The sequence below is a fragment of the Rhinolophus ferrumequinum genome, chromosome 8, assembly GCF_004115265.2.
Source record: "Rhinolophus ferrumequinum isolate MPI-CBG mRhiFer1 chromosome 8, mRhiFer1_v1.p, whole genome shotgun sequence".
Classification (NCBI taxonomy): domain Eukaryota; kingdom Metazoa; phylum Chordata; class Mammalia; order Chiroptera; family Rhinolophidae; genus Rhinolophus; species Rhinolophus ferrumequinum.
The window spans coordinates 24,614,230-24,672,531 of record NC_046291.1 but is presented as its reverse complement, the minus strand read 5'-3'; the positions used below and the strand labels follow the sequence as shown (position 1 = coordinate 24,672,531).

The 58,302-nt window shown below is 41.3% G+C and overlaps 2 protein-coding genes and 1 pseudogene across 3 annotated transcripts; all 3 read right to left on the bottom strand.

Moving 5' to 3' along the window:
• Positions 1 to 10,005: 10,005 nt before the first annotated feature.
• LOC117026069 (gamma-crystallin F-like) lies at positions 10,006 to 12,479 on the bottom strand (annotated as a pseudogene).
• A 4,340-nt stretch (positions 12,480 to 16,819) lies between these two features.
• On the bottom strand, positions 16,820 to 18,368 carry LOC117026076 (gamma-crystallin C). Of its 2 annotated transcripts, none has more exons than XM_033112537.1 (3): positions 18,360 to 18,368; positions 18,013 to 18,255; positions 16,820 to 17,095 (listed from the first exon to the last, which is right to left on the bottom strand). In XM_033112537.1, exons 1-3 carry the CDS (start codon positions 18,366 to 18,368, stop codon positions 16,820 to 16,822), a joined length of 528 nt encoding a protein of 175 aa, XP_032968428.1. The 2 variants fall into 2 exon arrangements, with proteins under 2 accessions (XP_032968428.1, XP_032968429.1); XM_033112538.1 differs by having other exon boundaries at positions 16,820 to 17,092.
• A 5,037-nt stretch (positions 18,369 to 23,405) lies between these two features.
• LOC117026305 (gamma-crystallin B) lies at positions 23,406 to 56,304 on the bottom strand. The gene is made up of 7 exons (XM_033112999.1): positions 56,118 to 56,304; positions 50,764 to 50,851; positions 50,279 to 50,350; positions 43,633 to 43,720; positions 25,560 to 25,657; positions 25,219 to 25,461; positions 23,406 to 23,747 (listed from the first exon to the last, which is right to left on the bottom strand). The coding sequence occupies exons 1-7, from the start codon at positions 56,156 to 56,158 to the stop codon at positions 23,472 to 23,474; spliced, it is 906 nt and encodes a 301-aa protein (XP_032968890.1). The 5' UTR covers positions 56,159 to 56,304; the 3' UTR covers positions 23,406 to 23,471.
• Between the last annotated feature and the right edge of the window lie 1,998 nt (positions 56,305 to 58,302).

Below are 58,302 nucleotides of genomic sequence, written 5' to 3'. Positions count from 1 at the left end.
TGACACCCCACATGCCACCCTGCATGACAGGTTCATATTTTCTGGCTTGTTTTCCAAAGGAGGATAAATAATGCCAGTTACTACTATGAGTATTAAAACTAGGGAAAGATGAGGGTTTTTAAAATTTTTTTAAAGGTTATAGTGGTAATTAGTGGTGCTTTGAATCTTAAAAAAAAAAATTCAACTCTAACTTATGAAAAGGAGAATAATGCATTGACTACACAATAACACAACTACACAATACACAATGCACAGTATAATGATAATACAATAGACATAACAACAACAGAAGCTTAAATACACTGAGTACTCGTTATATGCCAGGTTTTGTCCTAAATACTTAACATGCACTATTGAATTTGTCCCTCACAACAACCCTGCCAACCATCTTGTATAATAAGCTTCAGGGAGGCTAAATAACTTACCTCAGCCTCCTGGTTGGTTAGTGGGAAAACCAGCATTCAAATCCAGGTCTGTCTGATTCTAGCGCTGAATTATCAAATGATTACCACTCTCTGGAGTTTCAATCCCTCCTTTGTTCCTAATTGTACACAAATTTAACTGAGGATGTTTTGCTTGCCCTACGTGAAGATTTTTAAAAGTTTAAGCCAATATTAAAAAAAAATCAGGCTGGTGGGTGTATAGTTAACAGGAGAATGTACAGTTCTAGATTTTCATGAAAAGTTGTAAGACCTAGCCACCCTGGCCCTCCTTTCCCCAGGATGGGAGGCAGGGGTTATGTCCAGCGGCCCCCTCTTGATGGGGCAGGTCTATGCATAGTTGGTACAGTTCTCCGCAAATGCTCTAGTGACATGCTGGGTCTCCTACTTGCCCCCCTCCTCCCATTTGTCCTTTGTCTTTAAGGAAACACAGGTCCAATTGTGTCAAGCCTGCTGAATACCTTCCATAGTTCTCTGTATCTGAAAGTACTTCATACCCTGTTCCACCACTCCTGATATCCTGTCCTACAGCCACGCTGGGTTCCTCACGGACCGCCCGCCTAATGCACCAGGCCCGCTCAGGCCTCCGTGTATTCGTATCTTTCTCATGCTGTTCTGGTGCTGTCAACGGCCTTCTGCTCTTTCTCAATTGCTAAACTCTTCCTTATAAATTTAAACCCGCCTCCAATGTCATCTCCTGAGGAAATAGAAACGCCCCCATCTGGGACTCTCAATACTTACCCATGAAGAATTCGCATCTTTTGCACCTCTGCAGCCCTTCTCACCCTCAGCTTCTACCCAGTTAACCACATTTTACCTCATTTAGTTAATTGTGGGTCTGGCTCTCCTGCTAGACTCTGAGCTCCTTAAAGGGAAGGCCCTATTTGACTCCTTTTTGCATTCCTCAAACCTGCTACGATTGGCACAGAGTAAGGCTCCATCAGTGGTGGTCCCTTCTCCCGTCTCCTTAATGGCAGTAATTATCTCACTATCTCTGAAATTTCTCTGCTTCTCTCAGCAGCACTTGGACCTGTGACATAACAGATGCTCAATTAACCTGTGCTGAACTATTGGTTGAAAGAATGTGTGGCTGGCACAGCGGGTCTTTACCAGTGTTTGAGCCCATATTGATTTTGGCCTTCCTAGTACGCTTCTTAGTCCCTACCTGCTCAAGTGTCTCAGCTGCCCGAAATACCTATTGCTTGCAGGCTCTGCTCTTCTAATCTTAAACTAATAAGAAAGTCAGCTTGCCAAGACATTAGGAAGTCGGCCACTCGGGAACCGGTATAAGTTACAGCCAGGATTCTCAGAAGCCATGGAGGTGAACAAAATCCCAGATTTCCACTGGACATCAAGCTCCTTCTGCCCGCCAGCCTCCTGTCCCTGTAGTGGGAGTTACACTTTGCTTGACCGGCCTCTCCCTCTTGTCTGAGTTCTCTACTGGGCTGCAAGCCCAGACTTGAGGTTTGGGTTCCTGGCACCTGGCCAAGTTCTCCATGTCCATCTTCAGGGCTCCTATCATCCCTTTTATTGACCCAGCCTTAGGCACTGCTATGAAAGTTCTACCACCACGTCTTGCCCGGTCTTCTTGAAGACTCAGAACTCACTAGCATTTGTGCTTCTCTCTGACTTGGCGGTTTGCGCAGCAAACCCTCCATTGGAGTGGGGAGCCCTTCTCTGCTCCTGTCCTAGGTAACTGCTGTCAGCTACATGCTGCCTCCATTCCTGCCGGGAACCCCCAGCATGCCTTCCAGAGCCTGTCACCCTTTCCCTGGTTCCTCTCAGCTTCTACTTCCAAGTTGAAGTTTTCTGTCTTCTAAAGATCATGGACTACCTAATTCTTCAAGTAACTATCTAGGTAAACTTGCCCTTCTATAAAAAACAAACAAGCAAAAATGTGCATATTATTTTCAACTAAAGATAAGGAATAATAATCAAATGATACGTACATGGGTTTTCAGTCCTGGGCTGACACAATTTCTTTTCTTTTATAAAACATTCAAAAGAGATCACCCATCTCTAAGTATCAGTGTCATAGAAGGGGTCCGTGGCCGACCCTCATACACTCGAGCTGGTCCCTGCTTCTAAAGGGGTAAAGTGACCCAACTCCCTCCTTATTCACAAGATGGTGACATCCTGCGCTACCTGTCCTTTTCTTGTCAGAAGCACCAAGAAACAGGTTTCCTCTGTTCTCTGACAGGAACATTTGAAAGCCTCTTGAATGTTCCCTGCCTGAGAGCAACTTACTGGGATATTACAGCGCTTCTACATTCTCGTCCCTTGTTTAACCGTACAAAGTGTCTTTTTGAGAAGACCCAGCCTGTGCCTTAGGGTATCGTGCCCTCGAAACATGAGTGACGGTTGATCAAACCCATTCCTCCCCAGATGAAGGCAGGATTGTTGCGGGAGGGCAAGTTCCTGCCAGTATAGGCCTGCAAATGTGTTGCAAGAATGTTCTTCAGAAGCAGGGACCCCACTAGTCACATCTTTATCGTCTTGCTGACAATCTTGTATAAAATGACAGAAGCGACAACATCTGGTCTGATTTTATGAGGGATACAGGACTGAAATCTCCCCCAAAGAGCTGTTTTTTGTTTGTTTGTTTGTTTCAAAGATCCCTCCCTTTTATTTCCAGTCCTCTACGTGGGGCACTTTCTCTGCCTCTCCCTCTGTCCCTTTCCTTCTCCTTGTGGAAGACAAGTTACAACTTTCGAGTAAATTACTGCTAGAAATGCCATGTCCGGGAAATAGTATGTATGTTTCTGTCCCCCACCCCCATCTTCCTATGTCAAAGTGTGTCCTTATCCTGCACAGAGGCAGTATAACTTAATGGTGAAATGCGAAGATTCTGAAGTCAGAGAAACCTGGCTTCGAATCCTGGCCTTGCTCCTTCAAGTATCTGTATATGGCACTGAATTAATCGTTGCACTTTTCTGAACTTGCATCCTTGTTAAATGCAGATACTACCAGTACCTACCTTACATAATTGTGGCGAAAGGATTGAACAAGCAAATGGATTGGCACAGTGCCCGACACATTGGAAACACTATAAATATTGTCAATTTTTATTATTGGCTGCATGGCAGAAAGAAACATTGTCAACTCAGCAGACCAGCCTTCCAAAGCTGCTGTGCTTTCAGCAGCTGCTCAATCCTTGCTCACTGACGTGTGGGTTATAGGGCACAGTGCCAACAGGTCAGCTTTCCACGTCTGGAAATCCATTCCAGATGCTTAAAGAATTTTGGTGCTTTCCTGTGTAATAAAACCTCAGTGGAGAATCATCTCAACAGCACCAATTAGGTTTCATATCTAAAATTACAATAATGTGTATTAGACCTCATGGGGAATTTTTTGTTTGCCTCTGAGCCAATAGAGATGTTAAAATTGATAGTTCCAATGAGCAGCAGGTTAAGGAAGAGGTTCCTTCCCACCATGTCACCATTTTAAAAAGCTCCCTGTAGGGTGGCAGTTACAATGAATCCTTATTAGCAGGGATCAAGCTGAGATATAACAATTTAAATTGTTCCAGTTTTTATCATTAGGAGCTCCATCAGGCTGGCTCCTATGTCTCCCCCTTTCTCCCCCCTCCCCTTTTCTTTCTTTTAGAGTTTTCTTACTTTTTGGTACCACAAAATGTTCCAGACTCATCTTGTATTTTCTCTGCTCCTGTCCTGGAATTAACCGCTTCTCCTAGGAGCCCTGGTTCCTTTTATTGGAGAATGGTGCTGAGATGTAAAGAAAACACACACTATTGTCTCCTTGTACACTACACACAATACTCTGAATACTTCTATATTCTAGTCACCAAATGTGTGGAGGTCTCTCTATACCTCAAACAATTCTGTGTCACCAGCTGGGGGTTGTGCAATTTAACTCAATTCTGACACGATCTATCTGAAGATAGCGTCAGGTCCCACAGGTTAAGGGCTTAGTCCTACAAGAATGCCTCCCACCACACTTTAGACACTAACCCCAAGCCCAGATGGTCACCCGTGCTTCCGATCAGAGGCTGCCATGACCCCCGCCTCGGGTTTGATAATTTGCTACAGAGGCTGACAGAATTTTTTTTTAAAGTTTATTTACTAGATTACAGGTTTATTATTACAAAAGGATTTTTATTAAAGGATTTTAAAGAGGTTTTAGCTTTCATTTGTTTGTTTAGATTGTAGACAGTGGTTTAATGAAAGGCTTTTGCTAAAAGCAGTCAGTAATAAGACCATGGCTATCAACGTAGTTTCTTTCCCAAAAAGTAGCTATTCCTCTAAGTGTTTCTGAAAATTTCTTAAGACAGTCTTAGTATTCCAAACACTCTATAGTTATACAGATTATTACATATTACTTCTTGTCACTTAAAATTCTTGGGCAGAACAGCCCATATGGAAGAGACACATTGGGCAAGGTATGGGGAAAGGGGCTCTGAGCTTCTGTACCCCGTCCCAGCACGCCACTCTCCCATTATCTCCATGTATTCATCAACCTAGAGGTTCTCCAAACCCTGTCCTTTTGGGTTGTTATGGGGGCTTCATTGCACAGGTATCATTGGCTAAATCATTGCCCACTGGTAACTGAACTCAATCTTCAGCCCCTCTCCCTTCCACAGAAGTAAATGGTGGGGATAAGGCTGAAACTTCCAACCCTCTAATTTCAGGTCAATTCCCCTGGCAACCAGCCCCTACCCATCCTGAGGGCTTTTACCAAAGTCACTTAAGTTCTCAGGACACAAAACGAGACAAACACAAAAGCGATACCTTTCCTAGGAGGAAACAGATCAACATCCAATGAGTACCCCAAAGCCAAATTCACAAGTCATGATTCAAAGAACTAATTCTTACGAATGTTTTTCTCCTGCAAATTTGAATTTGGAAAGGAAAAGTCAAAGTAAAATTTTACCTTGCTCTCTTGATTGGGCACTACAAAGAAAGAGATCCAGGGGCGCTGGCTTTGGTGAAAATTCTTATCCTTCGCCGACTTCTGCCAGATTTCCAGGATCCCATCTGCAGGCTCTGGAGCAAGAGGGGTGTCCCGGCAGGTCCCATCTGAGTTGACAAAACTGTAGGGGAGGAAAAGTAATTTTCTTTTTATCCTTCTGAGTTCTTGGTTGAGACCCCCTGTGATGAAAGATAGATTATCAAGAGTAAAACAAATAGAAGAGTATTAACATGTAGACCGCATGTATACATGGGAGGGACCCAAGAAAACTGATTAGAGGTTGCCAATTCTCTGAGACAGCCCAAGCCACCACCTTAAATACCATCTTCTGCTAAAGACAAAAGAAAGAATTTAGGGTGTGTGTGGGGGTGGGGTGGAAGGAGGCCAGTTATTAGGGTTACCAAGAAAAGCATGATAAACAACGGTGAGGTTTGCTATATAGGTCAAAGAGGCATATTTTGGGGTGGCATACTCTGATACCCTTCACTCAGCAGCCAAGACCAGCTGCTGTTGAGCAAAGTTGAGCTTCTTGTATTCATTGCAAGAAAAGGGGCTAGCACTATGGGGCATTTCAGTAAGAAGGTGCCAGGAGGGGCCGTTACAGGAGTTTATCTTGTGTTAGGTGCTTTGGGGGAGGATCAAAAGGTGGGATCAATTCTATGACTGGGTATCTAAAAATTATTATCTAAAAATTATCTAGGAGGTGGGAGGAACGGAGTGGGGACTAAACTTGTAATTGGGAAAGAAATAGCAGTCACTCGTTGTGATCTGGAAGAAGGAGATGTTTGCTCATCTTTGTCATTTGCAAGGTTCTTGTTCTTGCGTTCAGTGTTCAGACACGGTTAGGGAGTGGTCTTGTTTGTGTCTCGCTGCTTCACGGTTGCCGAGTGACCTCAACTGGTGGTCGCATTCTATAAATTGTTTATGTTTGACAGGAAAACACGATGGCTCCTAACTGCCATCTGTCAGAGGCTGCTTTTTTCTCTCTCTCTTGACCAACTGTGCCCCACAGGGAACTCCTACCAGAGCAAGGGACCAAGGGGGCAGACAGTGGTGGTGGTTCTTAAGGTACTTAATCCTCCTGGTCAACAAGCATTTAACAAGGAGCTATGTCCTACCTAACTCTAGGCTAAGCACGCTGGGAAACTACACAGGACATCTCCTCCTTTCCATGCCTTTAGACCTGTCCTTCCCTCTGCCTGGAATATTCTTTCCTTACTCCTTGTACTAAATTTTCATGGTGCAGCTCCAGGGCAACCTTCTTGCCGAACTGGTTGTAAAAATATTGAAATGCTTCCATGCTGTTTGGCAAATCACCTTTGCCCTGACCCTTAAGGCTCACCCAAGTCTCTCCCTTGGAATCCCAGTTTAGCCTCAGGATCCTGCAGTTGGCATCCATTTTGGTAGGTCAGTGCCTTTCCTTTATCGGTTCTTAAATACTTTACATACCACCCCCCTGGGTGTCTCTCTTTGCTCATTCCCACAGAAATATGTTAATCTCTCATGGCACATATTTCTTTTCCCATTATAAATCAGTTTTGTGAATGCCTATCTCTGTTAGATATAAAGGAATATGTCTACGTATATTGATTTTCTGAGGTTTTACAATGTTTGGTATATAGAAGGGCTCAATCACTGTCTGTTATATATTAAGCCAAATTGGTCCCCTGACCTTCAGGCACTCATGATTAAGGCAGTTTGGTGTGGAGGAAAAAAATTGTACAGTTTTATTTTATTTCTTTTTTATTATATAATTCATATTTATTGAAGAAAAAATAGCTAACCGATAATTTATGTCATCTTGAATCCCACACCTTAGACACAAACACCATGCATATTTCAGTGTTGTTTTTTCCAGACTATTTTTTTACATGCACATGCAAAGAAAACTGGGGTTATACTTTACATGTTCTTTTGATAAGTGTTATTTTACTTAAAATATTATGAACAGCTTTAATGTTTTCACCATAATCACAACAAAATGGTAATGATGTGAGGTAAGGGATATGTTAACTAACCTTGCTGTAATCAACATTTTGCAATATGTTCATGTATCAAATCATCACACCGTACACCTTAAACATATACGATGTTATATATCAATTATATCTCAATAATGCTGGGGAAAAAAGAAAAAAACAAAATAGTGTACTGTGATTCCTTGAATGGAGGTTTGTAATAGAGGGTGAGGGAGCAACAGAAAAATTTTAAATAAAGCCTGTTTAAATAAATATTAAAGAGGAAGAGTTGTAAAGAAAGAGATTACAAAGTAGGTGGAAAAGCAAACCGTGGGACCTAGAAACCATGGAGAAGAGTCTGAAACATGGGCAGTAGAGTGGTGATCTGTGGAGAGTCTGAGGGTAAAACAGCTTAGAATGGACTAGTTTGATTTCACGAAAAGAAAAGATGATGAGGTAAGATAGGCTCTACCTTGTTTTCCAAGCCAGGACGCTGAGAGGGTGAGGCAGGTGGCCACAAAGTCAGAGTGAGTGGGAGAGGGCGTATTGCAAAGCTGGAGTCTGGTAGATAGTCACAGGGCTCTGGGATCTGAACTGCTTAGTGTTCTTCTTCTGCGTGGTACGTATGATGGAGGTTTTCTGGAATGCTGCACAAAGCCCAAAGGGGTTAAGAGCATGAATTATATTTGCGAGCTACATCAACAGTTCCCAGTTCCCACCTGCGAGATGCGTAAGCTGGGAGTAGGAGTACTCAGGCAGAAAGACAAACATCACTTGGAGGATACTACTCAAAACAGCTTCAAGACACACAGCTTAGGTATTATTCGAAAGAGCCAAGTTGTGTCTTTCAAATGCAAGGGTAGGCAGTACCTCTGAACACACTTAGGTTGATTTGGGATATTTTAAGACCAGTGGGGTGAGGATATTCTTATATGTCTGTAGACATTGAAAAACACAGGAAGTCAGCCAGTGAAATTTGGAATAGGTATCTTTTTTTCCCCCTAAAGGACATTAATGAAGATGTCTGTAAAAAAAAAAAATTCATATGCATACCACGGTAAGAAAAAAATATAAAGGATCTAAAATCGAGTTGGTTGAGAAATCATAAGTAAATAGGAGTTGGGTTTGAAGGTTAAGTGGAGGAAATATGTGAATGAGAATGCAGGATGTCTTACTCATGAATTCAAAGTTTCATAAATTAGAAGTGGATTTGTAAAACGTTGAAGAAGACAAAGGGCTCTGTTAAAAGGCACAGTACAAATGTTGGATTCCCAAAGGGCACAATTCAGCAGGTCCCAAAGGACCTGCTCTCTTGAAAACAAATCAATTGTCATGCCTTTCTTTACCTTCTTTTATGAAATGCTTACAATGTGTCACAAAGCTCTCAAACACTGCCTTTAAAATAAGATTTACACTTGCTTAATAAGAGCTTTGGCTAAATTATAAGTTTACTCTGAATACTTTGCATAGCAGAGTACATTGAAAAAGTGCAAACTAATCTCTTACCCTTCATGATTTTGGAAAAGGTTTTTCAATCATATTTGCCTTCCTCCTGGTGAACACTGGGTGGAGCTCTTCTCTAGATGAAGTAAAAGCCTCCTCTAAGCTGAAGAAAAGGAAGCTGCTTTACATAGTTTGTATTTATGGAATTTTTAACTGTTTAGTCTCTCTGGCACAAAAGTCTTCCAACTTTTCACTAAAAAAAAGAGAGAGAGAAAAAAAAGAATTACAGAACCCTAAATCAGTAATAAAGAAAGATGTGCGAAACAGGGTACAAAGAGAAAGAGCGAGGATTTGGGAATGGAAAGCTGTCTTGTTAACAAATTCAGCTGATAGTGAGTTTAAGCATAGGTGGGTTCTAAAGACTTCTTCACAGTCTAAACATCTTGTTTATAAGCAAGGTAAATGTCTCCTTGGTCCTCAGGTGGTTCAGCTAGCCTAATCAACAAAAAATCCAAATTGGAAAGGGCTATGACTCCCAGGTCGCAGGGTCTCTGTGACTTACCTGCAGGGGCTTTCTGCCCAGGCCTCCTGCTCTTTTCCTGCTGTGCCTGACTCTGCCACCAGGGCAGGCCTGTCCCTGGGAACGGCACCTGCAATCTGATAGCTGCTCTGCCTATGGGGTGGGGTCTGGGAATCTGCGTTTTAACAAGTGTCCCAAGTGATTCTGATGCAGGTTGATCCTTAACTCACTATTGATACTCTGAAAAAAACACTGATTTATAAGGTCTAAATACTCAATAATAACCAAGGAACTTTTATATTATACACACTTATTGTATAGCATTTACTTCGTGCTTGGTACTATTGTAAGAGAATTAAAAATAATAGCTCATTTAATCCACATCACAGCCTTATGAGATGAAGAGTATCACCCACCACAGTTTTTACAAATCTGGAAACTGAGGCACAGAAATGCTAAGTAACGTTCTCCATCATCCATAGCTATTAGGTGGATTTGGACCCAGGCATTCTGGCTGCAGAGGCTGTGCCCTTAACTGCTACCCCAGACCACCTTTTCCACTGATACATGTAAGAAAGCTCTCATTAGTCCCACCTTTATTTTTGCTGAGCCCTTCCGAGGAGCCTGAAGGAAAACAGGACTACATGACTGCATGAAACACACAGGAAATATTTTGTTAGCTTCCAGATGGAGAAAAGGGTCCAGGAAAAATATTTCAGTAGAAATCCATGGCTCTCCTCAAAGAGCCCACGCTGGCACTCATGGCCCCCAGTCATGGTAGCGCCTGTAGACCCCCTGCCTCAGCAGGTACTGCCGCCCCCGGTAGTTGAGCATCTCATAGAGGACCCACTAGCCCTGCAGCATGTTGAAGCAGTGGATCTCATTGAACTGGAAGCCGTCATGAAGCAAGGAGCAGTCCTCAGTGAATCCCACCATCTGGCCTCTACAACCTTCCCTCTCGTAGGGTCTGATCCTGTGGGAGCTGCTCTGTGGATTCGGCAATCAGCAAAAGTCAGAAAAGTCAGAAAACCTAGCGTTTAGCAACCAATCACACACAGACCTGGGGGGATGGCCATGTCTTTATCTTTTCTATTTCAAAGGTGACAAATGAAAATGACAGCCAACACCAGGGCCACTGTGTACATTTGGGTAGGTTGTACAATGCAAAACTGAAGGGGGCACCATTCACATAGACCAAGATATAAATGGTGCTCCCTAGAGTTTTCTAGGGCCAAAAGCTACACGAACTATGCATGGGCTCTATTTAGTACCATTCTTAAGTAACAATTTTTATATATATTTTTGCTCTCTTCTTCATACACTTATGGTGGTCTAGGGCTCTCCTTGGATGATAAAAAAAATAGATATTAAAATAAGAAGACAAATATATCATTGTCAAAAGGCATTATTTTGAATCTCTACAGTATTGGAAGAGCCTAGGGAGGAAGTCAAATTGCTTTCCCACGGGGAGGCAGACTGGTGGCAATTAAGCACAGGCAATTCTTTAATATCTTCCTTTCTGCTTTACATGCTGCTACTTTCAAATTTTGAAAACAAGAGCCATCATAAAGATTAGGTTTCAGTTCTCAGCCCTAATATATGCTCCAGCAAAACCGTTTTAGGTAATGAATAAAAATGGAAGCTCAAGATCACGAAAGAATTCTTTACAGATCAATAGCTTATAAAACCTTTGGAAAAATGGAAACAGCCCAGGCTGTTAGTCCTGGGAAAATCCTGTCTGTCTTTCCTTGAGTACTTGTTCTTTTATCTTCCTTCCCAGCAGGTACCCATTCAATGTCTTTCTTCTTCCACCATTAAATCCTCTTTAGGAAAGGCTCTCTTAAGCGATTCATCTTGCGGTATAAAAGACTGCTGATAATGTATCGTCCATGATTTGTAAAGGACTCACGTGTACATTTTCTGACTTGATCTTCACCACAGCCCGACACCTGTGGAGGACCATTACAAGCTCTTTCTTCTTTTATGAAAAACTAACGACAGGGCTTGCGGTCAGTAATTAGAAGAGTCAGGACTGGAGAGGGGGAAGCCCAGATTTTCAGGCTCCTAATGCCAGTCTGGGTCCTATCCAGGCATTAACCCTCCGAGGGGGTTTCAACCTTCATGAAAGTGGTATATTTCTCCCAGGACTCTGTCACAGTCAAGTTAGAGAATCACTAACTGGAATTCCGGGCTGCTGGGGCGTTAGTTGGGTAAGAGTGGGCTCTGCAGGAACTGTTGGTGTCACATTGTTGGTTACTTGTTTTGCCTAATCAAAAGGCAGGACTTGAGAAACCCTTGATGTTAATAATCATAGTTTATATTTTGGGGAGGGGGTGGCTTGACATGTGCCAGGTACCGTGCTTTCATCCTCATCACAATTCTATGAATTAGCTACTCTTATTGGACCCATTTTACAGATGAGGAAAGAGAAATAGTCTGAGTAACTAGCTTAAGGCCATCTGACAATAAGTTGATCTGTTACTTATTCATCACCTATTGCATAGACACTCTGAACTAACACCATGCACTACCTGTTCCCTGTAGAAGTGAGTTTAATTTTAACAAAGTAAAATAAACTTTCCAGTTAGAAGCATTGCATTACTTCTAGGAAAAGAGAATATAGTTAGAACCAGAAAAAGAAGGCCACTATTCCTTAGTATGAATACTGCATCTGGATCTCTGGTGTGACCAGAGGGCACAGAAGGACGCAGGGAACTGGACGACTCACGTGGGGGATGAGGCGGCAGGAGCGGACCGAGTTGCTGAGGCCCATCCACTGCTGGTAGTCGGGGTAGTTGCCGCGCTGCAGGAAGTACTGGTGGCCCTGGTAGTTGGGGCGCTCATACAGCATCCAGCAGCCGCTGTCCAAGAGCACCGAGTTGCCCAGCTGAAGTAGGGCTGCAGGTTGGAGTGGTCACTGCTGCATTCGTAGCAGAGGCCCTGGAAGCAGCGGTCCTCGTAGAAGGTGATCTGCAAGGAAGGGAAGGAGAGAGAGGCTCAGAGGCGAGGGCCTCATCCCACCCCCGTATGCAGGGGCCCCTCCTGGCCTGGGCGCTGGGCTCACCTTCCCCATGGCTGGTTGGCACAGATGGAGCGAGTTCAGTGGATGGACCGGCGGCGCCGTGGGTCTATACCGCAGGGTGGCTGCTGCGTTGGCAGGAACAACACAAAAAGGGCCTGCGGTGTGAGGAGGGGAGTTTCGCATTCTCTTTTTTCTCTTTGCCGGCTAGTCCATGGGGCTCATTGTGGGTTTTGGTCCCATTCTCTCTGGAGTATTCTGGTTGATGCTATTGAGACTGTTTGGGGGAAAAAAACGTCATTTGGGTCATTGTGTATTTAATAATAGAAGTAGAGCTTCAGCCATTTCACATATAGTCTACACTTTTATTTGTATAGATTGGGGGGAAAGTGTAAGTGCGGGAGCAAAAAAGGCAGGGTCTTAATATAGCAAATATAATCTGTAAGAACTATCATATTACTTAGGTGCCATAATATTGAATACTAATTGTTTGTAGAAGAAAATGACCTTGACTGAATGTGGAACATTTTAAATTAGTCCTTTAAGAAAACATCAGTACAGGGTGTAAGAAATTGGAATGTTTACCATGGGAGTTCACAGAATTTCAAACTTCCAGTGTGATAAAACAAACAAACAAACAAACAAACAAAAACAAAACCAAACAAAACCACGGCAAGCCCAGATCTTCAGTATTGGGTTTGATTTTGATTGTGTTGCAGTCCTGCCTGGAAGTACACTGAAGATTAGACATTTTATCTTGGCTAATTGTGATTCAAAAGGGGCATAGTTTTAAGACGCTTAATCTCAGAAAGCAGAATTAAAATAGAAATTTCTAAGTTTAAGGAAATAAGAAAAAGTAATACATTTACAACACACAAACAAGTGACCTCTTAGGTTATTATAAAATAAAACCAAATGCCTAAGAAACCCTTTCTGGTAGGGTCTAGATACACCTATGTTCTCAAGAGTAAGCCAAGCTTTTGACTCATGGGAAATTAATTACATGAAGACAAAGAGGAGCGTTAGCTGGAATGGTATAGGGAGTGGGACGAATAAGAATCTAGAAGCCAGGACTCTAGGAAGATGTTAGAAAGTGTCAGCTTGGAAGTGAATAGTCAGATGGACTGGGAAGGGCACTGGAATGGAAGATGATCTCTGCCTTTTGGCCTCTTTCATGCGCAGAACATCACTCACAGCCCTGTGTTGTCACACGGAAATACTTCGTCTTGGCTTTGGGTCATACATCTTTGTTAAGTCAATATTTGTGAATTAAACATCAGCTATGGACACTATGATGATTTTCAGTTCTTGTTATTCACTACGTAAAGGCACGTATTTCCAAAATTACTTTTTACGTAGTGGAAAATAAGCGGCCAGAATCTAAAGCATAAAAAGATCATCCTTTTAATTAAACATTTTAAAATATAAGAATAATTTTTAAATGAATTTTAAAAGATCATCATTCTGCTCAGAGCTGTTTATGTGAGAAGAGTGTTGATGGATGAAAATTATAAAATATGAGAAAGAACCCAATGCAAAACGTCCCAGAGAGCATCTAGCGGACGTGGTGGGAGAATTTGTGGGGACTACTACCTCAGCTGACATGTGGTTACAACCGAAATTTAGGACACATCTGGAGGTCCAAAACAAAGGGACCTTGGGCTTAACTTTTTCATTAAGTAGGAAGAGAGGTTTTATTTCAGCCTGGGGAAAGAAACAGGGAAAAGACCCTACACTTCTCAAAGAACTGAAAAGTAAATGGCTCGGGCCAAAATGGGGCTTAATTTTGATGCTCTACAGCAAATTCTACAAGTGACAAGTGTGTGTCAGACTGACAGACCGAAGCCACAAGTTAGTGTGCTAAGTAAACAGAATTTAAGACCTGCGAATCCTTACACCTGTAGCACAGAAGCAGAACTCCTTGCCTGGAATGACTAATGGGGACTGTCTTTGTAGGGAGAACAAGACACCCTATTGTCCTGAGCTCTGGTCCAGGAAGTAACCTTCCGTTTTATATGATGCTTCAAAATCCTATACCAGAGTTACATCAGAAATTATTCCTCCATAGAACTCCCCACTTTAGGGCCAGTGTAGCAGTTAAGAACATGAGACAAACTTGAGCTACAGTCTCATCCTTGCCTTTTACTAACTGTGGGACCCTGGGCATGTTATTTAATGTAACGTAACCTTATTTTTTTTCCACAGGTATTGTAAATAATAGGCTTAATTTGTTTAGTATACAAGCTGCTTGTATCAAGCTAATTTTTTTCACCTTCAAGATAATGTTTCTTTTATGTAAGCCAAGTCATTATGCTGTACACTTAAAACTTTTACAGTGTGTTATGTCAATTGTTTCTCAATAAAACCAGAAAAAAAGATAATGTTTTCCATTTAGTACAGCTGTTACTATAAACTGTCCTATTCTTTGTCACACGACATTTTCATCTTAACTGAAGTAATACTACTCAAGTATCTTCATCCTTCTCTGCCACCACTATCATTAGCTGTCATTAATCTTTGTTATTCTCAGAACTCTTTACTAAAGTAAAGGCACGAATTGATTGTAAAAAGTGATTGGAACCTGGTTTCTCAACATTTCTCATTTGGAATTCTGTAAAAGAAAAAGCCCATTTCATGTTGTGTGTGAGTTCACTATAATTGTGTATGTGAGAAAGAAAGAGAGAAAATGACTCATTTACAAAATGTTTGGATCATTATTAGAATTCCTGTTCCTTAGAAGATTTATATGTGAGTCCCAAGCATGTTTAGTACAAAAAACAGGCAGCTTTTGTAGCTCTGACTGGGTCACTGTGAAAATTTCTCCCAAAACGTGGGAGGGACATTAGAACACTCACTTTGCTTGTACCTTAAGACCAGTGGGCTAGAGAAAGGAATAAAGGGGCAGAAAGGGAGGCGGTCAAGGGAGGTGGTAGAAGGAGGAGTGAAAAGAAAGGAAAATAGCTGGAGGAGAAAGTGGTAGAGAAATGGTGACCAGCTTTTTTCTGGCTTCCAGTTCCCCAGCCAAGGACTAAAGCCAGAAACGGATGCTCCTGTGCAACTCTGTCTGTTGTGGCACAGACAGATTTTTTCCTATTCACAGGAAGTTATTTTCATTGGAGATGTTTTCCCAAAGCAGAGAGAAAAAAGTATTACAGAAATGTTAGGTGTATAAGGAGGTGTTAAATGTATATGTCATACCAAGAAAACATGTTTCTCTCCCAAAATGTTAAGGAATACAAACACATCTGAGGAGAGGTATGCAAATAAATATTACTCCATGTATTTGCCCTAGAAGTTTGTCACAGGATGATTTTAAAGTACTAAGTAAAAGTACTCAATAAACGAAAGTGATTATATATGTATTAATTAGTTCTTGGGCAGCACTTGACTCTAGAAAAAGTGATTACATACTTATTCAATGTTAGCAGGTCGTTTTATTTCTGTGCAGGGCTCTGTGGTGGTAGGGACAATGCCTTTCATTTGTTTTGGTTGATTGTTCATTCCCAGTGCTGCATATGGCAGGCCTATGGTGGGTGCCCAATAAATGGTGACGATCCTAACTCAAAGAAGTTAGGATCTCTGGTGGCTAACAATTGGGCAGAGTCTATTAAAATAAAGAAAAACTATCACGTGCTATGAGCAGGCAATCTCACTCCCAGGTGTCTATCTTCCAATGATTAAGGCATATGTAGATAAAGATATATATATACAATATTCTTTGCAGCCTTGTTTGTAAAAGCAACATTGGGAAAGCCCAATCACAGCTGAATCAAAGGTGAAATAATGTAGGGACCTCCAAAAAATGGAACACAGTGCTGTATATCGTGTATATTTATTTAAAATGTTAATGTATATCTCATTAATTTTTTTGTATTAGCGGGTGCCGTGCACAGCTGTGTGCAGTTTCTGCCTTTCATGCAGTTTTTGATGCAGCAGCTGTACAGGCCAAGGGGTGCACCTCAGTCAGAAGCTGTTTTAGAATAGGAAGGAGGGTCTTTATCTGAGTCCAAAAGTTTGGCAATGGTCAGTGGCATTAGTTATATAATACTGTGCTGGAAAGTAAACAAAACTACAATTCCTCTTATGATCTAATCAGGCTTTTTGCCAAGTGGGCTTTTCTTCACCCTCATCTGTGACGCTCTGTGGCCTCCAAGCACCTCTTAGGTTAGAAGGGAATTCCTGGAATGTTATTCCTCTCACCCTCAGCTGAATGCCTCACTTCTCACGTCACCCTCCCCCATTTCTCAGGATGACCTGCCTTTCTTTCTCAGACAGCCTACCTGCTCCCTCCACCCTCACTGCTGAGCCTTGTTCAAGACTCATTTTACCTTGAAGCTCTTCTAGAGCAGACTCCTCCTCACTTATTCACTCCTCAACCTTTACCAGGGGGCATTTACAGGTGAATTAATTGGCACACAAAATGAAAGAAAAACAAGCCAGCAATTGCCAACAATACAGACTAAATACTTTATTAAGTTCCAAATTGAGAAAACAGTAATGTGACCCTATTTTAGTATAAATCCACCACCCTCCGCAAAGAGCCAGCCTTAGCATCTGTGGCCCCCCAGTCGTGGTAGCGCCTGTAGTCCCCCGGCCTCAGCAGATACTGCCACCCCCGATAGTCGGGCATCTCATAGAGGACCCAGCAGCCCTCCAGCACACGGAGGGAGCGGACCTCACTCAGGTGGAAGCGGTCTTGGATGCAAGAGCAGTCCTCGCTCAGCTCCACCATGAGGCCTTTGTGTTCCTCTCGCTCATACAGCCGCAGCCGGTGGGAGCCTGTCTGCTTGGTCCACAGAAAGAAGGAGCAGAAGAAGCAACCACACAACAGATGAACTTGGTGGGCTGGGGCATGGGAGTGTCCATGTAAAAACAGAGACTCTGAGATTGCTGTGACTGCTGTGTATGGATCTGTTTCCTACTAGCATTTAACAAATAGTTGCATGCTTGTTTTCTATTTCTCATCTAGGAGATAGAATTTTGAAGAGGCTCAAAGTCTGGATTAGAGTCCATCAAGAACTCAAATATCTTGTTTCTTAAGTTCCTAATTCCTTGATTTCTAAGTGTCAACTCAAAATGATATTTGGGGGGAAATGTAAAGTATTCGACAAGCATTCTTTTAAGATGAGTATTATCTCCCAAATGTATATCCATATAGATTTACCACTGAAGTAGAATTTTTAAAAATCACATCCTTCAGTGAAAACTAGTTTAAATTGTCACTTGGAACCAGAATTCAACTGATTTTCCAAATCAAGGACAATTACTTTCCTCAAAGTTGGACACTACCTTTGAATTGCATATATTAACCATAGAATTTCCAAATTTTAATAGTTTATAGTGAGACCTACCTAATTCGTTCACTGTCAATTCCTTTACGATAGGTAAAAATTAATTTGTTGAAAATACTGTCTTCTTATGCCCAACCAGCTTCCCATTTGCAAGTTTTGTTTTATATCCCGTATGATGTTACATTTGTTACAGACAACTTTTGATTGACCTAATGGTAGCTAAAATTGAAGATAAAACTCTTTTCCTTACGTGAATTCTTCCCTATATCCTCTGCTGTTTTGTGTGAGTATCTAGGCAGGTATGTAAAGCCCACTTAATCCTTAGGTATTTTTAAAGGAAAACCTCCCTCAGCTTAACCCCCGACAGTAATTTTGTGAGAACACTCAGGCAGCGAGATCAGGCCGAACTCACTTGGGGAATGAGACAGCACGAGCGAATGGAGTCGCTGAGGCCCATCCGCTGCTGGTAGTCGGGGTAGTCACCGCGCCGCAGGAAGTACTGGTGGCCCTGGTAGTCGGGGCGCTCATACAGCATCCAGCAGCCGCTGTCCACACGCACCGAGCTGCAGCGGCTGAAGTAGGGCTGCAGGTTGGAGTGGTCGCTGCTGCACTCGTAGCGGCGGCCCTGGAAGCCCCGGTCCTCGTAGAAGGTGATCTGCAAAGGAAGAATAATTCCCAATTAAATCATTTGCCCCCGGTTGATCTTCCACAGAGGCATTTTGTTTTCTTTTCTTTTTATTTAACTTGTGTGCTGCTCACCTTCCCCATGACTGACTGGTCGACACGGATGAAGTGAGTGCAGTAGATGGAGCCGGCAGCGCAGAGGGCCTATATAGCAGGATGGCTGCTGCGTTGGCAGGAACAACACAAAAGGGGCCCCAGGGGTGAGTAAGGGGATTTCATGGGTTCCTTTTACATGCTGCATTCAGTGGAAATGCCTGTAGAGTTTTCCCTCATTCTCTGGTATATTCTAATGCTGTCCTCTACGTATCCTAGATGAGTCCCTACAGTTGCTTTTATTTGGGTTCTTAGTGTTTTCTAAATGTATCAGCACATCAGCCTGAACTTTTGACCTGAAAAGCATGTCTCTACACATATGATTCCGTATGCCCCATGTATTTTCTGGGGGGGAAAAATCTATGCCTTTATAGAAGTGCCTCAAAATTGCAGAAAGGCTGTCAGAAAGTAGAATGCCACAGCACGGACTAGCTTCCCTTGATGACAGAGACCACTCTAACTTAAGATTTCTTTCTTTACACGATTTTTCAGTCTCGTGATGGATACAAATTTGGATTCTGATCTTTGCTAGTTTTGACTGTGTTAATCAGATGCTTGACTTCCCCTTTTGCAGCTGTACTTTATGTAACCAGAGTCAGCCACTGGTAATCAACCTGAGGTCAGAACCAAGGGAGAGGTTTCTACCATCGCTGTGTCCAAGACTGAGAATTTTATTGTGTTATAGGTTGCTCCCCCTTTTCCAGGGCTGGGGGAGGCAGCAAAGCTTCATGGATTAAGAATGTCCACTTCGTAGCTGCATGCACTTGGCAAGCCACATAACCTCGCAGAGCATGAGTTATTTCATAATACTCATGAGATATAGTATGCTGAATGATAAAGCAAAAAAGAAAAACCTGATATTTGGAAGCTGGCCAGGCACTCACAGCTCGGCCATGTTATTCCCGTACTAGACATAAACAAACTCACAGAATACCAACTGTAGGCAAGGCGACTCTGAGATCATCATGAAATGAGACAAAATAACGCCACTCCACAATTCTGTCTAAGTGCAGGCAAAAACAAAGTCAGTGTGCCACCCGCAAAATACGAAACATCCCCTCTCTCAGCTAAAATGATTAACTGTTACTTTTTTAAAAAAATCAATTGAAGCTTTATTCTTGTTCCAGACTCCCCTCCGCATGAGTGGATTTACTGAGATATCCAATCATAAAATTACCCCTGCTTTCTGACAACATCCAATCTGGAGTGAACCCCTGCTTTTCTAGACCCTTTACCAAATCTCCCAAGCAAAGGAGAAATTCTATAATAGGTTGTTTCTAACACCCTCTTACTGAGACAGCTCATGCTTCCCCATGGTGTGTGTCTTCCCTTGATCTGACAAGTAATAAACTCAATTTGTTTCATGACAGAGGTTCCTGGCGGTCTTTGGCAAAAGGACATTGACATAAATAAATGGGATTATGTGTATAATGTGTTTGGCATTGACTTGGCAAAAATGAGTACTGAATAAATGTTTTACACTGGTAATACTGTGACATTATTAAGAATGACATCAGTCTATTTATGTCTCTCAAAGATAATTAATCCTCTCAAAGAAGTCTGAAAAGTTTCTCTGCTACAAAATCATTTTGTGGTAAAACTTTTACAAAAGAAATGTGTAGGATGACACAAACATTTGATCTATTAATGGGCCTTTACAACAGGGGAGATGAGTAAGCAAAAGAGTGAAAACGGGAGTGTTGTGTTGTCCCCAAGACCTTTTGCTCCTTGGTAATTCTAATTTTTATATTTTCTGAGATGTCAAATTAATGTTACAACAGCAGCGAATTCCAGAGTTTTGCTAGTGTCTGAGGTCCAGCCAGCAGGTGACCTTACCACCCACCTGTCTGCTTCATAGTAATTAATGTAGCATTTATATCATATATGCGATTGGTTAAATGAGCAGAGGTCATTTGAGTAGTGGCCATATAGACCAAACTAGCCCTAACAAAGAGACCGGGTAAAGGACCAAAGATCACCATCATAGCACCAGCCTCTGGTTCTCTTTCTCAGCTTGTCTTTGATGACCATTCAATAAACGACAAGAAGACAGAGAGCAATCATTGAGCCACCTCTGCTTAACTCCTATGACATTCCTCTTGGAACAAATTGACTTTTGTGTTGAAAACAATACATTACTTCTGGTTTAAGCAACAGGTAGTTGTCACTTTTGCTTTGACAAATCAACAGAGAAAAAAAGTTGTACTTCTAAAGTCTAGAGGGGAGGGAATAAGACACATACTAATATCAGGACCTAACCCTGAGGCAGCAGAGCTGGACAGTAGGAGAGGGAACCCTAGGGAGGAGAACCCTTTGAGAGTATAACTCAATACAGCAGTTCTTGGCACTCCTTTGTAGAATAGCTGCAACTTCAGGTTCTTTGCTTGGTAGGCCTTTTGTAAGGTTAAATAGGCCAGAAGGCATTGTAGATTCAGAGGAAGAGAAGAGGCGAAAAAAGGAAGAATAAAATTAAAAATCTGGACTTAGTATTGTAAACTAGGATTTGCAGGAAACACTGGTATGTGTAGGATATGTAGACTGACACTGGAGTTATCTCAAATTGTTGGTTCATCTTAATGGGGAAAAGGTGAGAAGGATCCTATAGGGTATCCCTTCTCCCATTCCACTCTGGGAGGCTGCTTTCAGCTCAGACCCTTTCTCTTCTGTGAGGTCCCAGGGTTTACTTTAGAGCGTGGAAGGAGAGAAGACGGAAGGGTAGAGCTAGGAGTTAGTTGGGGCATAAGCTCCTCCAGCACCACCATCACTCATCATGATGAATTTTTCTTTATTTGGGATTAAAGAGAGGATATCATTTTCTCTGCCTGTGTCCCAGAAATGGAAGCACCTGATTTTCAAGAAGAAAAACTTATCAATGAGTTCTAGGGATTCTAACTTTATGAACTTCCAATTCAGGTGTTTCAGGATAACTTCCATGTCTGAAGTCTGTGATACTATGTCTATTAGACAAATAGTGTAAAATTTAGTACTCCAAGGAACTTGTGGCTTTCTAATTCATGTTTGTTATATTATTATTTGCAAAGAGAGGTCTCTGGTGTATGTCTCCAGGAAGCCAGCCCTGGTATTGGGAGTTTAAAGGTTAAAGAACTGGGATTTAAAAACAAGCAATACCAAATAATTCAAGAACCTATTTTCCAAGGAAGAAATCTTTATAAATAGCTAAACCATGTGCTTCAGTTTACCTGGAATAGTCCTGATTCATGCTTCTTGCCCCAGTGTAATCCTTGATAGTACACCCTTTCACTCTCAAAAATGGCTCAGTTTAAGAAACAAATTATACGCTTGCTCTATTTATTAGCCACTTGGGTAGTAGATTTGGACAACTTGAGGGCACGGGACGGACAGAGTCTCTATCAAAACTGAACAACCATGTGGTTACAGCTAAGAACAGAGAAGAGAGGAGCAAGGAAGGGAAAGAAGACCAGGCCACCCAGCAGCAGGATGGAGCTTGCAGACAACTGTCGAGACCTGGGCCATCGACTATTAAATCTGATATCGTTGTACTATGATATAAACGTGCCTCTCTCCCCTAAAACCTCTATAATTCAGCTGTCTGCATACATTAATGCTTCATGTGGGAAATGGTTCAGGAGTTAAAGGAAAAGGAACTATGTCTCTCACCTGGGTCAGTATGATGCATGGGAGGGATGGGGAAGCATATGTGGAAAGGCAAGGTGATCCACCCAATGCCCAATGATCAGAGTGGATGGTGACTGGGAAAAGCATAAACCATCCATTCTCCCATTCTCTCTCTAGAATTATGAGACATTGGAGATATATATACATATATATATATATATATATATATATATATATATATATATATATATGAATTGGAGTCATTTCAAAGGATGGGTTACTTCAGATAAATTTTGAACTGAAGCCATCAGCTTCGTTGAGGAACTTTACAAGAAGCAGTCCTAAGAACTATATATTTAAGTACTGCAGGATGTTATTGAGCATGTTTACTCAGTACCCTCTTCACCAGGACCCACAAGAAAATTTTCTTTTAGGTTTTACTACTGGGAATGCTTAGGGCTTGTCTTGAATAATTCTTTCATTTGTTATAGACGATGAGTTGTGGAACTGATCTTGTTTCTCTCTGCCTTGGCTGCTGGATCCAAATCTGGTTCTATCTACAGCCAAAAAAACACCTATAGAATAGAGTGAAAGCTGGCTTCTACTTCACCTCTGGCTCTCTTTCTCTCTCCTACTTTTATTTATCCTCTGACCCAATTTCCTCAGTCATCAATTTTTAATTTCTTTAATTTATTATATGTGTATTTTTTTCAGTGACTTTAATCCATTCTTTAAAAATAAAGGAAACAAACATACAATCAAACTTCTCCAGAAAATTTCAATTCCTTATTTTCCATTTAGTATTATTTTCTGTGTAGAGTCATCATGTCACTCAATTTCCTATTAAAATGATGAGGCTGAGTTTCCCTGTGCTGATCGGGTTTTGGTGAAAATCCTGAAATTCTTCTACAAAGCACAATTCTTCGATAAGCCGACAGTGAATTAAATTTGGACTGGACATCTCATGGAGGAATGGGGTATTGAAATGGAATTAGGAGAAAAGGGACACTGGCTGTTAGGATAGAAGTGCAATAGGTGAGGGGAACCAGTTTGTTTATAGAGCTAATAAAGGAAGAGTCTAGATGCTGAAAACGAATTTCCTCATCAGCTAAGACTTGGACTTTATAAGGACGATGGTGGGGATAACCTGGAAGGAGAACTTGAGATGTCTCTAAGAAGTAATTCATCATTGTAGCTGCAAAAATATGCTTGTAAGACCAACCACAAATGGCTTCAGCCCAACTGAATTGAACTTTTCTTTGCGCTTCCATGGTGTAATCTTTAAAAGAACGCTGGCAATAATAGCCTCTACTTTATCTCCCTTATACAACGTTATTTCCCCATCTTAAAAACATATGTCATTATTTTGGCCAAGTGCCATTATTGCATACGAATGCTTAGTAGATTGAAAGAAAAGCAGGACTCTATTAGTGCCAGAGACAGAAGCTACAAAATTTTATTAGGTTCTAAAGGAGACACATAGAGAATGTGAATACTTCAGTAAAAATCCATGACACGTCTAAGAGAACCAACTTTGGCATTCATAGCACCCCAGTCAAGATATCGTCTGTACTCCCCTGGCCTCAGAAGGTACTGCCTTCCCTTATAGCTGGGCATCTCATAAAGAACCCAACAGCCCTCCAGCACATTGAGGGAGTGGATTTCATTGAGGTGGAAGCGATCCTGAAGAGAGAGACAATCATCTGTGATCTCTGACATTTGTCCTCTGAAGTCATCTCTTTCATAGATCCTCATTCTGTAGGTGCCAGAGTGCTGAGGTGGCAGACAGAAAAACAAAAGTACATGAACACAAATAGAGAGAAATTAAAGTTCTACTCCTGCACCTCCCTGGCCACACCTGCCCAGAAGTTCTCAGAGTTCAAGTTTGCTTCCAGAACAGTCTGCTGCAGAGTTAAAAAGCTTTCCGTGGCCCTGATCACCCACTGTAGTGAATCTAATGATTTATGGGTAAAGCAAGAAACAGAACTCAGCAGCCATTCAACTGCTACCCACCAGTGTCTGTCCTTGGGAATTAAGATTTGCCTAAAATAAAATGGATTACTTTAGTGCTTGTCATTAGAGAAAGTCCTTTTCAAAGGTAAAAAATGAGTCATTGGAAAGCCCAGTCTCATTTTGTATACCGGGGGTGCCAAAATAAAATGTATACAAGTGAACACTTTGGTCAACGTTGCTCCAGCAGTAGTTCGCTGTAATCAGAAGTGTCTGGACACTGATGGTAACCACTTTGAGCACCTCTTGTAATTACTTAAGTCAAAGATGACTTGTGTTTATCTTTTGTTATCAGTATATCATGAGTATCACAATTTAATACTTTTCCTTTCTTAAAATGTATAACTTTTTTTGGCACCCTCTGTATTACTCTTATTAAAAAGGAATCAATTTTTAGCTACTTTCCTTAAAACCAATGTTTTAGTATTCACGTACACTATGGAACATAGGATTATGAAGCTCTTGTAAAAAATTAAGATGCCACATTTTCCTTATCTGTTTTCATAACCTCAATTACAGTTCAGGTTTCAACCTATTTGACTCTTCAGCTTCCTTTCTGTACTCCTATCCTCAACTTACTCATTTCCTTCAGCTGCAAGAATCATTTTCATTAAGCTCAGTTTGGATGACACCATATGCCCTGCCTCCTACACTTACTTCATTCTTCTAAGAATTCTACAATCACTCTCTAGAAAATACTGACTCTCAGACTAAAGTTTTGGATTTGGCCTTTCCATGAATTCATACCTCTAAGTGAGCTGATAAGTACTGATCATGGAATTAGAATAGAAACCAGAAGACAGGGTCCTATCTTCTCCAGGAAAATAAATAGAAAAGTGAGCCAAAGCAAGCAAACATATTTTTATCAACTAAACCGACCCAGGTTGTATTTCTAAATTTTGTTATATTGAATTTCTGAGTTGATACGGCTTGGAATCACCACTTTAAGAAATTCTATCTTGAACAGATGGTAATTTCAGTCTCTATGTTCTGCTTTTTCTTAGTTTTTGGTCTTATAATTTTGATTACACTTAAAATATCAAATCTACAAACTTATAATTCAAAAAAAGAAACATTTCCTGAAGAACAGCTTCCCATCTGAGACACTCATCTAAAATGGACTGCATGCACTAACTAGTCTCACTTGCGCTTTCTGCTCCCTAATTGGAACCATTTGGTTGCCGAACGATATCATTTCCAAAGAGACTGAAGACAAAGACAGAGCCACACTTACTTGAGGAATAAGGCGGCAGGAACGGATGGAGTCACTGAAGCCCATCCACTGCTGGTAGTCGGGGTAGTCGCCGCGCCGCAGGAAGTACTGGTGGCCCTGGTAGTTGGGGCGCTCATACAGCATCCAGCAGCCGCTGTCCACCCGGATGGAGTTGCAGCGGCTGAAGTAGGGCTGCAGGTTGGAGTGGTCGCTGCTGCACTCGTAGCAGCGGCCCTGGAAGCCACGGTCCTCGTAGAAGGTGATCTGCAAATGGAAGATGTGGGAGCATGAAACTATTTGCCTCAAGTGAAGATGCTGTGAGAAGGCAAAGGTGGAGCCTCAGGTACCCAGTACTTCCTTACCTTTCCCATTTTGGATAGGGTGAGCAGGAGGTTTCGCTCGGTGCTTTGTGGGACTAGGGCGACGGCCGCTGTGTATATAGCTGCCCTGACTGCTGCCTCTGCAGGAAATCACACAAAAGGGGTTCATTTCGGTGAGTAGGGGATTTGCAAACTCTGGCTCTCTCTCCCCCCTGGTCATTGGGGTTAGCTGAATGGTTTACTCTCATTCTTTCTGGCAGGTTCGGGTTTTCTAATTCACTAAAGCTGTTGTTGCCACCAAAATGAAAAGAGTCTTTACTCTTTCAGTTGAGCAAAAGGATGAGCGAAATTCTATCCTCATGCTTTTCTTTTATAGCCTACTTTGCTTAATTGACTCCTCAAAGGTAATTAAATGGAGCAATGTATTCTGCTCAGGGACTGGTGTTTTTTTTAAGAAAAAAAATTTATTAAAAACCAGAATTTAAACAATAAGGAATCTTAAGGAAAAGGGAATCAAGTGAGGTAATCTGTGAAAGTGCTTTGAAGAGCGTAAAGCTTAGTTCAAATTCTAGATTCTGTGATTATCATTGCTTTTTGGGGTGCTCATCTTGAGTAAAACTGATACTTGACTGGATATTCATAGGCTCCTGAAGGCTGCAAATTCTTCCTTGTTCCTTTCTGTCCCTCGGCCTTAGAGCAAAGCGTTTGCACATAGTAGGCCCTCAATACTTGGCTTTGACCTTAAAGAAAGCAGATAGCTGTGGCCTTCCTCCCTTTCTCTTTCTTTCATCTTGGGAGCCTAAATTCTTCCTTCTGCTGGTCCCTGCTCAGAGTCCTGCCTGTTTGGTGTCTCTGTCCTCCTTCAAATGTTCTAAGATCTTTCTTTCCTTGTCAACATTTCAAACTCTTGCTTCCTTGATAAAGGTGATTTGAGTTAGTGTAAGGTATAATGTATAAACCCTCAAAATACCGCACCTGTTTGTTTCCTCAGACATGTGAGATGCTCGCCAGCCAACAGTGCCTGTTGATAGTATGGCTTTCACCTCTGAGGTCCCTGAGACATTTTCAAGGGGCTCATAAGGTCAAAAAAGTTTTCAAAACAATACCAAGATGTTATTTGCCTTTTTCACTCATTCTTTTACAAGTGTAGAGTGGAGTATTTTCCAGAGGCTATTGACATTAAAGAAATTTGTAAACATATAAAACAATAAAATTGTTTTTTCATTGTTTTTATTTTAGAAAATATGTTTATTATTCATAAACATATGTTATGTATGTGAACATGTAATAGTTTTACTGTCGAAGGCCCTTCCTACTAAAGGAAAACCCACAGTGGATAGAAGGTCTCTCTATTGGAATAGAACTGACATAGTATCCAGAAGATACCCAGGCCTTGGCATGACTCTCTGTGGGTTGATAAAGAGTATGGGCTGGTTATAGGCTGGCTCCGGTCTACTTCTCAGCCAATGCCATGTGACATTGTACAATTCATCCCAGCCTCTTGCAAAAGTAGTGGCAGCACTAAAGGAGCCCTGAGGCAAACAATTACATTAAGGAATATTCGGGATTCAAGTGAAATACCTAGAAATAAGATACGGGGTCAAGAGGTTGCTGAGAGAGTTAGCCTTGTGTATGGATTCCAAAGTCATGGGAAAGTCTGGGCCTTGAGTTAGAGGCTTATACTCAAGTCCTTTCTGTTGTATAGTTAGCTTCTGTTAGAGCATCAGGGATGTGGACTAGGTTAGATAGTGGGGTGGCTGGTGTTTCCAGGGCCTGCACCATTGCTTGGTGGAGGAATAAGTATTGCAAACTCCCTGTGACCATCTGTCCTACCTGTCCCAAGGCCTTCCTTTCACACTGTTTCCTCTAAAATTATTTGTCTTCACAGTACTAACAAATACCATGAAATAGTTAATAGGCGCTATCTGTGAAGAACACATTCAGGGAGCGATGGCTACATACATCCACACACACTTCTGCAGTTTTTGTTACTGCTTGTGTAATTTTTGGAAAGTCCCTTAACTGCCTCAAGCCTCAGTTTTCCCATTTATAAAACAGGAATGACAATGAAAATCAAATGAGATAATAAACTCGAAAGCACATGGTAAATTGTAAAGTAATAGTGGTGGTAAATATATGATATTATTCATATTTTAATAATGCTGGAGATGATAATATTAACAGAATTCCTTGGTACATCAATAAAAAATAAACATATTTGTGTTTGTGGGTTTCAATGTCATAGTGTCCACAAGTTTGCTTATGGTACGGAGACTGAATATGATCGGTGGATAATTTCATGTGTTGGAACACTTTGGCCTAATTTAGCAAAGATCTTCTGTTTGGTAATTTTGATATCACAATCAAATGATGACTACTGTTTGTGTGTGACCTTGAGCAAGATGCCAAGAGGAGGAATAATATAATGCGAGGACTGTGCAGTCAGAGAAGATAGTCACTGAAGTCTGCCCACTGCTGGTGGAGAATATACCTGCCCCAGCCCAGAGCATCCAGCTCTTCTGTCCACCTGCATGCACTAAACTGCCCTGGCTGAAGCAGGACTACAGGTTGAAGTGGTCACTGCTGTACCATAGGGGTTTATCTGCAATGGAACATGCCAACAGTAAGGGAAATCCTCCCAAGAACGTTACCATGAGTTCATTGACCAGCATCTGTTCTAAACCCACCTCACTGTGGCTGGTGGACGGTGGATGCAAAACCCAGGGGCATCACCAGCCATAACAGAGGCTCAGGGATGTGAGTGGTTGTGTGTGAGTGTGTGTGCACGTAGCAGATCTGTTAGCTGATTTAGGACTGATTTGGCTAGCAGCAGAATTTCACCTTTTTTCTCATTTCTGTATCACTTTGATTCTTCATTACATTATAGCTACGTATGTATTCTTTCTATTAAATTACTTTGGAGGTCTTCGAAGCAGTATGGAAAAGGAAAGTTGATATATAAAGAACAAGTCAGAAGAAATGTCCTCTCTCTCATTATTTTATTGAATCTTTTTATGGTTACGTAGAGAAATAGTAAGAGTAGATACAATTCACCCTGAAAACAATGGGTGAATTTGTTCTCAATCTTGGCAGTCCAGAAGGGCTAACTAGGGAGAATTTTTTCCCTTTTTGTCTTCTAAATTCAAGATGTCTATGATGATCTTGGCCAATGGAAGGGAGCTGTTCACTTTCTGGAAGCTTATCAAATCCCACCCAATGTTCAAGGCAGTCTAGTCCCTCTTCCTAGGACGCCTCCTCTCAGAACCAGCTTTTACTTGTCTCTCCCTTCTCTGAATGTCTACATCCACTTCATTACCACCCAGCTTAGCACTTAAGCATTGCCTTGCTCATATATTTCTTCTTTTTCTGGTCTAATGTCTTCTACAGGGTTATAAACTCAAGGGTAAGGACCAGGTCACACTTCTCTGTCCCTCATAATTACTTGTCAATTATTTAGGTGGATAAATAGAGCCCTGGAAACATGAACAGTTAAACCAATAATGATTCCAATCCTTTTTTGGGAAAACAATAACTCTCCCACATGAGGTCACCCATTCAGAGACAGAGAAGCCACTTTCTTCCACTCACTCCTCTACCATATTCCCTGGTTCTGATACTCTCCAGTTTTGCCCTGCCCTGGTGGCCAGAGAAGACTTGAAGGGAGGTAAAAATGGCCCAAAAACCTGCAGGCTGGTGTAAGCGGACAGGAGGGAGGCCTTCCTGAGGGGGGCGCTAGAGCACTAACATAGCTATTCTGTTAAGGTCTCAGAACTTAGTTCTTGCAGCTAAAGAGGGAGGCAGGAGAGGTGGCCTGAGAAAGAGAATCAAAATGAAAGAAAATGTGTTAAACAACTTTTTTGTGATGGAAATTAATGAAAGAGGTTCCTAGCCACTTCGTTGAATTTTAGAAGATGGATGAGTTAATGGAATGAGACATTTGGTCTTGGAGGCTCCAAGACATGCTTTGTTATGTCTCTTTGTATTAGTATCAATGTCGTGCGGGGCCGGCCTGCGGGGTCTCTGCTCCTGCTCCCCACATACGATCGCAGGATGTGGCGAGGCCAAAAAGGAACACCCACAGAGCCATAGATAGGGGAGTCATACTACTATAGGATCACTGGAGGCTGGATTCACACGACGTGCAATCTGCTGTCCGCTTTTCTGCCAACCGACCAACGACTCTCCTTACTAACTGTAATCCGCCCTGCTAACTGCAATCCGCGCTCCGCCGCCTGCAGGCTCAGCCCCCATCTTCTTGCTAGCCCCCATTTTTCTGCTAGCGTAGCCACAGCAGTTATATTAGTGGCCAATGGCTCACTGATTATAGCTGACGGCCAACTAGCCACAGCTGATGGCCATCCAATCCCAGTTGATGGCCATTTACTACCTGAGCCAGCACCTTTCCACGTGAGGCCGAGAGCCTGGAAACTGCATTCCTGGCTCTGTTCCCACAATCAGCCAACACCTTAGTCTAGAATATAAGGAAGGTTAAGGTTCTGAAATCAATGAGACTTTTATCACAAATATTTGAATACTGAGTTGAACCCTAAAGTTATATACAAGCTTTTTTTTTTTGTCTTTAAAAATAACTGCAAAACTCTTTCTTAAAAAGACAGGTCTTATTTAAATCAGTAAAAAAATTATAAAGCTTGGTAACTCATGGTTAAATAAGCTTGTATAATTAGATATATAAGCTTACATATCAAAATACGTGAATGTATCTAATATAAACCTGGCTTCTTCACAAAACAAAACCATTCATTTAGGAGTCATTAAAGTTACATGAGGCCTGTTAGAAGCCTCAATAGAAATAGTTCATCACCCTCCTTCCTCTCCTTTCTCCACAAATGTTTTAAATCTGGGTTTTAAATCTGGGTTTATAATCTGTTTATAATCTGGGTTTTCTGAAGCATTTACAGGCTTCTTTTCCTGGCTCTCTGGTAACCACCTACATGTCTCCCAACTGAAACCTTTTGAGTTCATCAGCACATAATTGACATGACCTTGTTGAAGGAAGCCATGTTTACTCCCATTTTTGTGGGTGGGATTGAACCTGCAGCAAACTTCGCAGCACTCTTGGGACTCACAGTGATGAAAATAATAATAGTTAATAATCATAGCCTACTGTATAAACAGTGTCTACTATGTTCCAGACATTATGCTGGGAATCTTATACAAAGTATGTCATGTAGCTGTGGGGACAGAGCCCCAAAAAGCAGTTTCCAGGCTCTCGGCCTCACATAGAAAGGTGCTGGCTCAGGTAGTAAATGGCCAGCGACTGTGATCAAATGGCCATCAGCTGTGGCTAGTTGGCCGTCAGCTGTAACCAGTGAGCCATTAGCCATGAATATAACTGCCGTGGCTAGGCTAGGAGAAGAGGCTAGCAGAGAAGAAAAGGAGAAAGGGGGGAGCTAACAAGAAGATGGTGGCTGAGCCTGCAAGCGGTGCAGTGAGGGTTGAGAATTGTGTGGCTCCTGGTTCCTGTGTCTCCAACCCAGTCGCCAGTGAGAGTATAGTGGTGTGACTCCCCTACCTATGGCTCCGTGGGTGTTCCTTTTTGGCCTCACCATGTCCTGCGTTCTGATGTGGGGAGTGGGACCGGAGACCCCGCCTGACACCCCGCACGACACTTGGCGAAGTCGGCAGGATCCCCTGCACTACACATGGCGCAGCGAGCAGGGTACGGTGCCTGCCAAAGCTCTCCGAAGGGCAGTGGAGCAGTTTGTGCGTGAGTCTGAGGAAGACCAGGAGGAGCAGCTGCCTGAAAGCTGGAACCCCGTGGAGGGGTGGGAAGACATCCACTGTTCCCCAACCAGCAGAGGCCGGAGAAAGCGAAGGTTGTTGCGGCCCTGTGAGCTGGGAAGTGCTTGCTGAGGCAGCCCGGATGCAGGACTTGTAGTCCCAGGAGAAAAGGCTTGCTGAGTCCTTTGGGAGTTGAGGGTGAGGTCAAGGTCATCCCTCACCCCCAGGACAGCCCTGGCGAATGACTATGGTCTATGGGGAATTGCCTTCCATCCCTAATTTAATGGACAGCTTGACTGTTTGGGAACATACCACCGTGTAGCGGAACTGGGGGATGTTTGCTTTTGTGTCTTGACCGGCCACCATTGAGAATATGTAAGCACCTTGCCTGTGAGCCGCTGTTGTTCCGGCACGGTGCCCTGAGAGGCCCAGAGAGAGTGGCAGTGCCCTGAGAGGCCCTGGCTGTGTCCAGGAAGCCGGGCTGTGCCCAGAGAGAGTGGCGGTGCCCTGAGAGGCCCTGGCTGTGTCCAGGAAGCCGGGCTGTGCCCAGAGAGAGTGGCGGTGCCCTGAGAGGCCCTCGCTGTGTCCAGGAAGCCGGGCTGTGCCCAGAGAGAGTGGCGGTGCCCTGAGAGGCCCTGGCTGTGTCCAGGAAGCCGGGCTGTGCCCAGAGAGAGTGGCGGTGCCCTGAGAGGCCCTCGTGTGCCCGGGTAGACTAGTGGTACCCTAAGAAGTCCAGGAAGTCTGGCTGTGCCCAGGAGTACTGGTGGTGCCCTGAGAAACCCTGGCTGTGCCCGGGGAGACTAGTGGTACCCTAAGAAGTCCAGGAAGTCTGGCTGTGCCCAGGAGTACTGGTGGTGCCCTGAGAAACCCTGGTTGTGACCAGAGAGCTTGGCTGTGTCCAGGAAATAGCATTCACCTCCAGGCTCCTCGCACAAGGGCCCCTCGCGGAAGACGCTTGTCGCGTAGATTGTGAGGCGAGAGCCTGTAGGGGTGGAGTGTGGGGACAGAGCCCCAAAAAGCAGTTTCCAGGCTCTCGGCCTCACATAGAAAGGTGCTGGCTCAGGTAGTAAATGGCCAGCGACTGTGATCAAATGGCCAGCAGCTGTGGCTAGTTGGCCGTCAGCTGTAACCAGTGAGCCATTAGCCATGAATATAACTGCCGTGGCTAGGCTAGGAGAAGAGGCTAGCAGAGAAGAAAAGGAGAAAGGGGGGAGCTAACAAGAAGATGGTGGCTGAGCCTGCAAGCGGTGCAGTGAGGGTTGAGAATTGTGTGGCTCCTCGTTCCTGTGTCTCCAACCCAGTCGCCAGTGAGAGTATAGTGGTATGACTCCCCTACCTATGGCTCCGTGGGTGTTCCTTTTTGGCCTCACCATGTCCTGCGTTCTGATGTGGGGAGTGGGACCGGAGACCCCGCCTGACACCCCGCACGACACTTGGCGAAGTCGGCAGGATCCCCTGCACTACAGTAGCCCACACAGCACAATTATTACCAGGACTGCCCCAAATATTTGAGAGACCTGGGGCAAGAGCATAAATAGAGCCCCCTTCCACCACTCCATGGACTATGCTCCTCTCCTCACTCCCTCACATGTCCAAACTCCACCCATATGTTCCTCTCTCCTTTACTTCTCACAAACAGCTGCCCTTTGACTACCAGTATCCTCAGGTGGATAGGCCAGGTAAAGATTCTCTCTTAGGTCTTGGAATCAAGGATCTAAATGGAGAGAATTCTGAGCTCCAAGCTTAAGAAGTGTGATGTAGGAGAATTGTGGTCTTGTACCCATTTCCCCACAGATTATTGTCCTATGGGGAATATTGCAGCTAGAAAAGGCTACATGGAGTTCTCTGAAGCAACCAGTTCAGGCCAAGAACCCTGACTGACCAAGTCTAATCACAGTACTCATCACTATGAAGAAACAAATTCAAAAAGGTCCGGATAGCTAGTAAGTGGAGAAACTGGGACTGAAACTCAGTCTTCTCAGCTGCCAATGCCTAATTGCCTCTACATATACCAATGGCTTGTTTTAGATATCATTCTAGATGAGCACGTCTTATATCTCCCCTAAATTGTATACTTCTTATAGTAGGTTCAATGCCATACTTATATTTTTTTTTAATTTGGGTGTCAGAAGGCCTGACACCCAAGTAGCCTGCTGTGTCCCTACCAACCCTGAGAATCTTGGCCCTAACATAAGCTCCTGTAAATTCTAGTGGATTGCTCAGTTGTCTGCTGCCAGGCTGGTCTCTTCAGCCTGTCTCTAAGACCTCAGCATTAACTGGCTATAAAGGGTTCTGTAATTCTTGATTCATTTATTTATGTGTAAACTTCTAAGACAGCAGTAATGGGTGACTGTCAAAAGGACACCGAGAATGTTCACTCTTCCTTGAGTTAGGAGAATTTTTTAGAAAATACCAAATTTATTCTGGCCCCTTTTCCTTATAAAATCCATATATATATAGCATAACTAAATAAAAGTAATGGAGTGATGACTGCTACTTATTGAGCCTTTGCTATACGCTAGCTCCTTTACAGGAGGTACCTCATTTATTTCCCCTGAGAACTTGCAGTGGAAAAACTGAGGCTTAGGGAGGATAAGTAACTGGCTCAAGATCACACAGCCATTAGGTGATCAAGCCAGAAAGCAAGTCCACGGACGTCCAAGCCTACGTTGGTAACCACTGAGATACACCACCTCGAAACCTAATGTCGTCTTACGGTGAAGGAATCAGGGACCTCATTTTGTCCACATCCCTCAGTTTATAGAGAAGGAAACTTGTGGCATACTGAGCTTTGTCACATAAAATGCTGTTTTCTAAACCTTTCAGTTCACCAGATTAAAATAAAGCAAAAGTTCAAGTTAATAACAAATAATAACAAAATTATCTTCGGTGTTCTTTCCTTTTAGAAAAGAACTCATATTTTATTAGTCATCCAGCTAGAAGACAATGCACTATGATCTAGATAACCAGCAGTGAAACACCAAATCTTCTGCATATTTGATATTGGTAAGAGTCACAGTACTTTGATAATACAGTAGCTCCAATCCTCCCGAGTGTGCCTGAAACCTTAGATAGTACCAAACCCTATATATACTATGTTTTTTCCTACACGTACATATCTATGATAAAGTTTAATTTATAATTAGGCACAGGAAGTTTAATAAGAATAACAAATAATAAAATAAAATAATTATAACAATATACTGTAATAAAGGTTATGTGAATGTGGTCCCTCGCTCGCTCTCTGATAACTAATAGCCTACACGGCTACTAAGTGACTAACGGGCAGATAGTGTATGAAGCATGGATATGGGATGATTCATGTCCTGGGCTAGACAAAGCAAGACAGTGTGAGAGTTCATCATGCTTCTCAGAATGGCACGCAATTTAAAACATATGAATTGTTTATGTCTGGAATTTTCCATTTAATATTTTTTGACCACTGTTGACCACTGGGAACTGAAATCTTGAAAAGTAAATCTTACCATGCATAAAGGGGGACTATTATATGTGTATCTTCATATTTATAGTTTATCCCATATGTTCCTTCAACAAGAAGGAATCTTAATTTAAAGAATCTTCATTATTTAAGGTTCTGTGCAGGGCATTATTTTTTTTAACAACTTTATTGAGCTGCTTCATGTACCATACAGTTCACTCATTTTAAGTGTACAATTCACAGACATATGCAACCATCACCACAGTCAATTTTAGAGTGTGTTTATCACCACAATGAGAAACCCTGTACCCTTTAGCTATCATCCCTTATCCTCCCATCACTCCAACACTAGACAACCACTAACTTACTTACTGTCTCTGTAGATTTGCCTATTCTGGGTATTTCATATAAATGGAATCATATAATATAAGGTCTTATGTGACTGTCTTCTTTCAGTTAGGATAGTGTTTTTAAGGTTCATCCATGTTGTAGCACTTCATTCCTTTTTGTGGTCAAATATTTCCTTGCATGGACATTTCACATTTCATTTATCTAATCATCTATTGATGGGCATTGGGTTGTTTTCAACTTTTAACTATTGTTAATAGTGCTGCTATAAATACTCATCCGTAAGTTTTTGTTTGAACACTCTTTTTCAGTTCTTTTCAGTATATATCTAGGAGTAGAATTGCTAAGTCATATGACAACTCTATGTTTAACTATTTGAGGTACTACCAAATTGTTTTCCACTGTGGCTGCATCATTTTACATTATCACCAGCGATTGGTGAGAGTTGCAATTACTTCCCATCTTTACCAATACTTGTAATTTTCTGTTTTTCCCTTCCTAGAATTATTGTAACCATCCTCATGAGAATTAAGTGGTATTCTATTGTGGTTTTGATTTGAATTTCCCAAAGGACTAAAGATGTTGAACATCTTTTCATTTGTTTGTTGGCCAATTGCATATCTTCTTTGCAAAGTTGTATATTCAAGTCCTTTGGCCATTTTTTAATTGCATTATTTATATTGTTAATTTGTAATAGTTCTTTATGTATTCTGGACACTAGACCCTTGTAAGAAACATGTTTTGTAAGCATTTTCTCTCATTCTATGTGCTGTCTTTTCACTTTATTGGTAATGTGCTTTGATGCATAAAAGGTTTTAATTTTAACTAAATCCAATTTTTTTTGGTTGTTTGTGTTTTTGGTGTCACATTTAAAAAATATTGCCTAATAAAAGGTCACAAAGATGTATGCTTAGATTTTCTTTTGTGACTTTTACGGTTTGAGTTCTTACATTTAGGTGTGTGATGTAGTTTGAGTTCGTTTTTATATATGTATGAGATAGGGGTCCAATTTCTTTATTTTGCATGTAGAGATCCAGTTGTCCCAGCACCATTGTTGAAAAGCCATTCTTTCTTCCACTGAATAGTTTTAATATCCTTGTTAAAAATGTGTAGACATATGGGTTTATTTCTGGACTTTCAAGTCTGTTACATTTATCTTTATGTCTACCCTATGCCAGTACCTCACTGTCTTGATTACTGTTGCTTTGTGGTAAGTTTTGAAATTGAGAAGTGTGAGTACTCCTACTTTGTTCTTTTTTTTCAAGATTACTTTGGCTATTCTGGGTCCCTTGCAATTCCAGGAATTTTGAAATAAGCTTATCAATTTCTACAAAGAAGTTAATTGGAACAGAGCACAATTTTTGCTTATGTAAATTTGGAAAGCTCGTAGAGATATGCAGGGTAGCAAATATTAATACTTCACGCTGCATAAAGTTTTTGATAATTGAGTCTTGATAAAAATTCACATTGGAGTCCAAAATAAAGTTGACCACTGTTGATTTAAGGGGACACTGAAGATACGTTAATTTCTTACATGTACATTTGTACAATAATTTAAAGATAACGAAGTGTGTTTACAGTCCTTCTTCATCTTGTCATTATAATCTGGGATTTAGTGAGGCAGGAATTTATTATCACCTGTAGTTTTCAATACAGTAATTTAGGCACAGAGAGGATAAGAAATGATAAGCTAGTAAGTAGGGTAACCACGCATCCTGGTTGACCTGAGATTGAGGGGATTTCCAGGATGTAAGTAAGGACTCTCAGTGCTAAAACTGGGAGAGTCTCTGGAAAACTAGTCTGAGCAGGTCACTCTCCTAGTAAGTTGCAGAGGCAGGATAACAATTCAGGCCCTGTAACTCTTAGTTTAACCCTTTTTTTAACCAGATGACCTCATCAAATGACTTGACTTTCTCTGCTTTGAGAATTCTGCTTAAAACCCGTCTCTTTACTCAGCTTCTCTTGACTAATATCCGAGACTTCAGCTGCATTAGCTTCTCCAGCAATCCCTTCTGTTTGGTGTCCCAGCCACAACTGGTTCTATGTTTTCTCCTTTATATGCGTTCCAGTCATTTTTCATTATTATTGTTTTTCTTCTCTCCCTCAGATTTTGGTCAAAGAGGCAGAAACAGTGCTTGTCTCTCTTTCCCATGACATGAGTGGGTGGGGAAGCCATAAATACTGTTGCCTAACCAACAGGAGGTAAGTAGACATTCAAAACACCTGAACTTCAAGGACAGGTAAGTGCCTGCGCGTTACCATTTATTAGAATTGAGTTATTATTTAAAGATAAGCAAGAGTCACATAGTGTCAGGAACACAACTGGTCTATTTATTGCATTTCTATTTGGATCATAACAAGAAAAACACAGCCTAGTACAAATCGATGACCGTCTCAAAGAGCCCACTTTGGCATCCGTGGCCCTCCAGTCGTGGTAGCGCCTATAGTCCCCCGGCTTCAGCAGGTACTGCCGCCCCCCAGTAGTTGGGCATCTCGTAGAGGACCCAGTAGCCCTGCAGCACGTGGAGAGAGTGCAGCTCATTGAGCCGGAAGCAATTGTGGATGCAGGAGCAGTCCTCAGTGAGCTCAGACATAAGGCCTCCGTAGTCATCTCTCTCATACAGTCTTAGCCTGTGAGCACTGGTCTGTTGTGACAATAAACCAAAGAAGAAATAAATAAATTGTGTGCATCCTTGATGTCCATAAAAGTGACTCAGTTAGCCTGCATCTTCATCAAGCATGGTTTCAAACCATCCTGACATGTTTCCTCCTTACCCCCTCTCTTTACATTGTTGGTCTAACACGTTAGAAAGTCTTAAAATAAAACTCACCTGACCAGTGGACTATCTAGTGGAAGAAACACACATTGAAACAAACAGAATGAAAGGGGCTCCTCTGTAAGAAACCATCTATCACGATAGTATTTGGTGTTGTGATCTGCAGAGAGGATTTTAACTCCCTTCTCTGTTAAGACTGCTTTCAAGTGAGTCCTATCAAGCTTGTTTTAAGTCCCTTTGCACTCATATTGTGCAACAATTCGTATTTACTCTGAATCCACATGTTTGACATTGTGCCGAGTCACTCGTACCATTTGAGTTTCTTGCCTCCAAGAAATTCCTATTTTATGTGTATCTCTTTTTGCAGCTACAAATTTTGGTCTCAATTCTTATATCTACTTGCCACATCACATGATTTCATGTCACCAGAAAGCAGAAACAGAATCTCCACATGATGAAAATACACTAAGCAACACTGGTGAGGACCATGTCCTATGAAATCCTAATTAATGAGTTGTCTCTGACCCTTGTATGAAACTAGTTGATAATGACTCCTGGAAAATAAGAAGCCACTTACAAGCTGAAACAAATTACTAATGAACAATGCAGATAATGTATTGAAAACAATCACCAATGCAATTAGAATACATTATGCTTGTATTGTTCTCCCATAGTCTGTTTGTGTTTTTACTACTAAAACAGAGTGACCTCGATAGATTTTTTTTCTTTACTGAAGAAGGTGGTTTTTATTTAAAAATTAGGGATCAGCCAGATGCTACCAAATTTAATTTTAGAGGCTATGTTGTGATTTCTTGTGCCCTAAAAATAATTTGTTGTCCTTAAGTAAGAAATAAATAGAGGTTACAGTGTTTCATGATCCTGCTCACATTTTTTTTTTTAAATGCTCGAAAGTCAGGCATTGTTATCCTCACTGTGAACACTAGTCCTGAGTTGGAACAAACTGACTTTTATAAACAGGAAGTTATGGCCACAGATCAATGATACTTTCACATCAGTTGGTTGAAGCAAGACTCACGTAAGGAATTGCACGGCAGGAGCAGACCGAATCTCTGAGGCCCATCCATTGCTGGTAGTCCTGGTAGTCGCCGCGCCCCAGGAAATATGGTAGCCCTCATAGGTGGGGCGCTCATACAGCATCCAGTAGCCGCTGTCCACACGGATGGAGTTGCAGCGGCTGAAGTGGGGCTGCAGGTTGGGGCAGTCGCTGCTGCATTCATTCGTAGTGGCGGCCCTGGAAGCCCTGGTCCTTGTAGAAGGTGATCTGTAGTAGAAAACAAGGTGACAGCAGGCAGTCAACTGGGAGGTACATCCCCAGACACAGGAGACACTCAATAGACATGGTATGGCACCTGGGTTGACTCACCTTTCCCATGGTTGTTGATCGCAGATGATCAGCGTCCAGTGTGATGGGGACAACAAGAGTGGCAGCTGGTATATATAGCAGGACACCTGCTGTGTTGGCTAGAACAACACAAAAGGGACCTGGGGGTACTGCGTGAGGGGATTTCTATGTTCTCTCTTTTTTTCATTTAGGATCATGGGCCAGGGGCTCTCATTCTCTCTGGCATTTTCGACTTCCCCTCACTAGCTCCAGTGAAAGGAACTGAAGTCAGCAGAGCCATTATGACCTTGGAGACAACGGGCACACTTCTCATCCTATGTCGCACTCTGGAAATACATGACCTGCCCAGCATTCTGGAATGTTTGCCTATGGAAACTGCTGAGGTGAGGTTGGTGGTTCCACCTGGGGCGACTCGTTTCATTCCTATGAGTTCAGAAGGACTTGAAGTGCTAAGGGCAACAAAAATCCTCTCATTCTAAAACAATTACATTTCCTAAATTACCTCATCAGTATTATATGGTTTTGATAACAATATTTTGCACATGTTTATGTAGGGAAAAAAGATTAGAACGTTGTATGTATACACCAATGTTAGTCATGGTTATGAATAAATGGCAAGATGATAGGTCCTAGTTTTATGTTTTTATTTCTCCTTTTCGTTGTTTTCTATTGACTTCATTTTGTATTATAAATGTATATTACTTTCATGAGTTGAAACAGTAAAATCAATTTTTAAATACATAACTTTGAGTTGATGGTGAAAAGCAGAAACTTTTGAAAATAGGCATATTTTGTCTTGTGATTAAACACGTCTTCTTGGGCTAAAATAAAGAGATGTCCTGAAATTAGTATCATGATTTGCCTGAGTTTTCCCTCCCTGACGTGTCACAGAGCCCAGATGACAGCCTAAAGTGCTTTCTGCCAACCTATTGATTTTAAAGCACTCCTCAGATACGCAGGGGTGACTCCAACCCCCAGCTCATCTTTTGTCATCCCTTGTGTATGTAGAAAGACAAAAATCAAGCACCTGTGTGCTTCACGCGACCCGTGAAGGGACTCTGAAAGGATATGCAACTGGAGCTAGCAGTATGTCCACAATGCCATTTGTGAAAGTCCTCGGGCAGCATGTGAAGCAAGTGTTCAGATGTTAAAAGGAGAAACAGCAATAGCCACAAAGAAAAAATGTACCCTCGCGACTAGCAGTGCTACACAAAAATAACTGGGTGAAGTCCTATGAGGTTAGACACCTGGCAGCGTACCCAGGGACCATAGGTCACTGATACACTTCTTTGTCTCTCACCTAATGCTGCAGGTCTACTGGTAAACCTCAGTTATAGCCATAACTAAACCAGTATGGGAAAGGCCGCATTGGTCTTTCCAGCCACAACCCCACATCAGAACACACTACCATTTTTAGCAGAAGTCAACAAACCACACATGTGTTTTTGCACACATTAAAAACAAACAAACGAAAAACTGTTCTGCAGAAAGATGGCACATGAAAACCTTAAGAAAAGTATAATCTGTACTCACATTCATTTGGTCACATTGTTACTCAAATATTTACAAGCTTAGGCGTGTGCCTAATCAGCATTTTGGAAAGGTACTGAAAGACTGGAATATTTTCTTTTCCTCCTAGCAAAAGAAAGCCTACACTCATTCTTCTTATAATGCTTTATTGAAATGTTTTTAAATGTTTCCATATGAGAACATAACAAAGGCTATCAATGACAGATTAATTTTATTTTGGATAGAAACTTCAGAAAATTGCCTTCTATTTCACCACTCTGCAATATTCAGTGCTAAACAAAATGTGCTACAAAGCCAGCCTGCTCTGACATAGAAATTCTCTGTATTCTTAGAATTCTCCAACCAATAGTCTTCCACTCACAATGAAGTAGTGTAAGATACATACAGTTTTTAAGTCAAATGTAGCCATGCAATATGATTCTAAGAGAAGAAAGTTCAACATCTAAAAATAATACTTCCATGTAGTTTGCATCAAAAGCTAACTGTAAAAAAAAACGTACTGTCAAGAGGTGCAGTTTTAAGATGATGTTTCTTTTCCTCTCCCAGAGACTTTATTACAAAGCCCCATGGTGCAATCCCAAGTTTCTAAGTGACCTGCAGAATAAAAAGATGATTTTGGTATCAAGCATGTCAATTCAACATGGACACAACCATCAGCTTTCAATCTATAGGAAGTTAAGGTCAAATATCAGATACTAAGTTGTTGAAAAAGATGAGTTAAAATGGATATAGGTACAAAAGAATTTCCATGGAACTGTTCTGAGGCATTTGGAAATTGAGTTATATTTTTCAGCTAAGTACAATATGTGATCCCACACTGAATTCTGTACAGAAAGAAAGAAAAAAAATAAGGACATTTTTGGGTCCTTAAAAATTTGTATATAGACCATAGATTACATAAGACTATCAAAGTTATTTAAGAGAATGACTTTGTTCTTAGGAAGTACACACTGAAGTATATAGGGGTAAAATGATATGGTAATATAACTTCAGATGGCTCAGGAAAGAAAGACATATCTATACACAGAGAGAAAGAGACAAGGACAGAAGGAGAAGGGCAGAGAGAAAAAATGATATAGCTAACAGAGCAAAATGTTAACAATTGGTGAATCTGAGTAAAAGGTGTATGAGGGTTCTTTTACTATTCTTGCAGCTTTCCTCTAAGCTTGAAATTATTTCCAAATAAAAGAAAATAATAAAGGTAATGCTTTCTTTGATAACCATACTCAAAGCAAATCATTTATTTGCCCCTTAGCAGTTGTGTGTTACCCTTGCAGCATATTATTTAGAATTTCTTGTATACTGCTGTGAACTTTTACTTAAATTGCCCTCTCTCCATTTCTGGTAGAGGGGTGTTGAAGTCTCTGAGTAGAATAGTGAAGTCATCTGCTTCTCCTTGCAGTTCCATGAGGTTTTTTTTACCTCATGTAGTTGCTTGCTCTATTGTTGAGTGCATACATGTTAAGGATTGTTATGTCTTCTTGGAGAATTGACCTTTATCATCATGCAATTCCCTGTCCATTCCAAATTCATTTCCTAGTAATCTGCCCAATATTGACACTGTCCTAGGATATGGTATTGTTTATACCTATTCTGACTAATAATGTGCTATTAATACCAAGACAGTATAAAGGAAATATTTAAAACTGTTTGCCAGAATACCTGGATTTTTAAAATGTAGTTTCTCCTTTTCCTTTACTTTATGAAGAAATTCAGTGGCTGAAAATAAATAGAAGATTCTGAATACAGCATTGTTTCATCTTAAGGTTAAAAAATTGTTTATTAGCTAAAAGACATGATGTGATATCCATAAGCCATAAAGGAAAAGACAAAGAAGCTCAAGTATAAAAAATGAAAAACTTCTTCAAACAATAAACTGTGAAACCATATTTTTATATGTTTAATAAAATATTTGTCTCTTACTAAAAATATTTATTTCTTTAATTTATTTCTTGGTTATTTCTAACAAATCAGTGAGACATACATGTATGCATATTTCTATATATATAAGTATAGTAATATTTGAATATCACAAGAAATATTAACAATGGTTATTTCTGAGGAGTAGGAAAGGTGTGGGGGGGAAAAGGGGATTCTTTTACTTTTCACTTATAATTTTTGTATTGTTTGAAATTTTTACTATAACCATGTACACACTTATTTGAACCCACAGAATAACAGCTGATTAACTTGTGAATAGCATTTCTCAAATGCTGAAAGGTAATAGTGGTTAATATTTATTTATGGTTTACTCTGTGTAAGCCACTGTTCTAACCTCTTAACATGCACAATTTCAGTTAATCAATCCAACAATCTTCCCATTTTGCAGAAGAGGAAACTAAGAAATAGAGAGGTTAAGTAACTTGTCTGAAGTCACGCAGATAATAAATAGTGGGCTTTAGATTCAAACCCAGAGCATCTACCTCTAGAGACCAGACTTTTAACTACCATATAAGTAAAATACTCCCAAAACATCTGGTATCAGTTTGGTCCGGTTTATGTTTTCAGACCTACTTTGTTCTTTGACCGTGTGTCCAAAGATAAATTTTTGGATGATTTTTGTTCTGTGGCATTTGCTTCCCTTACAGAGCTGCTGGTGGCATTTTTATTCGTTGCTCCTCTTCTTAACTTCACACCTAGAAATACATGTAGTAACCGTATCTGCACAATTTTTTTTTAAAAAACTGGGTCTACCCAAGTTCCATTCCAGAGTGCTTTGGTCCCATCACCAAAGTGTCTGAGAAATAAGACTTCCCTGATTTCAATAATGGAGGGAAATCAAGTCACAAATGCTCCCAGTTCTTTTTAATTCAACCAGAGAGATCCGATTACCATAACAACTTCGAATTTACTTGCTGAATTTCCCTCCCAGTTTTACTTAAATTTCTCTAAGCAGATGAAAGTGAAGAGGCTTACTCTGTTTGCGGGCATATTCTGCTGCCTTGGGTGCTGTTAACATGGCAAAAGGATGCAAGGAGAGGTGGAAAGGTGTAGCTTGGGGAACCTGAAAGAGAAAAAATGCTGCTTTTAAAAGCTGCACACACTTTGTGCTGTTAATGCCTAGTAGTTACCGCTCTTGGCCTGTTGACACAGTCCTTAGATGTTACTACAGTCTACTGGTGAGGCTCATGTTTCATTCATCATGCACATTCACATACTGCCTCTACCCGCTGGGTTCTCTTTACCTAGAATGCCATTTCACACACTGGTGCTCTTCAAATATTTCCCTTTACCTAGAATAGCGATCTCCTTCTTTTTTGCCCAGAGGCTCTTACTTTGCCTAGAGGCTCCTACTTTTCCTTTGAGATGTGGCTCAAATGTCACCTTTTCTGAGAAACTTGCCCCGACATCTCAAGGCCTCAACTCTCCCATGCTGGCCTCCTGCCTCTCACCCCACCCCAAGACAGAATGATTGACTTGCTCATCTGTGAATTCAAAGCATGATGTCACATAGAACAAACCAAGTGTGTTATAGTTAGTTATAATCCACTGTCTATTGCACTACACTGGACACTTCTTTAAGGCTAGAACTGTTCCTTCCTTCATTCATTCAATAAGTTTTCAGTGAGCACCTACGATGGGCCAGGCTCTGTTTTAGGAGCTGTAGATAGTAAGACAGACAAAGTTCCTGCCTTTCTAGGGCCGAGTGAGGAGAGACAAAAAAACTAACTATTAGCCAACCAGGGTGATTATACATTGTGATAAGTTTAATCAAGAAACTAAACAGATGATGTGCTAGGGAGTTACTGGGCAACCACCATTTCAGATGGAGAGGACAGAGAAAGTCTCTAGAAGGAAGCCATGTTTCAGCTGAGACTGGCAGGATGAGCCGGAAGCCAGCCATGGGAAGACCTGGAGAGGCAAAGGGAATAAGAAGGATTTCTTGGAATAAGCTTGTGCTTTCCACACATAGAAAGGAATCCTGTGTGTCTAGACCATAGTGAGAAAGGGGGAAATTGTAGAAGAGGCGGAAGAGGAATGAAGGACCCAGCTCACGTGGGTCCTTGTTGGTCATGGTACAGAGTTATACATTGCAATTGATTCCAGGGAGCAACGGAAGCCATTGAAATATTTTTAAGCAGTAGTGTTACAAGGTCTGATTTAGGTTTAAAATGAAAAACAACTGCTATGTGGAGAATGGATTGGAGTGTGGAAGGCGGGAGGCTGGTTAGCTAATTTAACCTTTTATCTCCACTGCCTTAGAGAGCGCCTAGCACATAGTAGGCACTCCAATGTTATTGACTAGCTGAATAACTATGATTCTAGTACAGGCAATAGTGGTTAACAGCATGAACTTTGGTGTCAAACTGGCTGTATTTGAATGCAGGCTGCACCATCTATAAAATGTGTGATATTGGGCATGTCATTTAACTTCTCTGTATCCGTTTCTTCGTGTGATAATAATAATACCAGTACCTACCTTATAGAATTGTAGGGATTAAAGAGTTAGCATATGTAAAGTGCTTAGAATAGTGTGTGGCACATAATACAATATAGTAGCTTTAAATGTAATGACAATAATAATTATTACTGATGTCCATCATCATCATCATCATTTTTCTCCCTGACTCAATTCTCTCTATTGCATAGTTACCCATGGCGGCAACGTGGCCACCACTTCCCTCATAGGATCCAGAGAATGGTTGAGTGAATTGCTGACAAATAACTAATCAGAGCCAGGAGGCCGAAAATAATTAACATTTCACTGCAAGATAAACAATTTTCTGCCTCCTCACTGATAGAGATTCAGGTTTTATATTTACAGAACTCTTATTTCGAAGGAGTAAAAGTTGATTACACAATTCTCTTTATGTAGGCATTTGCACAAATATGCCATTTAATCAGTAGGACACTCTTATATGATGTATAACTGAGGCACACAGCAAACAACGAGGACAACAAAACAAATAACTATTTTTAGATTTAGTAGGGCAGTAGAAAATTTTCTACTCTCTTTTATCATACAAAGCTCTTAATGATCACACTTTTAATGATCAAGTCCCTACATAATTGGTATCCCTTTGAAGTAGGTAGAAATTTGTATTTCCGCAGGCATTTGAGCTCAAAGATCATTGTGTAGTTTATATATAGGTGGGTATTTGGGGACTTTTTTTTTTTTTCTTTAAGAAAAGGACTATATTTATGTATTATTTTGTAATTGCAACAGGCATGACTGAGCAGAGACCTGGAAGAAGCCTGTGTTCCTGACAGCTTTGTGGAGCTGTGGTACCAGCCCTGGTCTGCCTACCTCCAGAATCCTTTTGTGTGAGAAGTAAACATCTGTTTTTCAATATTACTATGGGTTTTCGTACTATGGGTTTTCGTTGTATCCTACAGAAAACATGTATTAAACAATAAATGAGGATGTCTTTGTTCTTTTTATTGATAGAACAGTTAGAGCCCCCTTAGCAGGGGCAGTTCTAAAATTGACCTCAGTCTTTTATTCAAATGACAAAAAATACTTATTGAGAGTTTACTTCATATCCAGCATTGTAAAGAAGCAAACCTAAGCATAAACTGTAGCCTTTAACCTCAAGAAGCACTTAATCTATTCAGAAAGCTGACCCTAAAGCACAGAAAGTAATTGAAAGGAGGCTTTATATTAGTATGGGGCAATTATAGCTATGATAATAGTCCTTTAGGATAATGTATGCAAGATACAAGAAAAAGAGAATTGGCTCATATGTCATTCTTTTTTTTAGTGGTTAGACATTTATATAGCTTATGAAGTGATCCTCTCAGAAAGTCTTGTTATATGTCGTTCTGCTGCATTTCTGCACTTAGAAGATACAAGCTTCCCACGTTCTAGTTTCTCTGTTTACTGAAGATAGAACCCAATGATTTTAAAGGTCATTTCCAGCTGAAATGGTCTATGAGTCCTGATGATCTGACGATTCATGCAAGCAGTTAATGTAGCTTCCTGTGTGGTTTATATAAAACATTATTTAAAAGTAGGATGCAATTTAAATCCTAAACTTAGAGTGAATCATGTCTTCTTTTTTCAGTTTAATGTTACTTACTAATACCTTCATTGTATCAATGTAAAAGTGTTGTTATGATTGGTATTTCTTGATTCAAGTACTTATTGAGTGTCAAATCATGTCCAAAGCACATTCAGCAAAAATTTCTTCCAACTGCAAGGGGAAGGGGGAGAAGATGAGAGGTGTAAAGTCCTTTTCCTTTTCCCCTCTTTCTCCATTAAATGGAGCTGAAGAATATTTTTATTGCTTGCTTTATTTGTTGAAGGAAGATTTATGCTTATGTTTTCTTTAGTTTAAAATTAAGTAGGGCCGTTTACATTTATCTGAACCTAATTGTAAATAACTCCCTCTTAGTGAGGTCCTTAGATTTCTTCTATGGATCCAAGGTCCTCAGCAGAAACACGACTCCTTATCAGGAATAAAACCTGAAGCTAATATTAATAGATTAGTGAATAATACTCGGCCTTTCTGTCACCAGGTGGCAGCAAATAGTTCTGATGAAAGCCATCCAGCCTGTGCACAGTACCCGTATTGTATCCTGTGGCCAATTCTGGTGGCTGGAAATTCTACATAATCTGATTAGTATTCAAAAGGGCTTTAAGGTCTTGTTGGGGAGGATTTTAGCTGTTGCCTGGGAGACATTTTATCCAAAGGAATCAAAGGGTCAATCAAATATATAAAGCAATTAGAGAAGAACTTTTGGCAATAACTATTTTTTTTGAGCAACCCTTCTCCTAGTTAAAAAGTTTGAAATTGTTAAGCGCCAAAGACTGTTTTAGAATAGCTCTTATAATTTGCAATCTTTGAATTGCCACACGAGAGGGTCTGGTATTCTTTATTTAAGATGTGGAGGAGATCCCTGAGGGCAGCAGATGTGTGGCCACAGGAGAAAGCCCTGAGCGGGAGGAACGTGGGAGGCCCACAGAGATAGATGATCCTGGCTCTTGTATTTGTAGCTCAAATCATATCAAACCCTTTGTGATATTTCATTGTCTAAAATACACAAAGTTTATGTTATATTAATAATACACATGGATGCTCGATGAGCTATTTAATTTTTGAATATTTAGAACAGTGGTTCTCAACCAGCTGTGATTTCGCCTCTTAGGGGGCATTTAGCAAAGTCTAGAGACATTTTTGGTTGTCATGACTTAGGGGAAGCTACTGGCATCTAATGGGTACAGGATTACCCAGGGATGCTGGTAAACTTCTCACAAGGCACAGGCCAGCCTGACTCCATCCCCTACACACACAACAAAGAATTATGTGGTGTAAAATGTTGAGAAACCCTGAGTTAGTGGGACATAGAGGAAATCAGATACCCAACCCCCGAATATCAGAACCTTAACTATAGCTCATATTTTGAGGTTACCAGGAGCCAAGCACTAAGGGCTTTACGGGTTCTAAGTCACTTCATTGGCCACAACAACCCCATCTTCTTGTTCCTCTTTTTGCAAATGAAATCGAGACTGACAGATCTGAGAAGACTTATCTAGTGTTATTCTGCTGGTTATGTAGCTGGGGGAGCTGGGGTTCAAACCCCAGCCGCCTGCCTTTAGAATCCTTGTGCTTACCCATTGTACAAAGTGTCTTTCATGTACACATCAATAAATGAGCCCACACTCATCCACTGCGTCAGTAAGCCAACGCAGACCTTTGAAGGAAAGTCCCTTCTACGAGTACATTATCTATTTCCCTTCGGCGCGGCTCATTATGTAGTCGATGTGCACATCTGGGCTTTTTATTATTGGTCCTTGTGGTGAGGACAGAGACTGTGTACAGCAGAACAGAGAAGGTGACGAGTAAAGGTTCTTTAATGAATAAGTGAGTGATCAGATGCATAGATAGAGATTGGCTGGCCCACCTCTAAACATTGTGGCTTCCCATTCTGGCTCCTTTACGTGAACCTGGCTCATCCAAGTTACTCAGACACCCATGTTCGCAAACCTTTTTGATTGATGTCCTGGCCACTGGAGGGGTTCACAATGTCATCCACTCCAGAATGTCATTGTCCGTATTTGCCCTCTGGCCATGTGAGTCAAGACGAACAGATCAGACATGCCTGAGGCCTGACCTAGACCTCCCCAAGGCAACAGAAGACGAAGGGGGGAAACACAGTGACTGGAAACAGAGGGGTTTGGAGATCAAATATTTATGTGTATGTGTTGGGATTGGGAGCAGAGAGGAAGGGGAGAGGAGGACAACCTGAAAGGAAGAAAGCCGCAGAAAAAAACAAGCAGGAATGTAAGAGTATGGTTTGCTTGGATCTCCAAGAAACCCAGAGAGCTGGGCTTTTTTTAAAAGCCAAGGGCAGCTTAGTCTCTGAACAGTATCAGGCCTGGGGTGGCCAAAATAAAATGTCAGCGCCAATATAAGATATGGGAACTATGAGAAAAGCAATCTTGTCTGACTTGCTCACCCTTATATGCCCTGCATCTACAGCTATATTGAATGAATGAATGAATGAATGAATGAATGAATAAAGTTGAACCTAGAGTGATCAAGGGAACCCAAGTCTCAGGACTACAGCCAGGTTACATGTGGATTCAGATAACAGGACAGTTTGTTTCAAAGTTACAACTCTTAGTAAATATTTGACTCCTGAGCTGGACCTGGTGGGCTCTTGACTTTATTCAGCCTCACTGTTTGCAGTATGGTCTACAGGTAAAAGAACAAGGGAGGCAGATGTTCCTGTAGACATAGCCCTGCCCCTTCCCTGCTCTCCCTTCCAAATCCAATGGGGACATGGAAAGCAATAAAAGGCCTGGATGGGAGGGGCGGGTTCTCCCTGCTTCCTTCCCTGACTCCCTCCTGCTACACATCCCTGCCCACCCCATTCTCCCTTTCCTGTTCCTTCTTCTAGAGGCATCTAAAGCTACAGGGATCAGTAGTTCACCTCTAAATAGCAGCCCATATTTACATGTTTATTAAATGTTTACGCATTCATAAACAGCAAAAGCTGAACTGGCCATAAAGATCATTCAGAATACTCTATCTTTTTAAAGGTCAGTATATGGAAGCCCAAAGAGAGAAAGGGACCCAGGGTTCCGTAGTAGTGGAGTCAGAACTCATACCCAGGGGCCTGGACTCCCACATCATTGTTGCTTCTATTTCAGCGATTTCAAAGGAGTCTGATGGGAAGGAGAAATGTGGCAGCCGTCAACTAGATAATTTATCATGAGAGCGAAACTTGTAGATCTTGTCCTAGTTCTAGATGTTATGGTACATTGTACTAGAGTAGCACTTGGACTAACCAGATCTACGTTACAAAAAGTATATGTGAAAAATTCTGTTAATCAGAAACAGAGGCAGAATCTAGACTCCAAGCCTGGTGCTTTATTTGCTGCCTCTACTCAGCCTTATGCGAAACACATTTGTAATTACAAATACAATACAGTCTTCTATCTAAGGAAAGCATTTTACAAACATTTATTACCCAATTAAGATATGACTACATCTGGTTTTGTCCATTTTTATTTAAAACTGTTATTTCATGCCTGAAAATACAACATTATACCTGCATCAAATAAACAAATTCTCTCTAAAAATCCCTTATATTGATAGTCTCAGGTCACCCCTACCTTGGTAGCACAAGAATTGGCAGAAGAATCAGCCCCATAAATTTTAAAGACTTCCTCAATTGGGATGCTGTTCTGTTAAACAACAACAAAAATATGCATTATCATATCACTGCTTTTCTTTTATTACAAAACAAAACTATTATAGCTTCAGTATGTCTTGTATGGTGCCTGAGTGGCATGGGCACCGAATAAATAACTTTTGAATAAATGGAAACATCAGAATATCCAGATTCCAATTATTTATGTGTTTCATCTGGTTTTTGTTTTTGTTTTTGTTTTTTCCCCCTTGAATGAATGTTTTCATAATACAAAATAGAAGTCAAAGTCTTTTTAGTACATCTTTAAAAAAATGAAACATTTACAATTAATAAATCCTAAACATTTACAAACATTGGTTGAAAAAAGAAAATAAATACGCATTAATAGTACATTGTGCATAGGAAATATACAATCTCCATATATGCACATAGTGTTCTTTTCCTTACCATTAAGATTCCAGCATAAGATGATAAAATCATTGCTTCTCTTTCTCTATGGTTTGGATATATGGGTCTGGCACGGAATGGCCTTTTCCTAAGAGGGAATATGAATAAATATGAATGTTTTATTCTTGTTGTTTTTGATACTTGTGATAATAGTCCATAAATAATCTCCCATATCTGTGTGCTATGTACTTGTTTACAAAATTGATATGATTAATCTGCCATCAGTAAAGTACACATTTTGAATTTTGAATCTTCCAACAGTGGTGATGAACTTGCCCTCATCTATCCATGGATTTGCAGTTATCAAACCTTGTCAGACTAGTCCACAACTGTAACTGTGGACAGTTACAGTTTTGCCAACCAGGAACCTTTACCTTCTTGTGGCAATTTGCTTGGGGGGGGGAACTGCTTTACGCTACTGTAAGCCTATGTGCTTCTAGGGAAGCAGACAACACCCTGGATTCCAAAGATAGACAACAACTGTGGACTAAGCTAGTCAGCATCCCCCACTCCACCACCAGACAAGTCAGGGCAAACAGAGCCATTGAGACACAATTCTGTGATTTAAAAATAAAAATCCATTCTCTCCTGAACTGAATGTTGCAATAAAGTGGGCTGAAAAGGAGTAGTGTCCACACAGAAGAAATAGTCAGGAGGCAGGTTCACTGATGACATGGTTTGAGTTTTGAATTGAGTCCTGCCTAACGCAGATCGACCCATGGACTTTTCAAACAGAGACAATAAATCTCTCTCCACCTCCTCCTCCTTTGTTTTTTCCTTTCCTTAAGTCTGTTCAAACTGGATTTTCTGCTTCTTACAACTACATGTGGATACAACCATCCAGGACCAGGTGTGTGTTCAAAGGTCATGAAAACAGAAAAAATAACAGGCCTTTGGAATAGTTATTCAATTCTGGCCTCATTAGTTTCACGTTCTTACTAATTGAGTGCGTCTGCCTGGCCTACATGGAGAAAATGCCAATAATCCTGGAAAGGAAATTATTCTGTGATTCAAACAGCTCAGCTCAGGTACCATTCTGATTAAATGCTTAAGAAGTTGTGTTTGATTGTCCTTATGAAAAGATTGCAGCCTTTAACCACAGAATTGGCCATCTTAAAATCATGGCATGTACATTATAAAGCACAGTCATGTTTCTAAGGCAGAACATTCTATGCAAGAAAGATTTTCATCTGATAGAAACAATTAGCAGGCCGGCCCTGTGGCTCAGCCGGCTGGAGCTCTGTGCTCCTAATGCCAAAGGCTCCCGGTTCGATTCCTACATGGGCCAGTGGGCTCTCAACCACAAGCTTGCCAGTTCAACTCCTCAACTCCCGCAAGGGATGGTGGGTTCTGCCCCATGCAACTAACAATGGCAACTGGACCTGGAGCACCCTCCACAACTAAGACTGAAAGGATAACTTGACTTGGAAAAAGACCTGGAAGCACACATTGTTCCCCAATAAAGTCCTGTTCCCCTTCCCCAATAAAATTTTTTTAAAAATAAAAATTAGCAGAGATGCAACATATGTAAACACATATGTTTTACAACTTCCCTAAGTTGACAACTGGGATTTCTTCAGGTTTCTAGAAGGAGAGAGATACTCCCCCTGCAGTGTTTTCAAATCAGAGTGCCTCATGGTAGAAGACCCTAGATAGAACTTCCTCCATAATTATTCATAGTCACAGATTTAAAAAGCAAAACTATTTCAACTTACACTTTCTCCCACTCCAGCCAAGTTAGGTCTTCTGAGCGATGCAGCCATTGCAAAGCAACACTGATGGCCAGGTCATAGTGTGCCTGAAGCAGGAAGCACACAGAGCAAAGGAACTGGCTTAGACGTTGGCCAAAGCACTTCTTGGGCCCAATGACAATGGCACTGCTAAGCCTAGTCTACTGTTTTGTCATATCCACAATGGTGAGGATCATCAACCTTGTCCAGTAACCTGAGGCTCGGACAGAAATCATTAGGCTGCTTCAGGCATCTCATTTATCTCCCACTAGAGCAGTTGTTCTGGGTTGTGTGGGTCCAAAAAGAAAGGATAGATTCTTAGAAAGAATACTAAACTAGGAACCAGGGAATCCGGGCTCAAATCTAGGTACTGCCAACAATTTGTAGTATATCCTCAGGTGAGCAATTGGTGCTCTCTGGGCTTCCGTTTTCTTAAATTTTGAAATAAAAAAAGGTGAAGGTGGAGGAAGAGGGACCCAGAAAATGACTTCTAATTCTGTGAGTAGACTGACAGAAATGCGCTCCCACGGGCAGAGGGGAAGTGGTGTGTCCACCTGGGGAATCCTGGGAGGCTTCAGAGAGGAGGCCATGGTAGGGCTGGGGCTTGAAGGATGCGGAGAATTTCTGTAGATGGAGAAGGACCTCCAGGTTGGGGAGCCCGCGTGAGCAAAGGTCTGAGTTAGACCTGATTAAGTGACCTGCTAAGAGTCCCATAGACAGTAAAAAGCTGAGGACCAATTCGAATGTCCATTCCTTTTCTCACCCCCAGAAAAAGGAAGGTTGGTTTGGTTTTTGTATTTTAAGATGGGTTCTAAGGTTCTGTCTAATGCCAACATTCTCTAAACAATGGAATTATTTCTATTTCTTCCAGGGACTGAACCAAACTGAAAAGTGAATCCAAAAAAAAAAAGAAGAAGGAGGAGGAGGAGGAGAAGGAAGAGGAGGAGAAAGAAAGAGAGAGAGAGAGAGAGAGAGAGAGAGAGAGAGAGAGAGAGAGAGAGAGAGAGAGAGAGAGAGAGAGAGAGAAAAGAAAAAGAAAGAAAAAATAGACAGTGATCAATTGTTGAAACTTAATCCGAAGATTGATGCATGGACCAGCAGCCCTGACATCACCTGTTTGTTCATTAGAAATGCAAATTCCCAGACCTCCTGAATCACAGAGCCTTGTAATAAGACCCCATTAAAGTTTGAGAAGCAGTTAATCTAATCAATTTAATTTCTCTATTTAATACATGCACAGAGAAGCACTTTAGAATACCAAATGCTTATTCAGCTACAGGGAAGTCAGACAGGGAGAGGGGGTGTGGGAGGGAGAGATCCTTTCTTCTTTGTTAGTGCAAGAATAGGAAAAGCTGAGGATTTACTCATTTCTTTTGAATTAGTTCTCTACACACTTTCTTCCTTACTTTATGCGAAGTAAACTTTTATTCCATAACATGAACCTGAGTTTCAACCTGAACAATAACACAAAGAATTTTCGGATTATTCAGTCCTTTGGTTTTTGTCCATTAATGCAAATGGTAAAGAAAAAAGTATCACATTTGAGAACTACATGATAGCTAATCCTGTCCAAAAAAAATGTTAACATCTTGTATGTAACATTTATCCTTGCACTCCTTTAGCTTTTGAATCTTTTCTAATAGCAAAAGTCTCAGGACTTTTATTTTCTCTTTTTTTTTCTTTCAGTTTAATGAATTGAAAAGACCGTATGGAGAATGCTAGGATGAGAAGATGAGAAAGAGAACATTCTGGGGGATCATGGTTCGCCTTATTATACACATTGGATCCTTGTTCTGTCCCCTTCATACACATATAACACAAATGTGACTCGCACCCCCATGCCTTTTTTTACCATATCATCTAGAAAGGTGAGTTGCCTTCTTCCTTTTGGGTCAAATTCATTTTCCCGAAGTCTGATGCCAATATAATCTCCCCTTAAAAGCAAGAGAGTAGGATTGAACCATTGGGAATGACACCAGGGCTCAGTCAGCAGGAGACGGTTCCTGCCCAGTCCCTCCCTCCTCTACCAAACACAAGAGTAGTCACAGATGGCTCTGGTAGCTGAGTTCATATTTCACTTGGACTTAAATAGCGATTCTGCAGCGCTGCAGGCTCAACATGTCTAACCATCGTTAACTGAAATCACATTTATCCAAACATTAAACTCACATAGTCCAAATAGAATTTATAGGAAGGCAGGGAGTATGATAAATCCCCACATGCAGAAAAGGTTTGACAAAACTGAAAGGACTGAGACTCACTGTTAAAAATAAAGATACCCTTGCTGCTCGTGTTAAACTTGGGCAGAATGTCCAAAGTTGATAACTTCGATAGGTGATATTTTGTGCAAATGTATTCTTTTGCCCGAAGGATTTTTCCCATTAGACTGCAGATACCCTTAGGAGGAGTTATGCATAAAAATATATTAGTAATTCCACTTTAGTGTATCCTTGTCAGATCTTTTCAGAACAGTGACTTTTGATAAGGCAAGGAGAGAAAAAAAGATAGAAAGGGTGCTATTTTGGGAAAGTCGGGAAGAGGAATGGATGCAGGTTAAAGGACCCTGGGACTCTGAGGTCGATCTCTGCAAATCTCTCAAGTTTACATAAGGCCACACTTCTGGTTGTCAAGGTCTTTACCACTCATTTTGGGCAAGTACCATCTGGGGGATATTTGTTTTTGGCTTTTAAAAGCTCTTCTTCTAAGTCGCTAAGCTTTGTAATTCCAAGGTACTTTATTCAAAGTAGCCTAAATGTATTATTTGGCTATAAAATTGTATTTATATCACTTTTGAAATTCCAGTTCTATGTGGAGGAATTGGCATTCTTGATTACGGTTTGTTCTTTAGTATGTTGGCCTCCAAACACATACATGTAAACATGCGTGGATTCAAACATTGTTTATGCTAGCATTTCTTAAGGACTTGTTAAAGGATAATTATCTTAGTTGGCCAAGAAAGGACATTTGATGGGGACTGACATGGTCTTTGATGAAAAGGGTATTATTGTTATGCCTATAGTACATATGAAATACAACGTAACCCTTTTTCCCTCCTTTTTATGTGGCCTGTGATTTTCACCAACCTCTTAACAAAGTACCAAGTCAAAGAAAAGCTAGCAGAGGAGAACAAATTGTTTCCATGGGAAAACTTAATATTTTCTTTGTTTATTAAAAAAAAACGTTCAGATGGCAAGAAAAAGAAAATGAATTATTGAGTTGAAAAGACTGATAATAAAAGAGGCAGAGGCTGCGATTTAAATGCTGAACCCTTGGATACATTTTTCAGAAATCTCTCCTACACCTTTAACCAGCAGGGCTGTTTCTAAGGCGCACCCCACCCAGCACAGGCTGACTAAGCTGTGGGCCCAGATCTTAGGCTCTAGAATGGGGATGCCTCAGAAGCACACACTGCTGGCAGAAACATCCTCCCGAGAGATTCAGCATCTGGCTTTGTGAATACTCTCTGGTTGGAGACAGAGGCCAAGTCATCTGGCTTTCTCTGATGATGCAGGAATAGAATTTTCCTTAGATTTTTAGCATCCTGCCAATATCCAGACCATCTAGGACATAAAACCCAGCAACTGCTGAGTGACATAAATGAAAGTTATTCTCAATCATACTTACAGGAGCTTTTTCATTTCCTTCTTTAGGAGCCTTCTTTCCATGATTAAAGACTTAGCCAGCTGAGCAGGTATCTGCAGCTTACACTGCACCTAATATCCTTCGGGAAGAACCAGCCTCTCTAAGCCTACAGCAGCAAATCAGAGAGAATTTGAATAAAGGATGCTATCACTCCAAATACCAGTCATGGAGTCCTCGGCTCTGGAAGGGATCCGAGAGTGTGCAGAGCTCGGGCCTCTTATCCAGCAGGTTCCAGGTCAGAAAGCTGTCTGGAGGCCAGTGCACTGTACCTTGAGTTTATCTGACACCTCTTCTTTCTTCCAAGCTTTTCTAACAGTCATCGTTTACTTATCCTTGCAATAAACTAGCAAGTAAAACAGACATGGCTCGTGTAATAGTGAATGAGACTATTTGGGCAGAACAATCCAAACCTGGGTGGCCTGTGATCTGAATGTGTTTGAGTCGTGCACATTCAACATAGTGATTCCCAGTGAATAACCACCCTGGTACAGTGGCTTATAATGGAGTTTTCTATAGAACCCATGTACAGCTTCCTGTGGCCAGGAGGTCAGGGAAAGAACGTGGTGATGGCAAATGTGAGGCCATGTCTTCAATCCCACCCCCACACTGAGCCAGAAATTGGAGTTTAAGTGATGCATTGAAACAGGGCCCGGTTGGGACCCCCACAGAAGACTCCGTGGCCTTGCCTCTCCCTGCCCTAGAGCTTAACAATTGATCAACCCCCTCCCTTCACTTTGAGCTTGGAATATCCCCTGTCCCAGTTCCTGAGCTTAGGATGTCCCCTGTCTCAGTTCACTGCTGCTGATGCTTGGTTATCAGTCACAAGGCCAGCCCCCATCGCCGCCCCCACCCCATGCCCCTGTGTTTGCCGATTACAATCTCTATGGCCTAGCATTCTTTCCAGGTTACTAACATCACTGCTCCTAGGTAGGTGACCACATAGAGAGCCGCATTGCCAGAGGGGAGGCTCCATGCAGACCGCCCCCCATAAACACACACCATCATGTAGCGTCTAGAGGAATGTCCAGATTTTCCCTTAAATATCTCATGCTAATCTGAGAATATTAAGGCAGTTTTGGAGGTGTTAACTTGCTGCCTTCTCGGACCACAGGTGCTCTGATAATAAACGCTTATTCTAGGACGCAACTCCTGTGTCAGTCTATTGGCTGAGCGGTGCAGGCGGCACGGGCCCTGGACTTCTTTGGCCTCTGGTTTCAGCGTCAAAAGGGTTCTGAAGTCACAAAAAGGAGTTTCCAAAAAAAGCATTATCACTATTGAATGGGGTGCCCAGGGAGGGGTATAAATGGGACGGCAACTATATCTGCAATGTTTTATTTCTTAAAAAAAGATTTAAAATAAATTGTAATGGTTGATTTTATGTGTCTGTTTGGCTGGGCCAGTGCCCCCAGATATTTGGTCAAATGGTATTTTGGATGTTTCTCTGAAGATGTTTTATGGATATTAATGTTTAAATCAGTGACTTGAATAAAGCAGATTACCCTCCATTATGTGGGTGGGTCTCATCCAATCAGTTGAAAGCCTTAAAAGAATAAAGACTGACCTCTCCCAAGCAAGAAGGAATTCTGCCAGCAGACTGCTGTTGGATTACAACTCTTCTGTGAGTCTCCAGCCTGCCAGCCTACCTTATTAGATTTTTTACTGGCCAAGCCAGCACAATCATGGGAGCCAATTCCTTAAACTAAGTTTTATGTATATATACACATCCTGTTGGTTCTGTTTGTTTGGAGAACCCTAATACACAAATATCAGAAAAAATGTTAATATTTATTGACTCTGGGATTATAGATTCATGGATGTTCATTATATTACTTTCTGTACTTTTGAAATTATGCATCTGTTTTTAAATCACTACTCTAAAAGTGATTGGGGAAAAACTTGAGAAACTTTTTTTTTTTCAGATGGTAGCATCTAACCATTAAGCTTCATATTATTCAACTCTCCAAGAATAAGCAGGTGGAAAACAGGATGCCACAAGATGATTTAAATGAATTCTTCACCAGATCAACTGAATTATATTGTACCATTCTTGCTGCTGCTACATCTGTGTCAGCCTTGGATGTGATATGGAAAAAATGAAAAAGGAGAAGAAAGAAGTAGCATTCCATTGGAAATGGATTAAAAGACAGTATATAAAGACAGTATATAA

Coding starts and splice junctions, on each gene's coding strand:
- LOC117026305 (XM_033112999.1), bottom strand. CDS start 56,158: ATGGAAAGAAGGCTCCTAAAGAAGGAAATGAAAAAGCTCCT. Junction 25,658..43,632: donor AGAATATGCCCGCAAACAGA/GTAAGCCTCTTC, acceptor GATTTCCTGCAG/AGGCAGCAGTCAGGGCAGCT. Junction 23,748..25,218: donor CCTGCCGCCTTATTCCTCAA/GTAAGTGTGGCT, acceptor CTGCCACCTCAG/CACTCTGGCACCTACAGAAT.
- LOC117026076 (XM_033112537.1), bottom strand. Junction 17,096..18,012: donor CGTGCTGTCTCATTCCCCAA/GTGAGTTCGGCC, acceptor CTGTGGACCAAG/CAGACAGGCTCCCACCGGCT.